Source organism: Periophthalmus magnuspinnatus, chromosome 10, assembly GCF_009829125.3.
Source record: "Periophthalmus magnuspinnatus isolate fPerMag1 chromosome 10, fPerMag1.2.pri, whole genome shotgun sequence".
Lineage (NCBI taxonomy): Eukaryota > Metazoa > Chordata > Actinopteri > Gobiiformes > Gobiidae > Periophthalmus > Periophthalmus magnuspinnatus.
The window spans coordinates 18043323-18115411 of record NC_047135.1 but is presented as its reverse complement, the minus strand read 5'-3'; the positions used below and the strand labels follow the sequence as shown (position 1 = coordinate 18115411).

Here is a 72089-nt window from a genome sequence, read left to right as displayed (position 1 = left end):
GCTGCAGCACAACGGCCAATCCACCCTTGTGTAGGCAGTCGTACATACGGTAGCCACACAAAAACATATAACCTTCTGAGAGGACAGTGCCTAATACATCAGGAATAGCATAAGAGGATGCACAAAAGCTCCCGGGAGCTGCCTTAGAGATGTTTAACTTGAAGGAGCCAGGCAAATAGGTGCAAGGACTGTATACCACAGAGCAGTAAATCGGGCAATTTGCCTACGTAAACTGGTTTGCGGGTGACATTAGCAGTGATAAGTTGCTCTTCAGACCAAATGTGGGTATAAAACACAAATTTAGGCTCATCACCTGATGGTGGGCACAGAACAATTCACAACTGGGTACTGAGGTTCAGGGAGTTCAACCCATAACATAGACCAAATAGCTCTGCCTAATGTTTTTGACATCAGAGTTTCTGGCATGATCAGAGAGATGTTTGGCATCGGCAGGGGTAACACATGAGGATTAACAGCTGCTAAAGGGAGGTGTGAACAAACACAACATTCCTGGGAGGGTCTAATTTTTACCTAGCATTTATGCTGATTAAACTTTGTGCACAACAAAAATATTTGGCATCATAATAACAGTTTGGTTTTAAAATGATTATTATTGTTGTGCAACATTATATTTAGATTATGCATCATTTCAAAGAGTAAACGCACTCCCATTCGGAACCATTTTAAAGGAATACTAGCCTCAGTCATTTCTTTCTGTGATTAGTTTGTTGTTAAAATTAGTTCTTACATTGGCTTCTGTCAATACATAAGCATAAAAAGAGACAGCTTTTGAACAGCTCTTTTGAAATGAGCAGCAGTGACCTCCACAGGCAGGGGGCAGCACTGAACATGGAACCAGCAGAGAGCACCACCAGTCTGTGCATTTTATATCCACACACATGTTGGACAAACAGTCGCATGGCGGTAGGTGGAACATGTAGCGAGCCAAGAATAGAAGTTGGACTGGAAACTTTTGAATTCTAGTCCTAACTCTTCTCTTTTATATTTGTTTTATGTGTTATCTGCGTGTTCTCCTCAGGCCTTGTAGTTCCCACTCTGTTACACTCCCACCCAGCCAGGCCTGTGAGCTACAGTGAAGCTAAATACACTTGACCTTGGCAGAGCGGTGAGGGCCACACAGCGGAGCCTGGCTGTTGGAGGGGTCTGGCATGGGGCCAGTGTTCAGGCAGCAAGGCTCCGGAAAGATCAGCTCTGTGGTGAAAATGTCTGAGTGGTGTTCACACAGAGAGAAGCCATCATACATACACACACACACACACACACACACACACACAATGATAAACATATGCATACGCAGCAGTGTACTGTGTGTTTGATAATATTTGAGCACTGCAGCCTCCCACACCCGCCTGAGGTTGGAGCCTTTCACTGGAGAATGAAAAACACATTTAAACACTTGAGCCTACATACAATAAAAGCTGTATTCAACTGCATCCAATAAAAAAGACGTTTTATGCTGTGGTATTTAATAGGGATGGTATAGCCGTTATCAGTTATTGGCAATATTGGTTTTATCAGAGGATTTCTCCAGATATCAGTATCAGATAGAGAAAATTTAGCCAATATTTGGTCACAATATTTTTTCTCTGTGTTTTTAGTCTCCATGTGCCCATGTGTCATTCCCTGTTTGTTCTTAGTGCTTCAAATTTGTCTTTTTGAGCACAGTAAATTTGTGAACATATGATTTTATATTCCAAATAAATACATAGCTATTTTTACAAAAACAATGTTGATTTGTAAACTTCACTATAACGTTACATACCTTCGGTCTATAGATCTTTTTTCAATAATTTACCAAAGTGCAAGTGCATTGTGCTATGGAGGTTTGAGGAGCAGTGTCTCTTCCAGCAGCAGAACATGGTGGTGGTCTCAGGTGCCTTTTATACAGTCCCACTAACTGGATAAAACTAGTGTTACTTAAGAAGGGCGTTTAAAATTAACATCAGCTCTTTATAAACTCTAAAACCTCCATAAACCCAAATAAACGAATAAACCAAAAACCCTAAAATCAAATAACAAATATACTTAAAATCCTTAAATACTTAAAAAAGAAAACTGTAAAATGCAAGACCAAGACATTCCCTGCTGTGGCCCTGGAACTTTTTTCAGAGAACTCGTTTCCCCAGGGACCTCTTTGACACCTGGACACAAGGGCACAAGAGGTAACATTGGCTGTGTCTCAATTCACCAAAATGCCCTTAAATGCACTGTTCAAAGTGTGCATCGAAGGGCATTTACATAATTTCTGATGCAACAAGGCCTGTCCCATGTCAATGCACCCGACAAATGCTCCCAACAAATGCGTGTAACGCTTGTAGGCTTGGGGTTTGACTGCGACCACGGTAAGTAAAGTACGATTACTACTGGTAGTGTCAGAAGGCTGGTTCTTATTGGAGCCTGGAGTGTAAATAAAACACAAACAACCAATACTGAATTTTCAAAGCAAAAATGTATTGAAATATATAAAAATAATAAACAGTAATACAGTGAGTGTGTATTGTGGGTAGGTGCAATAGTTCAATATGTGGTATTATGACTTTATGTCAGAGTTCAAGAGTTCAATGTTTGAGTTTTGGTCCAGAGTGAAAAAAATAAATAAATAAAAAGATAGACAAATAGATTCCAAGAGGGTAAAATCAGCAGTAGGATGAGTTAGTTTGTCCTACCGCATATCTGGGTAGCTCACCATCAAGATGTTACAGGAGTGTATATTTCTTGTTGTAGTCCAGGAAAAAAAAAAAAAAAAAAAGACCTATGAAGGTCAAAATAATAAATTAACATTTGCATAACAAACAAAAACCATCTACATTAGCAAAGTATGATATACACATGTAGAAATAATATATTTAATCAATATATAACTTAAGACTATTAAACAGGATCATAATAAGTAGCTCATTAAACAGAGAAGTGCACTTTTTCCATATATCCAAAAATTACTCAATCTAATTAGAATTCAATAATCAAGGAGATGCTGAGATTAAATTTAAGTTGCGCAACAAATCAAAATAATCTTAGCTACATTCAAAACAAAATGGAACCGTATGGCTGAATTAGCGTTCATGCAAAAAGTTATAAAAAGTGGACAAAATTTAGTTGGAAGAGCAATATAAAACAATGCTCCTAGTAACTTTATTGTTATTTACAATTCAGCTTTACCATAACTTAAGTTAGTTCTGTAATTAAATCAACATAAGCGATATTTTAAGAAACTCTAAGCGCTAGTAGACAGTGCTAGTATACAGGAGGCTCTAGGGAGTTTAGAATGGGAGTGGTAGCGAGGCTAGAAAAACAAAAAAAATGAGTGTGATTTAAACAACAAAAATGCGACCGATAATCTCAAAGTTAAAACACCTGCTCAGTAACTCACCATTGAGAAGTGGAAAGTTCGGAAATCGTGTTTTTGCCCAAGACGGCAACCTGAGCACGTCACAGGCGGCTACAGCTCAAAGGTTGACAGCCAATTTACAAACTCAGCAGCATTTTTTTCACTAACAAACAGCCATTCAAGAGTCGAGTACCAAGGCAAGTTTTTTTTGTTTTTTTTGCTGGCATTCAAATTAGCAAAAGCTAGCAAGCCTTTCTCCGAAGGCGAGTTTTTAAAATAATGCATGGTGGAGACGGCAGGTGTCTTGTCTCCAGAGAGTCAGGGTAAGTCTGAAAAAATCAGTTCTATTTCATCCCTTCTGACCGCCAGAGGCGGTGCTTCAAGCACTGGATGATCACTCTTGCGCATGCGCAGGTCGAGATTTAATAACAACAAATTCACCTATGACCTTCCGGTGACCCACGTGAGGCTATATAGTCACGTGACTCCGGAAGCACAGTCCCTTTTTTTCTTCTCGCGCTTAGGTCGAGTGTGTTGTGGCTACTCGCAAATGCTGCTTCGTACCACAATTGTTTCTCCTTTTGGGGACAGCTTACTGCTCAGAGTCCCGTGACTTGTGAATTGAGTGCAGTCTATCACAGTCGGGGTAGCGAGTGTGACTCGCCCCTCAGGGGCTGCGTAAGCTGCGCGGGGCGGAGTGCCTTACCTGGTGCGGGTGTTTCCCTGACGCCGGTGAGGTGCACGTTTCACAAGGACCGTATGGTAAGTAGTTACTGCAGTTTTTGTTGGAAGCGACACCGGGTCGGTGGAGCTGGTTTGTATTTGCTGCCGTGTTCGGTTCAGCTCGACCTTTTGTGTTGACTATTGCCGCATTCGGCTGAAATATCTGTTATTTTGGAACCGTGCTCGGTTCTTTAGTTCATTCTTATCAGCAGTGTTACTGTTCGCTTTGAGTTTTTGAGTCTACCACCAGTGGCGTTTTCGGCTCGACGTGGTATTTTTTAATCCCAGTGTGCGGATCAAGAGTGGCGTTTTCAGCTCGACCTGATCTAGCGTCTGTTGTGATGGAGTCCATGTGCTGTAGAGCTTGCATGGCTCCGCTTCAACCGGAGGATGGACATGATTTATGCCCCTTATGTTTGGGTGTGGACCACTGTTTTATAACATTTAATTCATATATTTATGCAGGATCGTTAGAGGATCGGCGGAGCAACAAAACACAGAAACCACTTAGTGCTAGAATAATGTGTCTTTTATTCCCCACACAAAAGCAGCATACAAAATCACTTTATCAGACAGCAACTTTAATCAACCAGCGCCTTACCTTGACACAAGATTGGAGAGCCAACAGTCCAGTAGAGCGCTGCGCTGTCCAAAAACAAAGCTGGGCGACCGTACGTATCCCACAGCAGACTCTACCGAACCAGGGGCTACCCCGTCTTTATAACATGAAACAAACAAGGCCTGCGTGGGGAGAGGAGCGGGCCAAGCTCTTCTCCCAGGCATTCCCCGGATAAGACTTTCCCGTTTCACTACCAGTTTCATAAACAGATAGTGAAAGGGGCCCTACTGGCGCCCAAAACATTCATAACAATCCCAACACTCAGTGTTTAAACAGCACAAGGTCAGGGAAGAGGGCAAACGAGGACACACTACACAGGGCTATAACCTGTCAACCACCTTAAAGAGGGCTTGACGGAGAATGCTTGCATGAGTTGCAGCATTATGCCGAGATCCCTGCGTGCTGACCGCCTGGCCGCGTTTGGAGGAGCTGGGCTCTCTGATATACAGGACACCCAGTTGCCGGCGAGCGGGAAGGTGAGGAGAAAGCGCTCTGCTGTCGACGCTTCCCCTACTCCGCATAAGCGCAGCAAAGGGGATCGCTCTGCGGGATTATCCTCGAAGGTGGATAGCCTTACTTCAGAGCTCACTAGAATGAAAGCTCTCATTGAGTCCATGCAGACCCGGGATAGCGACCAGCGAGCTGCCCAGCGGGATGTGGTTTCTGTTTGTGAAGACGATGCCTTGTCTGTGGCGGCGTCAGATACGCACTTCCACGATACTGGGGACGGTTTGGATGCGTGTTCTGACATATCAGAGTTGAGCTCACACAACTCCACCTGCTCTCAGGGAGGTGACGATGACTCAGCTGCCTCCTCTTTACGCGTGGCTTTTGCACGGTTACAACTGGAGGCACCGACGGCGCAGCAGCCTATGGCTTCTAGTGCGTTTTTTAGACGACAGAGCTCTGTGTCTTCCTTTTTGGTTCCTCCCTCTACGGAGTATATTAAGGAACTTCATGCCTGCTGGTCAGATACAAAGGTGTTTTCTAAACTGACGTCTGATGGAAGGGTCCTTGCTGCCATGCAGGAGGTGCCCAAGTTTGGATTGGGACACATGCCAGCGATTGAACCAGCTGTGGCCTCCCTTATTGTGGCTCCAGACGAGGCTCTGAGACCCAATGCCAGGTGCCCGCGACCTCAGTGCCGGGTTACTGACGAATTGCTGTGTAAAGCTTACGACTCCGGGGCTCGCATGGGTCGTATCGGCAATTCCCTGTCCCATTTACTGCTAGGTTTAGCGACTTCACTAGAGGCCTCTAATGTCGATGCGGCTACGCAAGGCTTGGTTGACACGTCCCTACAAGCATTTGCTTTTATGTCAAGGGAGCTGGGCCGCCTGCTGTCCATCCTGACCCAGGCGCGTTGGCAGGTTTGGTTGGCACAATCTCCCCTAACCGAGACGTGTAGGAGAACCTTGAGGGGATTACCTGTGGTTCCGGGTGAACTTTTTGGAGAGGCGGCGCTGGAGGCTTTGCAACGGACAGCCCAGGCCTCTCAGACTAGACATCAGCTGGCGGGCCTTCACCAACGAGCCCCTCCTCCTATTGCTCCTGGGTTATCTACTACACACCAGCAGACATGTGCTGTACCATCAAGCCCATTTTTGGCTCCCCGGCGGCCTGTTACAAGGTCTCGGCGCTCACAGAGTGACCGGCCCAGGGCTTCACATGTGCCTCGGTCATCACAGTCTGGTCACCAGCCCTCCAGGCCTTCGAGAGGCCGGGGGGGGCGTAGGTGAAGCCCCCAGGCCGGCAGTCGGTTGTTTCACCCCGGAACAGCTCCAGTACTGGGCTGCCAACACCCCAGACATGTGGGTGTTGACCACCTTATCACGGGGATACCACCTACAGTTCCGACGCCGGCCTCCTGTTTTCGGCCAGGTCCGAATGACTGCCATTTCGGACCCGGCAAAATCCGTGGCACTCAATCGGGAAATAGCAACCTTGCTGGAAAAGGGTGCAATTGTACACGTAGACCCTCGGCAGGATCCGGGTTTTTTTTTATTCAAGATACTTTCTTGTCCCAAAGAAAACTGGCAACCTCCGTCCAGTTTTAGACCTGCGAGGTCTCAATGTGTTTTTAAAAGTCATGCCTTTTCACATGCTACGCACCTCAGAGGTGCTTCAGGCACTTTCCCCAGGCGAATGGTTCACGACAATCGACCTGAAGGATGCTGATTTTCACGTACCGATTGCACGCAATCATTGGAGGTTCCTTCGCTTTGCTTTTCAGGGGAGACATTTTCAGTTCAGGGTCCTCCCGTTTGGGCTGTCCCTGTCACCCAGGGTGTTCACCCGAGTGGTGGCAGCAGCCTTGTCTCCACTACAGGCACGGGGTTTGAAGATTCTACCTTACCTCGACGACTGGTTAATTTGTGCACCCAGCCGCGACCAGGCCATTCACGACACAGGGCTTGTACTCGAGCATGTGAGCCGCTTGGGTCTGTGTGTGAATATGGACAAGAGCAATCTGGTCCCGACCCAGAACACTGTCTTTTTGGGGATGGCTTTAAGCACGGTCACCATAGTTGCGTGCCCTTCTCCCACAAGGGTCGACAACATCATGGGGATGCTGGGTGCATTCCAAGAGGGAGAGGCCCTGCCATTCCTGCAATATCTCCAGCTTCTGGGCATGTTGGTAGCAGCCTCCAGTGTAGTTCCGCTGGGACTACTTTCATTACGGCCGATGCAGATGTGGCTGAACAGCCTGCATCTGGAGTCAACTCGGGTCGCACACAGACGCAAGAGGCTGCGTGTGTCTCCCCAGTGTCTGCACTCCCTGTCTCAGTGGAGAGACAGACGTTGGATCCTACAGGGCGTCCCGTTGGGGCCTCTACCGTCACGGAGAGAGGTTGTGTCTACGGATGCATCCTCCACGGGTTGGGGTGCAACATGGCAAGGTCGTGTGATACAGGGGACATGGACCTCGAGCCTGATAAAAGAACACATAAATGTGCTGGAGTTAATGGCTGTGGACTTGGCATTGCACCATTTTCTGCCAAACTTGCAAGGCAGGCATGTGCTTGTACGTTCGGACAACAGGTCGGTGGTTTACCATATAAATCACATGGGAGGGACCAGATCGGTGAATCTCACACAGAGAACACAGCAGCTTCTCAGGTGGACGTCCGTCCATTTTGCCAGCCTGTGGGCAGCCTATCTCCCGGGGACGCTGAATCAGGTGGCAGATTTCCTCTCTCGCCAGACTCTCTTGCCGGGGGAATGGAAGCTTCACCCAGAGGTGGTCTGCACTATCTGGAGGGTCTTCGGCAGGGCCGAAGTGGATCTGTTCGCCTCACAGGAAGCGACCCATTGCCCTCTCTGGATCTCTCTGAGGGACAACACCAGCCCGCTGGGTCAGGACGCATTGGCTCACGACTGGCCTCACCTTCTCCTCTACGCCTTTCCTCCCTTTCCCCTGATTTATCAAACACTCCTGAGGGTTCTGCAGGAGGGACACAAGCTCCTGCTGGTTGCCCCATTCTGGCCAGCGAGGATCTGGTTCTCACTTCTCCACAGACTCTGTTGCAGCTCTCCAATGTGCCTCCCTGCCAGGACGGATCTCTTGTCCCAGCTGGGGGGACAAATACTGCATCCCCATCCCAGCCGCCTTCAGCTCTGGGTTTGGCCTCTGCAAGACCCAGTATCGCATTCTCAGAGTATGCTGGACGAATAGGACATACGATCTGTAATGCCTGGGCACCATCGACACGGCGGCTGTACACAAACAGGTGGAAACTGTTTGAGGAATGGTGGACATGGACAAGATGCGGTGCGCTGTTCAGTCTCTGCTATCTTGGCGTTTTTGCAGGAACTTTTGGATCGTGGTCTGTCGCCTTCGACATTAAAGGTATATGTGGCTGCAATATCTTGCTGGCACAGTGGGGTGAATGGTGGCACTGTGGGCAGTGACTAGCACCTTTCAAGAAACGGGAAACGTTCTTGACGGCTTCACCCACCTACACGACCAATGGCTCCTTCATGGGATCTTTCACTGGTCCTGGAGACTCTGCATGCTCATCCATTTGAGCCTATTGCCCAGGCAGACATTAAGTGGCTGTCGTTTAAGATGGCATTTCTCCTCGCCATGGCTTCAGGTAAGCGTGTGGGTGAGCTGCAGGCCCTGTCTGTCAATGAGTCCTGCTGTAGATGGCATGCTGATGGCTCAGGTGTAACTCTCTGGCCTAATGTCTCTTTCCGCCCTAAGGTGTTATCTTCTGCTGATAATGCCCAACCGCTTCAGTTGGCGAGGTTTGGCACGGAATTCACCACAGAACCTTTATGCCCTGTTCGCTCATTGGAGGCTTATATACAGGTTACGGCAGGTATAAGATGGTCGGAAAATCTGTTTGTGTGTTATGCTGGCCCACGTAAGGGTAGGGCTCTCTCTACACAGCGTCTCTCTCGGTGGGTTGTAGAGACCATTAAACATGCTTATACCTCGCAGGGGCGGCTGATGCCTGAGGGCGTGAGATGCCATTCAACCAGGGGCCTTTCTACCTCCTGGGCTGCTATGCATGGGATTCCCCTAAATGGGATCTGTGCTGCGGCCTCTTGGACCTCACCCTGCACGTTTGCCAGATTTTACCGGGTGAATGTTGCGGTCCCCCATCCCCTGGATGGAGTGTTACGCAAGCATCATGCTTCATTATGAGGAGGTAGGTTACTTGTCGTGGTCTATGGATTCCTCGTGACCATGTTGTTACAAGTCATCCAGTGCTTGAAGCACCGCCTCTGGCGGTCAGAAGGGATGAAATAGAACAAAAGTTACGTATGTAACTACAGTTCTATGAATCCCGGATGACCGCCAGAGGTCTCTGTCCCTCGGAATCCTCGTGCCCTCGCGAGAAGGTTAAGGGACTGTGCTTCCGGAGTCACGTGACTATATAGCCTCACGTGGGTCACCGGAAGGTCATAGGTGAATTTGTTGTTATTAAATCTCGACCTGCGCATGTGCAAGAGTGATCATCCAGTGCTTGAAGCACCGCCTCTGGCGGTCATCCGGGATTCATAGAACCGTAGTTACATACGTAACTTTCGTTTGTCACCCAGAACTGTGACTCACCATGTGAAAGTGATTAATGAAGATATAGTCAGCCAATTAAACAAAAAAGCTGAATCCTTCAAGTTATATTCACTAGCACTGGATGAAAGCAACAATTTAAAAGGCACTGCCCAGCTCCTAATTTTCATTTGAAGGAATAATGATAGTTTTGAGATAATGGAAATGTTTTTGAGCATGGAGTCCCTGAAAGGAATAACTCAGGGAGAGGATTTATTTAACACGGTGTCTGCTGCTATTGAGAGACATAAACTACCTTGGACTAAACTTGCCAATATCACGATGGATGGATCACCAAATTTAACTGGCAAAAACGTTGAGCTGCTGAAAAGAATCCAGGATAAAGTTAAAGAGGAAAACCCTGAGCAGGATGTTATTTTCCTTCACTGCATCATGCATCAGGAATCTCTTTGCAAGTCTATATTTCAGCTTAATCATGTCATGAATCCAGTTGTAAAACTTGTCAACTTGATATGCTCACAGGGACATCAGCATCGTCAGTTGATCAGGTAGAGGAAACTGATGAGGACTATCAGGAGTCACTGTACCGCTCTTGTGTCCGCTACTTGAGTTTGGGCAAATGCTTCAACAAGTGTGGGACCTGAAAGAGGAGCTGGTTGTGATTTTGCATTTACTGTGGACATATTTTAACACTTGAAGGAGCTGAATGTGAAACTACAGGGGAAAGATCAGTTTGTGCAAGACATGTACAAACATGTTACAGTTTTAAAACTTTATTCTCCAGACAAATTACAACCACATATTTCACTCATTTCGCCACAATTGGCATGCAGAAGGAGGCGACGCAAAACTCAAAAAAATAAATAAAATAATAAAAATTGCAAATTTTTGGATGACCTGCATGGAAAATTCAGCCATTGCTTTGTTGACTTTGAAAACATTGAAAAGTCACTTCAGCTGGTGTGATGTCCGCTGTCACAACACCCTGAAACCACACCCCCAGAAGTGCAATTGGAACTGATCAATCTTCTGTCTGACTCCATCTTAAAGGAGAAGTTCAGCTCTCTTAAACTGAATGACTTTCATGCTTCACTTAACAAAGTCATCTTTCCAAACCCCTGAATGACAAGGAGATCAACAACACTGTTCCTAATGAAACACTGTTCCACTGAAACACTGTTTCACTGAAACACTGTCTCCACTGAAACACTGTTCCCACTGAAACACTGTTCCCACTGAAATACTGTTCCCACTGAAACTGAACTTGAGTTTGTCTGTTGTGTTTATTGATGCACTGGCAATAAAAAAATAAATAAGATCAAGTTGTTGAACTTTTGGCACTTGATAAAACAATGTTTATTTAACTGAAATGTAATAAATTCATTATTAATTTAATTAATGCATTTGGAAAATAATTTGCTTTGCATATTCATGCTCATATATATATATATATATATATATATATATATATATATATATATATATATATATATATATATATATATATATATATATATATATATATATATATATATATTTTGGTCTGAACCCCCCTGGTGGAGGGGCCACAGATCACATTAAACCTGGCCAGAATACTGACTCGTTAAACTGCAATATCCCACTTTATGTACAACTAATAAGTGTTCTCTGGTTTATAGACTATGAATGTAAAAATGATATTGGTTGCCTTTGTCTCTGTTCTTACGTTATAACAAGGTATATTTTGTTAAAGTTATGAAGTAGCTACAAAAAAATCACCTCAAATGTTATATTTTCCATTTGATATTCAAAGGGAAAGATTTATTCCTTACTACGACACCTTGACTCTTCTTCTAGTAAATAATAAATAATTAAAAATAACGTACGTAACGTATGTAATGTAAGCGGAAAGGTAGAAGTACGGTCCGTGGTGTAGGCCTGTTCCATTTTGGCAAGAAGACAGCTGTGTCTCAATTTGCCAAAAGGCCTTTAGATGCACCATTGAGAGTGTGCATCGAAGGGCAGTTATGTAACTTCTGGCATGACAAGGGTTGTCCCATTTCAATGCACTCAACAAATGCGCCCGACAAACATGCCCTGCATTTCCAGCATTGCCACGGAGATCAGCCGTCTCCGAAGCATGCGTCCATGCAGACTTCGCACACTGCTATATCCCATCATGCACCTTGACTACGCAAAAAAGAGAAGAAAATTGAGTCCACTGTGTAATACACATTCAAATGTTTGTACTGCTTTACGTCACCTACAACAGTGCAACATGAAACTGTTGAAACTGAATAAAGATATGTACAAGCTATGTGTTTGATGATGAAAAAGGAGGGGAGTTACATTGAATAAAGGAATGTGCAGTTATTCCAAGACAATAAGAATACGTTGACCCAGACCAAAGTCGACCAAAAAATCTGAAACTCACATGAAAAAATGTTATATGTCAGGACATGACAAAAATAATATTATTACCCCGCCCTAAATTGTACAGGACGTTGGTAATATTGGATCAAACCTGGGAACAACAAAAGCAAACAGCGTCGCATTTAGGAAATCTTCTCGCACAGTTTTCATCACTTCAAGTATGGCTAAAACCCATGAAACAAATGTGTGATTAAAGATTATCAATTACATTTTGAATATGACTTTGGGTGCGGTCATGGTGAATTTTCAACAAAATAGCAAATTTTGGAATATTTCAAAAAAATATTTCTCTTTCACACATTTTTTGTTTGGAAAAAGCTTATAGAGATTTTATGTACATTTGTGAGCTTAACAAAATAATATGCAAATCATGGCACTATCCAAAATATTGAAGTGCCCTCTTCAAATTTCATTTTCAAAAATTGATAAAATGCAATCGATGTCTTGGACTTGTAAAAAAATTCACAGGGGACTAATTTGTGATGGGGCACAATGTGAGAAAGTCACATGACTGTAGCTGTTATGGTTTAGGAGAAAAATAATGGGTGGAAAAAAAAAAATCCATTATTCTTAGTCCCAGCCTGGGACAGTGTCCCGGTGAGGGACTCATGAAAACCATGTCCAGAGCATGGAAAATGGCAAAAATCAAGTAGTAAACGCGCCCCGACATGGCAGTGAGTGGTGTCAAAAATTAGAATTTGTCGAGCTCTAATTGTCACAAAAGACCCAGAAAAAACATAAGGAAAGACGACTCAGTAGCGCCACCTCAAACTTAGATTTTCATGGGGCCAAAGGGAGCCCGACTTGGAAAAAAGTCAATGTAAAAATCTGAAACTCACATTAAAAAAAATAGAACATGTTGGGAATCCGACCGATAGTCGAACCTCGGATTCAGGAGGAGCAGTGTGGTTTTCGTCCTGGTCGTGGAACACTGGACCAGCTCTATACTCTCCATCGGGTCCTCGAGGGCTCATGGGAGTATGCCCAACCAGTCCACATGTGTTTTGTGGATCTGGAGAAGGCATTCGACCGTGTCCCTCGTGGTGTCCTTTGGGGGGTGCTCTGGGAGTATGGGGTCCGGGGCTCTTTGCTAAGGGCTGTCCGGTCCCTGTATGACCGGAGCAGGAGCTGTGTTCGCATTGCCGGCAGTAAGTCAGACCTGTTCCCAGTGCATGTTGGACTCCGCCAGGGCTGCCCTTTGTCACCGGTTCTGTTCATTATATTTATGGACAGAATTTCTAGGCGCAGCCAGGGGCCGGAGGGGGCCTGGTTTGGGAACCACAGGATTTCATCTCTGCTGTTTGCAGATGATGTTGTCCTGATGGCTTCTTCAAGCCAGGACCTGCAGCAGGCACTGGGGCGGTTTGCAGCCGAGTGTGAAGCGGCTGGGATGAGAATCAGCTCCTCCAAATCCGAGGCCATGGTTCTCGACTGGAAAAAGGTGGTTTGTCCTCTGCGGGTGGGTGGTGAGTCTCTGCCCCAAGTGGAGGAGTTCAAGTATCTCGGGGTTTTGTTCACGAGTGAGGGAAGGATGGAGTGTGAGATTGACAGGCGGATCGGTGCAGCGTCTGCAGTGATGCGGTCGCTGTATCGGTCCGTTGTGGTAAAGAAGGAGCTGAGCCGGAAGGCGAAGCTCTCGATTTACCGGTCAATCTACGTTCCTACCCTCACCTATGGTCATGAGCTTTGGGTAATGACCGAAAGGACAAGATCGCGGATACAAGCGGCTGAAATGGGCTTCCTCCGCAGAGTGGCCGGGCGCACCCTTAGGGATAGGGTGAGGAGCTCGGTCACACGGGAGGAGCTCGGAGTAGAGCCGCTGCTCCTACACGTTGAGAGGAACCAGCTGAGGTGGCTCGGGCATCTGCTCAGGATGCCTCCTGGACGCCTCCCTAGGGAAGTGTTCTGGGCATGTCCCACCGGGAGGAGGCCCCGGGGAAGACCCAGGACACGCTGGAGGGACTATGTCTCTCGGCTGGCCTGGGAACGCCTTGGGGTCCCACCGGAGGAGCTGGAGGACGTGTCCGGGGTGAGGGAAGTCTGGGAGTCCCTGCTTAGACTGCTGCCCCCGCGACCCGGCCCCGGATAAGCGGAAGAAAATGGATGGATGGATGGATGGATGTTGGGACATGACAAAAATGACATTGTGGCCCCACCCTAAAATGTACAGGAAGTCGGCCATATTGGATCAAACCCGGGAATGACAAAAGTGCACACCCTCAAATTCAGGACATCTTCTTGGACAGTTTTCATCACAAACATTTCAAATTTGGACAAATCCCACTAATCTCATGTGCAAATAAATATTATCAATTACATTTTGAATATGACTTTGGCTGTGGTCAGGGTGAATTTTCAACAAAATCGTAGATTTCTGAATATAAAAAAAATAAAAAATTCTCTTTCACACATATTTTTGTTGGGAAAAAAGCTAATACAGCATTTATGTACATTTGTGAGCTGAACACTGATATGCAAATCAAGGCACTCTCTCACAAAATGGCTCTCTTGCACCCTCTTGAAATTTCATTTTCAAAAATTCATAAAAGACAATCAATTTATTGTGGACGTGTGAAAAAATTCACAGGGGCCTTATTTTTGATGGGGCACAATGTGAGAAAGTCACATCACTGTGGCTGTTATGGTTTAGGAGAAAAATAATGGGTGGAAAATGTGATTCCATTATTATTATTATGCCCGAGCCTGGGACTCCGTCCCGGCGAGGGACTCATTAAAACCACGTCCAGAGCGTGGAAAATGGCAAAAATCAAGTAGTAAACACGCCCCGACATGGCAGTGAGTGGTGTCAAAAATTAGAACTCGACGAGCTCTAATTGTCACAAAAGACCCAGAGAAAAAAATAACAAAAGACGACTCGGTAGCGCCACCTCAAACTTTGATTTTCATGGGGCCAATGGGAGCCCGACTCGGAAAAAAGTCAACGTAAAAATCTGAAACTCAAATAAAAAAATAGAACATGTCGAAACATGACAAAAATGATATTAAGGCCCCGCCCTAAAATGTACAGGAAGTCAGCCATATTGGATCAAACACAGGAATAACAAAAGTGCACACCCTCACATTCAGAACATTTTCTCGCACAGTTTTCATCACAAACACTTCAAATTTGGTCAAATCCCACTAAACCCATGTGTGATTAAAGATTATCAATTACATTTTGATTAAGACTTTGGCTGTGGCCAGAGTGAATTTTCAACAAAATCGCAAATTTTGGAAAAATTAAAAAAAATATTTCTCTTTCACATATTTTTGGTTGGGAAAACGCTAATACAGCGTTTATGCACATTTGTGAGCTGAACGCAATGATATGCAAATCAAGGCACTCTCTCACAAAATGGCTCTATAGCGCCCTCTTCAAATTTCATTTAAAAAAATTCATAGAAGACAAACGCTTTGACCTGGACGTGTGAAAAAAAATCACAGGGGCCTTATTTGTGATTGGGCACAATGTGAGAAAGTCACATGACTGTAGCTGTTATGGTTTAGGAGAAAAATAATGGGTGGAAAATGCGTTTCCATTATTATTATTATTAGGCCCGAGCCTGGGACTCCGTCCCGGCGAGGGCCTCATTAATTAATTAATTAATTAGTAAACACGCTCCGACATGGCAGTGAGTGGTGTCAAAAATTAGAACACGATGAGCTCTAATTGTCACAAAAGACAAGGAGAAAAATAATGGGTGGAAAATGCGTTTCCATTCTTCTTCTTATTATTATTATTTTGGTCCCGACTTTGAATCCACTTTTGACCCCCTGAACGTTAACGAAAAGTCAATTTTATTGGACCCAAAATTCAAGATTGGTGAAAAAAAATGTATTTTAATGTTCAAAAAAATTAACGTATGAAAATGACTCAATAGCGCCACCTCAAAAATCAAAATACATTGCGGCAATGAGAGACCTTTTTCATCGTAGACAAATGGAATTTGGTACAAACATAGAACATGTCAAGACAAGTAAAAAATTATATTATGACCCCACCCTAAACCCTACAGGAAGTCGCCCATTGTGGGCGGAACCTAATTTTTCCAAAATGTTAACTCTCATGTTTGAATTTTTTACACCATGGGTGTTCATTCAAGAAACTTGCAAATTAGTCAAAAAGAACTAGAACTATGTGGGAATATAGGGAACTCTTTTGGATTTTGCTAAATCATAAAATGTGGGTGTGACCAGCCTGCAAACAAAACTGCCATTTGTTTAAATATTAAATTGTGCGTCACTCAAACATGCATTAATATACGTTTTTGTTCAAAATTTTTATCTGAACGCAGTGGTATACAATTTACATAGGTCAGTCATTACATTGATCCACAGCGCCCCCTTGAACCTTTGAATTTTACAAAAAAAATTATTTCTGTCATAAACACTGGAAATTTGGCATGAACATCTGTCTGCCAGTGAGAAAATACCTCTATTTGCAACCACGATTCCATGGTACCATAAAAAATATGTCTTTGAAATACATGGGGTTCAGAGTACTGCACTTTCTTGTTGACTAAATAGATGCTCTACACCAGGGGTGCTCAGACTTTTTCAGTATGTGAGCTACATTTAAAATGATCGTGTCTGAAAGATCTACCACCTAATACAAAAATGTTAAACATATATTTGTTTGTAAATGTATTATGAATTCTTACATGTACAGTGCATTTTGATGTACATGAGATAATACTGCACACTGTGAGGGATGCATAGTTCGGGCAGTAGCTTCTGACAGCCAGCCAGGAGTAAAATTGCATTTTTCGTTTGAAAGCGATAACAGAGCTAATCATGTTGATTACGGTTTTGTTTTTTTCTATAGCCATAAAAATCATGTTAAACGAAGTATCAGAATTTACTGCATTTTTTCACACAACTACTTCTATTTTACACATCCATCCGTATTTTTTTTCTTTTACGCATCGAATAAATAACTGGGAAAATCCCCGCAACCCCGCGCTCTCATTCGTCACCTTCGAGAGACAACAGAGGCAGATTACCGTAATGACGGTAAAATATTTAGATAGCCCTGTGTCTCTGCTTTAAGACGCCGTTTGAATTTACATGAGAGCACGACAGGTTGCGGAGTTACACTGCAGGGAAGTCCGCAACCGTGCTCTGCGATGATAAGATCCGACGCTATAGGGTTAAGCTAACTCGCGCTTGTTTATGCAGCACCCATGATGTGACCTAGGGTCAGGTGTAATCTGATTGATTGTCCTGTATGTTAGTCATGTGACTGGATGGATGATGGGACGTGATCTACCCAAAATGCCTTCGCGATCGACTGGTAGATCGCGATCGACGTAATGAACACCCCTGCTCTACACTAATCCAACTATGGCCTAAAATTCAAGTTTCCCAACATAAGGAGTAATCCAAAGATGAAAAATGTTTCCCTGTTAAACCAATGGAATGAGAGGCCAAACGTTTTTAAACATACAAAAATTTAAGTTGTCATGACAGTAGCACATGGAATGATGATTAAAAACGGCATTATGACCCAAAATTGTACTTGTCTTACTTGTAATATCTCCACCTTGGAATGTCTTTCAAAAGACTTGAAAATTGGTTAAACTAACCAAGAACCATGTCCAATTAAATATTAATGTGTAGATTTTTTATGAAATCTGAAAGGTGGGTGTGGAAAATCCACAAAGCAGTGGAAGCATAAAAATGTGTGTATTTCTCATAGGTGATGTCAAATTGAGCCAGACCCAATGAAACATTTGTGTGCATTGATGACCTGAACATAGCGATGTTAAACTTGTATAGATATGTTATAAAACTGTTCTACAGTGGCCCCTTGAAACTTTTAAATGGGCCACCAAATTTTGTTTATTGCAGACAATTCAAATTTAGCATGGACATCCAGCTTACAATAGTGAACAAAAAAGCCAATGAGAACATATCTGTATTTGCAAGTATGTTGCCATGGTAATGGGAAAAAATGGAATGAAATGGAAAAAAATACCATTGACTATTACATATGTCCGAAATTAAAATTAAAATGCCAAAAAGTGTTTGCTAATGAGGATATTCCAATAAATATTCCAAGAAAACCTTTAATTTGTACATAACATAATAAAAGATGCTGAGAAAAGCACTAGAGATTTTTTATTTTTTTTGCAATTTATTTAGATATATATTAATACCTTAACAATTAAAATATATGTAATGTGACATTCTTACAAAAGCAGTACACCCATTTTGTTTGTTGACATAAAAAGTTATGTATATTAGCTAGCAATATGTACAACTTGCAAAAAACAATTGGCTATATACAATGTCGAATTTCACAGTTAAAAAAAATAAAATAAATAAAAATAAATATCATTATTACATAAATATATTTTTTAAGAAAGCACACTATGCCTTGACAATCACTAAAATAAGGTAGAACAACTTCTAAACAAAACATTTATTCAAACTAAACATAATAACATATTGTCACGTGTAAATGCATCAGTGCATGTCACCTTAAAATATTTAAAAAAAAAGTTAGAATTGGATGGATTTATGTACAGAGATTTTATTTTGTATAAATAAAAATATTGACAGAATAAATATTACTTACAGACTTTTACATAACAAATACATTCACAATAAGTAGAAAATACAGTTTGAATTCATAGGAACAAAAAACAAAAACAGTTGAGTTAGAAAAAAAAAATCTACACAGACTTCAGCTTAAGAGAGCAGACTATGCCCTGATGATCACTGAAATATGTTGGAACAGCTTCTGATGAAATCTCATATTGTTGAGATTTGACATAGACATGATCAATCAAAGTGCCTCGTTCTGTAGTTGGAGATGTGACATTCTGAACATATCCGTAACTGGTCATGAAATTGCACACTGATGATGATTTCAATATGTCATCATTGAAATCTCCCATAACAACAATGGACTGACTTTGTGCCTGTAGCCAAGTTAGCAGATTTTTCAAGTTCTGCTTGAACACAGACATGGGATATGCTGGTGGTCGATACACAACTGCAACTAAAACCTGATGATTTACATTTTTGTAAATTAAGCACTCCAAATTAAATTGGGGTGCATCAGGAAAGTGATAGTTAGTGTCGTTGGAGCAATACATGCCCACTCCACCATGATGTTGACTTTTGAGTGTAGTAAGAGCTGGATGCTTGCTGTGTTCGTATGCCAGACTTCGTGGACGGCTGTGGAAACTGTAACCGTCTATGTCAACACTATGAAGCGCAGACTGAGATGTTAACCATGTTTCTGTCACAGCTATACAGTCAGGCTGTAAATGCTGCATGGATGACACCAAATCAGGTACATGTTTTACTACACCCTGAACATTCATCAAAAACAAGGTTAACACATCAGCTGACTGTTTGGCTTGTGACACATTGTCATCCAAGAAGCGTGGCATAGCTTCCAATGCATGTTTTACCTCATCATTACAATAAATAGCCTTCTCATCAAAGTCCTGGATAATAAGGCCATCTAGACTTCTTACACGACTTAGAGCCACATAAGATTGTCCTGAGGCAAACACTTGCTTTAGCGACACCACAGCATTGTCAACAGTCAGGCCTTGTACTTTGTGGATTGTAACAGCCCAGGCAAGTGCAAGAGGAAACTGACGACGTTTCCCCCCTTTGCTGTTAGCCCTTTCCTCCTCTGGCTGTATCCGTGTGGAGTTTATTAAAGCAGGTGCAGTGGATGGGTACTTCTTTCGTCTCTGTGTACCAACATTGATGTCATCAAACTGAACATACACAGCTTCAGGAAGTCCATTTCTTTCTGTTTCACTAATATGTGTTACAGTTCCACAGACTCCATTGACCAATCCATCTTCCACATCAATGTTTTTACACAGCATAACTCTGGCAGGAACACCCAAAAATAGCTGTTTCTGCAGACTGGTGAGGTTGTCTTTACTGTGAGGTGTGACTTTGCTTTCCATTTTTCCAGTTTTCCTGTTGTAGTGATAGTCCTGTGCATCTATTGTTTGATAGTCAGGACAAGTGGCTTTGAGCTGGTTAAAGTTATGTTCATTTACCTGTGAATTTGTTGGAAAAATATGTAGAGCAGAAGACTCCTCTCCAGTTTCACAACTTTGTAGAATGTGGATGTCTTCATGAAGCATGGGTGTCCCTTTCGATCGTGTTCTTAATCTGTTCAGTAATTCTGCAAATGTGGTATCCTTCTGTCTGACAATTGTTTTCAGTTCAGCCATTTTGAAACTTGACCAAAAGTTCAGAGGTAGATTGTCAGTGTACAAACCATTTGCCATAACTGGAGGTAACTGATAGAAATCACCAACTGCTATAAGGCTGACATTTCCAAAAGGGGAAACATCACCTCTTTGCTTGATTTGCCTCAGCCGTCCATGTATATACGTGAGCAGTTTATGAGAAACCATTGATATTTCATCAATGATTACTAACTTCACATAAATATATTTGGCACGGAGAGAATTGAGTTTTTCTTCACCTAATGGTATGTAGGGAAGTGTCACATCTGTTCCAATGCTAAATGCACTGTGAATTGTAGATGCATTTAGATTGTATGCTGCCATACCAGTGGGTGCTGTTATTAAAACACTCATGTTGTCTGGGTGGCGTCGCATTGGAGCAAATAGACGATTGGCTTCGTACTGACTGGCCCGAATCAAGTGGCTTTTCCCTGTGCCAGCGCCACCAGTGATGAACACATGTGAAGGTTCTGGATTATTTCCATTGACTTTTTGTACGCACCACTTTTGTATTTTGAAAAAAATAGACAGCTGGATGTCATTTAAAGATCGAATTAAATCCAAACCTTCAGCTCGAGTCATCGCATTGTGTTGTTTTTCTAAATGACCAGTTTCTTTGTTAGCTATCCCTAAATCAGGAATATGGGGTAAGGGGTTTTCATCATCCAGTTTACTCTGTGCAAGTTCATCAGTGGCTTCCAAACGTTCTGCTTCTTGCTCAGGACAAAGCATGGCCCAAGCATCCTCTAATATTTCATTAGAGTCCAGGTTATTTTTTATCTCTTCCAAATCTTCAGTTTCAATGTCATAGTGAGATCTGTTTGAATTCACAGTTGACATCACTGAAACGGTCTGGTTGCCAAGCTGCAATGTGCCCTCTTTGTAGAACTGTTCAAAAGAATGAAATGATTCCACGATTCCATGGTACCATAAAAAATATGTCTTTGAAATACATGGGGTTCAGAGTACTGCACTTTCTTGTTGACTAAATAGATGCTCTACACCAGGGGTGCTCAGACTTTTTCAGTATGTGAGCTACATTTAAAATGATCGTGTCTGAAAGATCTACCACCTAATACAAAAATGTTAAACATATATTTGTTTGTAAATGTATTATGAATTCTTACATGTACAGTGCATTTTGATGTACATGAGATAATACTGCACACTGTGAGGGATGCATAGTTCGGGCAGTAGCTTCTGACAGCCAGCCAGGAGTAAAATTGCATTTTTCGTTTGAAAGCGATAACAGAGCTAATCATGTTGATTACGGTTTTGTTTTTTTCTATAGCCATAAAAATCATGTTAAACGAAGTATCAGAATTTACTGCATTTTTTCACACAACTACTTCTATTTTACACATCCATCCGTATTTTTTTCTTTTACGCATCGAATAAATAACTGGGAAAATCCCCGCAACCCCGCGCTCTCATTCGTCACCTTCGAGAGACAACAGAGGCAGATTACCGTAATGACGGTAAAATATTTAGATAGCCCTGTGTCTCTGCTTTAAGACGCCGTTTGAATTTACATGAGAGCACGACAGGTTGCGGAGTTACACTGCAGGGAAGTCCGCAACCGTGCTCTGCGATGATAAGATCCGACGCTATAGGGTTAAGCTAACTCGCGCTTGTTTATGCAGCACCCATGATGTGACCTAGGGTCAGGTGTAATCTGATTGATTGTCCTGTATGTTAGTCATGTGACTGGATGGATGATGGGACGTGATCTACCCAAAATGCCTTCGCGATCGACTGGTAGATCGCGATCGACGTAATGAACACCCCTGCTCTACACTAATCCAACTATGGCCTAAAATTCAAGTTTCCCAACATAAGGAGTAATCCAAAGATGAAAAATGTTTCCCTGTTAAACCAATGGAATGAGAGGCCAAACGTTTTTAAACATACAAAAATTTAAGTTGTCATGACAGTAGCACATGGAATGATGATTAAAAACGGCATTATGACCCAAAATTGTACTTGTCTTACTTGTAATATCTCCACCTTGGAATGTCTTTCAAAAGACTTGAAAATTGGTTAAACTAACCAAGAACCATGTCCAATTAAATATTAATGTGTAGATTTTTTATGAAATCTGAAAGGTGGGTGTGGAAAATCCACAAAGCAGTGGAAGCATAAAAATGTGTGTATTTCTCATAGGTGATGTCAAATTGAGCCAGACCCAATGAAACATTTGTGTGCATTGATGACCTGAACATAGCGATGTTAAACTTGTATAGATATGTTATAAAACTGTTCTACAGTGGCCCCTTGAAACTTTTAAATGGGCCACCAAATTTTGTTTATTGCAGACAATTCAAATTTAGCATGGACATCCAGCTTACAATAGTGAACAAAAAAGCCAATGAGAACATATCTGTATTTGCAAGTATGTTGCCATGGTAATGGGAAAAAATGGAATGAAATGGAAAAAAATACCATTGACTATTACATATGTCCGAAATTAAAATTAAAATGCCAAAAAGTGTTTGCTAATGAGGATATTCCAATAAATATTCCAAGAAAACCTTTAATTTGTACATAACATAATAAAAGATGCTGAGAAAAGCACTAGAGATTTTTTATTTTTTTTGCAATTTATTTAGATATATATTAATACCTTAACAATTAAAATATATGTAATGTGACATTCTTACAAAAGCAGTACACCCATTTTGTTTGTTGACATAAAAAGTTATGTATATTAGCTAGCAATATGTACAACTTGCAAAAAACAATTGGCTATATACAATGTCGAATTTCACAGTTAAAAAAAATAAAATAAATAAAAATAAATATCATTATTACATAAATATATTTTTTAAGAAAGCACACTATGCCTTGACAATCACTAAAATAAGGTAGAACAACTTCTAAACAAAACATTTATTCAAACTAAACATAATAACATATTGTCACGTGTAAATGCATCAGTGCATGTCACCTTAAAATATTTAAAAAAAAAAGTTAGAATTGGATGGATTTATGTACAGAGATTTTATTTTGTATAAATAAAAATATTGACAGAATAAATATTACTTACAGACTTTTACATAACAAATACATTCACAATAAGTAGAAAATACAGTTTGAATTCATAGGAACAAAAAACAAAAACAGTTGAGTTAGAAAAAAAAAATCTACACAGACTTCAGCTTAAGAGAGCAGACTATGCCCTGATGATCACTGAAATATGTTGGAACAGCTTCTGATGAAATCTCATATTGTTGAGATTTGACATAGACATGATCAATCAAAGTGCCTCGTTCTGTAGTTGGAGATGTGACATTCTGAACATATCCGTAACTGGTCATGAAATTGCACACTGATGATGATTTCAATATGTCATCATTGAAATCTCCCATAACAACAATGGACTGACTTTGTGCCTGTAGCCAAGTTAGCAGATTTTTCAAGTTCTGCTTGAACACAGACATGGGATATGCTGGTGGTCGATACACAACTGCAACTAAAACCTGATGATTTACATTTTTGTAAATTAAGCACTCCAAATTAAATTGGGGTGCATCAGGAAAGTGATAGTTAGTGTCGTTGGAGCAATACATGCCCACTCCACCATGATGTTGACTTTTGAGTGTAGTAAGAGCTGGATGCTTGCTGTGTTCGTATGCCAGACTTCGTGGACGGCTGTGGAAACTGTAACCGTCTATGTCAACACTATGAAGCGCAGACTGAGATGTTAACCATGTTTCTGTCACAGCTATACAGTCAGGCTGTAAATGCTGCATGGATGACACCAAATCAGGTACATGTTTTACTACACCCTGAACATTCATCAAAAACAAGGTTAACACATCAGCTGACTGTTTGGCTTGTGACACATTGTCATCCAAGAAGCGTGGCATAGCTTCCAATGCATGTTTTACCTCATCATTACAATAAATAGCCTTCTCATCAAAGTCCTGGATAATAAGGCCATCTAGACTTCTTACACGACTTAGAGCCACATAAGATTGTCCTGAGGCAAACACTTGCTTTAGCGACACCACAGCATTGTCAACAGTCAGGCCTTGTACTTTGTGGATTGTAACAGCCCAGGCAAGTGCAAGAGGAAACTGACGACGTTTCCCCCCTTTGCTGTTAGCCCTTTCCTCCTCTGGCTGTATCCGTGTGGAGTTTATTAAAGCAGGTGCAGTGGATGGGTACTTCTTTCGTCTCTGTGTACCAACATTGATGTCATCAAACTGAACATACACAGCTTCAGGAAGTCCATTTCTTTCTGTTTCACTAATATGTGTTACAGTTCCACAGACTCCATTGACCAATCCATCTTCCACATCAATGTTTTTACACAGCATAACTCTGGCAGGAACACCCAAAAATAGCTGTTTCTGCAGACTGGTGAGGTTGTCTTTACTGTGAGGTGTGACTTTGCTTTCCATTTTTCCAGTTTTCCTGTTGTAGTGATAGTCCTGTGCATCTATTGTTTGATAGTCAGGACAAGTGGCTTTGAGCTGGTTAAAGTTATGTTCATTTACCTGTGAATTTGTTGGAAAAATATGTAGAGCAGAAGACTCCTCTCCAGTTTCACAACTTTGTAGAATGTGGATGTCTTCATGAAGCATGGGTGTCCCTTTCGATCGTGTTCTTAATCTGTTCAGTAATTCTGCAAATGTGGTATCCTTCTGTCTGACAATTGTTTTCAGTTCAGCCATTTTGAAACTTGACCAAAAGTTCAGAGGTAGATTGTCAGTGTACAAACCATTTGCCATAACTGGAGGTAACTGATAGAAATCACCAACTGCTATAAGGCTGACATTTCCAAAAGGGGAAACATCACCTCTTTGCTTGATTTGCCTCAGCCGTCCATGTATATACGTGAGCAGTTTATGAGAAACCATTGATATTTCATCAATGATTACTAACTTCACATCAATATATTTGGCACGGAGAGAATTGAGTTTTTCTTCACCTAATGGTATGTAGGGAAGTGTCACATCTGTTCCAATGCTAAATGCACTGTGAATTGTAGATGCATTTAGATTGTATGCTGCCATACCAGTGGGTGCTGTTATTAAAACACTCATGTTGTCTGGGTGGCGTCGCATTGGAGCAAATAGACGATTGGCTTCGTACTGACTGGCCCGAATCAAGTGGCTTTTCCCTGTGCCAGCGCCACCAGTGATGAACACATGTGAAGGTTCTGGATTATTTCCATTGACTTTTTGTACGCACCACTTTTGTATTTTGAAAAAAATAGACAGCTGGATGTCATTTAAAGATCGAATTAAATCCAAACCTTCAGCTCGAGTCATCGCATTGTGTTGTTTTTCTAAATGACCAGTTTCTTTGTTAGCTATCCCTAAATCAGGAATATGGGGTAAGGGGTTTTCATCATCCAGTTTACTCTGTGCAAGTTCATCAGTGGCTTCCAAACGTTCTGCTTCTTGCTCAGGACAAAGCATGGCCCAAGCATCCTCTAATATTTCATTAGAGTCCAGGTTATTTTTTATCTCTTCCAAATCTTCAGTTTCAATGTCATAGTGAGATCTGTTTGAATTCACAGTTGACATCACTGAAACGGTCTGGTTGCCAAGCTGCAATGTGCCCTCTTTGTAGAACTGTTCAAAAGAATGAAATGATGAAGGTTTGAGGTCGTTATCATAAGGAAAAAACAGCTGTAACAGACTTTTGTAATATAGCTCAGGATTCTTTGTTTCTGAAAACCGTGCATAGCGCACAACAGCAGGTTTGGTTCTGAAACGTTTTGAAATATAGCCACATGAATTCTGTAACTTAATCACATTTTTGGATTTCTTTTCTGATGTACTTAACACACGATACTCTGAAGCAAATGAGGCTATACACATATTATCAAAAGTGTCATTCTGCGGTCTGTTCTTATATCGATCCACAAATCCAGTCATCCAAATGTCATTGTTTCCTGACTTTTTCAGTTCATTTAGTGGTTTGGTGAGTTTGAAAATTGTGTCACCTGTGGGGATAAACACAACTTTCCTTGTACATTCTTTGAGGTGCATTTGAGTGATTCTGTACACAGCTTCTTGTGCAGACACATCACAGTTATGGAGGTAGGCTTGACCAATCTTCTTCATTGCTTCTTTGGCATCAGAATTTCCCTGTTTTGTTGCCTCTTGGTGTGTTTGTTTCAACAACAGCCCCATCTCTCTCTCAGATTTGGACATATAGCTGATAATATAAACGATACAAGCATATACATCAACCACATATTGGATGTCCATGTTGGCATTCCAACATTTCAACAAAATTGGATTATATGGATTAATCCAAATTTCATTGGCATCTCTTTGCAGGACAATTTGCATGCGTTTTTCAACACATTTAAGTGCTTTCTCCCATACTTCCTGCGTAATGCCAACATTTTGAAACAGTTGCTGGATACTTGTAATGGGATTGTCTTTATCCAGAAGTGCTTTTTTAACAGTTGTCAGTATTTTCATTGCATCCTCTTCTTTCATAAAGTTCTGTTCATTCTGAGAGCATATGCATTCAACAGTGTCTTTTTTTTTTTTTGTTCTTGGCTGTTTGTTGCAGTGTCACCTTGGCACTTTGGGCACTTTGGTATTTTCTGTTTTTTGGTGATGAAAGTACGTTCAGATACAGGGCGTGGGAAATTGAACCGGCAGGCTGTATTCTTTTTCTTACATGTTTTCGAATGCTGTTGAGAATGTTGCTGCACGGAGGTAACAGTTTCAGCTAATTGCTGATCTTGTGTGGGTATTTCACATGTTATGTACTTGTCAATGAATTTCACCACTTCTTCATCTGTGTTTTTTCCAATCTCAGGAGCATCCTCAATCCAAAATAAAGCGTGTACATGGGGTGATCCATGTTGTTGAAATTCTACACGATAAAAGTAATCTTTAATTTTTCCAATTGGATTCAATGAAGATAGTAACACGTAATTCAACAAGAGATGCCACCTGTAGTCAAACATGCGTGCTGCAGTGACAGGGCGATTACGCAACAGTTCACACCTTTCAGCATACTCCAAACTCTCAGAAGTTTCAGTTCTCCCCTCTTGCTTCAAAATTGAATTTAAAAGCCCTCCCCAGCGCAAGTCTGCAGACGAAAAACTGCAAAAGAAAGTGGGTTTTCCCAGATTCCGCACCATGGCAAGTAAATCCTTTTGTGCACCTTGCCAAAAGCTTGGAGTACCTCTTATAGGCCTTAGAAAACGATATCCTTCATCAGTCTTAATGATGTCTTGCAAAGACTCAATGTTTTCTGGAGCATTTTCTTTTTGGCCTGCAGGGTTTGTGTGTCCTTTGCGTGATGCTATTGACACTTGCTGAATGACTTGCTGAACTTCTGACATGTATTGTGCAAAAAAAAATTATTCAACGCACTTTGCAAACCTTCCATCAGCGTGCAATATTCTGTTATTAAAATATCGTGCCAATGTCAAGTAGTGCTGTCTGGGTGTATGATAAGTATTGTTCCCTGATGGAAAAAGATATGGAAAGGAGTTTGCTTCATTATCTTTAGCTGACAAAATACGCACAGGATTGTTTCCTTCAGCAGGTGCCAGATTAATTATATCTTCAAAACCCTGATCAAGAGTTTCTTGACCAAGATCAACAGGCATGGAACAAGAATCTTGATAAATACAGTGGTTTTGCCGGTCATGTAGTTTCATCTTCTTCATCAGGAGACTCAGGTTGTTTTGAATTATTGTTTGAGACTTCTTCTCTATGTATTTCTTCTTCATGTTGAGTTTTGTCTTGTGCATCCTCAGGGGAACTGTTTTTTTGTGCATTATCATTAGAGTCGTCTTGTGCTTGGTTTTCTTCTTCCTTAGCAAACTCATTCACCCATTCTTCATTTATTTCTATGTCTTGATAATATTGATTGTTTTCCTTTAAATATTTAAGTGATTCTTTCAGGTGATTTGTGTCAACAAAGTGATATTCATAATGTCCTTTGTAAGATAGCTTGCGCTTTAATTTAACACGTAACAGACAACCTTCTAGATTTGACCGAGGCAAAACAGAACAAGTATGATTTACTGAAGAAGGGATGCAAAAAATTGGTCCGTGGCATCCATTTTGACCACCCTTTGGTAAAGCCAATACTTTCATAAATGGAATGTTTAAAGAAATCAGGTGTTTTTCCAGATGATTCAAACAAGATAACTCAAGAGGAATTGAATCCAGTTGTAAATTGTTTCCCCACCATTCTGCTGGGGTTACACCTCTTCGGATCTTTGAATGACAGACCTTGCACATCCAAAGCTCTCCTCTTGATTCTTGTAATGGACATGGTTTATTGCAGTCAGAGGTACATTCGAGACACATGTTTCCGCCGTTAATTGAGCTGCTTTGTTTTTGTAGTTCTTTTGTTTGTATGGAACTACTGCTGCTTTAAACATGGATCGGAAACATACACAGCAAACAAATTCAGGTCCATCATTTGATTTCTTTAAAAACTCATTCATTACAGATTTAATCTGATCAGTTAGTACTTTATCTTGATTTCTGTTGAATCGTTTTTTAGCCAGGACTTTATGTCTAAAAGCACTGTCTTTGTGGTATTTGGCTTTATTTAGTGCTTTTAATTTTTGTCGAAGATCAGGATTTGCTTTATAATTTTTGACACTTTCACATTTGACTTTATTTTGGTGTATCAAATCTTTTCTGTATTTCTCACAACTATATGCTTTCACTTTCTCTTGATGTTCCAGGTCTGTTGTGTATTTTTGCTTGCTGTATTCTTTCACTTTGTCTTGATGTTCCAGGTCTGTTGTGTATTTTTGCTTGCTGTATTCTTTCACTTTCTCTTGATGTTCCAGGACAGTTGTGTATTTTTCCTTGCTGTATTCTTTCACTTTGTCTTGATGTTCCAGGTCTGTTGTGTATTTTTGCTTGCTGTATTCTTTCACTTTCTCTTGATGTTCCAGGTCTGTTGTGTATTTTTCCTTGCTGTATTCTTTCACTTTCTCTTGATGTTCCAGGTCTGTTGTATATTTTTGCTTGCTGTATGTTTTCACTTTCTCTTGATGTTCCAGGTTGCTTTTGTATTTTTGCTTGCTGTATGTTTTCACTTTCTCTTGATGTTCCAGGTTGCTTTTGTATTTTTCTTTGCTGTATCCTTTCAATTTCTCTTGATGTTCCATGTCCATTTTGTATTTTTTGGAACTGTGTACTTTCAATTTCTCTTTATATTCCAGGTTTGTTTGGTATTTCTCCACACCGCTTTCTATTGCTTTCAATCGATATTCCTCCTCTTTGTGATATTTCACCATTTTACATTCTCTGTTCTTCTGTGCCTTCTTTTTCCTTAAGTACTTTGACAAAATTGCGGTTTTATTATCATGTGATCTGTCAATAGTATTTTCATCAAGAGGAATTGAACTGAAGACACTCGTTGCATGTGCTGATCTTGTGACGTGTCCCTGGGGCTCACCAAACGTACACAGTTTATAACAGTCATTTTGTTGGCCTTGTTTGACACAAACAACATGTTCATAATGAGCTCCATGATTCTGTAGGTAGATGGCTTCAGCAGACTGTTGTTTTTCACTGTTTTTAAATCTTAATCATTTGCCTTGATAGAAGGTATAAATATCAACTCCAATGCAATCAGCTGTGGCTTGAATTTCAGCTTGTGTTGCCCAGGTGTTGACATAACACATCTTTTGCAGTTTGATGTACTCTGCCACAGTCAAATCCTGATGTTCTTGATTCAAAAGGCAGTGATATTTTTCAGCATTCTTTTGCTTCACTGCATTCAGTCTGATTCTTCTATGGTGTTTCTGTGTCCCACTTATGGCTTGAGAAATGGCACGGAAGAAACAGTTACCATCAGCAACAATCTTCTCATTATGACATGGCACCCCGGCATCACCAGCGCATAAGGACTCTTTAACATTGCAATTTTCAAATTCAACATTAAGAAATTTGCAAATTGCCTTGCATACTTTTTCAGAAAGAGGATTAAACTGCAAAGCATTTTCCTCATGACCAACGATTGTAATGTCATTTGCATCATGCAGTTTGGCTTTCTTGACAATTGGAGATCCACTTTTTAACTCTGTGTCAACCCTGGATCACTTTTTGTGCAATGGAGATTTCATTAGTGTTCTGCCACATTTGTGTCCTATTTCTGGTAAATTTTTCTTTGTCTTGAACCCAGGATCAGAAGCTTTCAAATCAGCCGTGTCAGTTGCAGCAGTACTTTCAGTAACACAGGAATTGGGGTTACTTTTAAGTTCAGTCACAGCATGAGGTTCAGGACAGCCCAGAGTAGGCTCAGCAGTCACACCATCACAGTCACAGTCTTTCAAAGTCACTGCCACGCTATTGAGCTCAAACTGAACATTTGGCTCAATGAATCCTGCACCAAGTTGGATTATGTGGTCATAAACTTCACTGATGCTCTTGAAAAACACAACAACACTTGAACCATTACCATCTACCATCCCAGATTTACTGCGTGCATGGGAGTCCACAATAGCATACATGCCATTTTTAGCGATAATAGCATATGTAGTGGCTGACATAGTGAAGAGACAAGCGTTGTCAGTAGCAAGATGTTCTTCCAGAGCTGTCTTCAAAGTGACAAAACATACTTTTTCCACAGGGTTGGTGACTGAAAGCAGGCGTCCAATAACAATGACCATTTTCAAACAAAACGTCTTGCCAAACAGTTTCTCATCGTCTTTAAAATCAAAAGCTCCCAAATAACACTGATCCCCAGGAATACGATGCTTCTTCCTTATGTACAGACGATCACCTTCCAGTAAAACCATGTTTAGATCTTTCTGAGACCATTCATGCACCTCCCGCAGGTGTGTGTGTTTAAAGCACTGCTTTCCTCTACTTTGTGGATGAAATATTGTGTGTCCTTGATGAAATGACCCAACAATATTGTCAAACTGAGGAGCTTTGCTGTCTTCGTGCTGCAGAGGCTGTAGTTGAACAGATGCTTGTTTTTCATGGCAGGAATCCTTCTTGGCCACTTTTGCATTGCACTCTTTGGGTGACGGCCGCTGCAGTCTGGAAACAGGGACTTGCTTTCCACAGCAGACCTTCTTCATTGGTACCTAAGAAACAAAAAAGACAACAATGTTATTACCATTTAATTTGAAACAGTTTCCTATTAAAAAGACGCTCATACATACACATACACGCATAGACATAGACATACACGCTCAGCAGCACACATTCACACTCAGAAACACAGCATGCATATAGATTACATACCACAATGTTTAATCACTATTATGTTATGTTATGCACTATTATGCATGTTATTTTTTTATTATTAGCACTTTATTAACACACCTGCATATCTGCTTCTCTGTGAACAGGACTGGAGGTCCTCCTGGGTCTCTTCACATCAGGCTCCTCCTGCACACACACAATAGATATTGTTATGAACATGGTGTAATCACATAATACTTCCACTGATATCCCCCCCCTCCATAGTTTTGAAATGACCCAATTTACCAATTTACTATTTAATTAGAAACAGTTTCTATTAAAACTCATACACACTCAGCAGCACACATGTAGCATTCACACTCAGAAACACAGCTTACACATACAGATTAATCACTATTATTTTGCATGCCATTTTATAGTATTAGCACTTTATTAACACACCTGCACATCTGCTTCTCTGTGAACAGGACTGGAGGTCCTCCTGGGTCTCTTCACATCAGGCTTCACCTGCACACAGAATAGATATTGTCATGAACATGACTTAATCAAATAATACTTGCTTTGATATAAAACATTCTGCCTGAACATACCACTTCCACGACCACTTCAGGCTCTGTGCAGGTAGATGGACGTAGTGTCACTGTCACAGCATCAGTCTGCACCTAAAACAGAAGATTTCAGATTTAGATATATCCAGACACCCCACCCACAGACATGTTTTGAAATGATATATACCTGCTGATCTTCTGTCGGTGCTGTGTTGATAGCAGGTCTGACTGGCGCCTCTGCCACAGTTGTCTCCAGCTAAAAAAGAACCAAATACCAATTAGACAAATCCAATCTTGTATTATGTATTTTCTATCCAAATATGAAGTAAATATTTTATCAAACCTTTTTCAGCACAACTCGAGGTTGCCAGCTTGATGTTGAGCTCGCTGCTTCCCCAACTCTGGCTGCATGCTTCATCTAAAAAAATAGATATTGGTAGTTATTGTCAAACAGTTTTCAATTTCATTTTCAACAGCACATATAAACATGATCTTGTGATATACCTGTCTCTTTGGCTGACTTCTACTTGGCACGACAGTCCTTGCTTGACTCACCTATATTGAAATGACACATTTATGTTTTAGATCAACAAACAAAAACTATATTTAAACAACATTTTTATGTTTTAGATTCACAAACAAAAACTATATTTAAACAACAGTTTTATGTTTTACATTCACAAATCAATACATTTGCCCATCTGTTTTACCTTCTTTGTTGCCTGGGTAGTTGGGTTCTTTGAGGTTGCAGGAGTCTTCTGCGGTGCAGACAAAACAGCAAAGCGGCCAGCAGACACGGGAATAGCACACAGACCGGTGACCTGAAAAATATGGTTTCAGTGAGGATTTTTAGACCTAACATTGATTGATGAATTGAAAAATAATGTTAACATTTACTAACCTGTCGCAGGGAAACATTTCTCGTGGTGGCAGTCAACTGTAGACTCTTCTGAAAACATAAAGTCAGTTAGCACTTTCACATAAGAAATTTGGCCACGGCACATATAACAGAGCATATATTTTCTATTGTACACTTTCTCTACCTTTCCAAATTCCCAGCCCTCAGAGTCCGTCTGTGGAGTGGTAGATGGGACTCGGACTGCTCTGGATGTGGGACAGGTCACAACCACATCTGGGGTCTTCGGCAGGGGCTTCACACACGGGGCGGCAGGTGCTTGGGTGGGCAGAATCCACGGTGCTCTCAGACAGCTCCCTGATGGCCTTACAGATCAAGTCAGACAAGACTCGCATGCCTTCAGGTACACTGAGGTGGATCTGCATAAAGACAATAACATGAATTATTACACTGCTCTGTCACACATACATTATGTCAACACACAAACAGTATTTGTATTACTTACACCATCCTTAGCCCACAGACGCAAGTTCTTCATAGGAAAGCTGTCCACACAGAAGACATACTGCAGCCCTACAAAAACACATAATACAATTTAAAATATACTCTTCTCTATATATACTCTATATATCTCTATACCCTATTTGACTTTTACTCAAGCACGTGTACTTTGTCTTACCTTCTGCCTCTGCTGCTGCCTTGTATGCTTGACGAAACTGGTTCTGCTTGGTCACACTGACCACATGACGAGCCGGGAAGTCCACCACACATGTCTAAAAAAATAAAATAAAAATTAGCTCACAAACTATTTGAGGTGACAGTGTGTTTTGGTGGTAACAATTATGACACAGTCGGGAGTGCATACCTTTGGGCAAAGACGTTTTACTGTAGACAGAAGACTCTGGAAGTTCTTCTGTGCCCGCTCCACTGTCTGGCCCCTGGTGGAAGAGTCATTGCCCGTAGCCAGCACCACACATTTTGACACGCGTTGGTCAACAGTGGAATGGCGTACGTCAGTCTCCAGGGTGTCAGCTGTAGCACCAGGGGAGCAAATGTACCCAAAGGAGTATGGGCCATCTGCTCTGATGTCCACATCTCTCTCCACGAAGGATCTGAGATGTGAATCCCCGATAACCAAGACCAACTGGAAAACAAGAACAGCATTTATTAAACACTGAAGTGTGTAATATTAACCCAATTTCTTTTTAATTTTAGTTAACAGTTTACTAATAATCTATCCATGATTAATTTTACACCAGTAAATGTACAATGTGTTTGCATCTGCTGCTACAGTGTGAAATACAACCATGTTTTCTTTTTTAACAACTCCCAAAACAAGATTTCGCAACTCAGCTGATGCCAGTTCATATGTTAATGGAGATGATGGTGGCTGTTGAGCCATGGTTAATGTGCACAATTAATATGCATAGGCTGGCAGCACTGCATTTACACACCTGGCTGACAGACTAAAATAACCTCTTAAAAATGTCGCATCACTGTGTCTACACACTATAAACTTTTAAAATAAATTGGACATACCTCCTTGTTGGGGTATTCAGGTGGGATGCAGACTCTCAGCTGTTTCCCGGTGAAAAAGGAGCGTCCAGTGGCGCACGGCAGGACGCCAACCAGTCCCAATCCCCACTGTAAAGATACAAAAACATTGTATTCTTAATTTCATCTCTACAACTTGTAATTAAACTGCTCACATACACAACACAACCAGTAATAATATAATACAAAATAAACCCATACCAAACATAGGAGACATCACGAAACTCTGGCAGTGCTTAGAACAGAACACCTGAACAGCACCTGTTCAAAACACCTGAAACAACAAACAAAAATAAAACATTTTAAATGGTTGAAAATACAAAATTAGTACGTAATCAACATTATAATGTCAAGACAAACTCTAAACACCTAGGAGGTTAGTAATTTGTCCAAGAAACATCATGTTGTTTATTTGGCTCTGATGAGATCAGATGCACTTTCCCAAAAACATAACTATGGTTCCTTTTCAAGTATTAAAGTAGACTGACAGTAATAATAGTAGACCATTAAAAAGGTAACACAGTTTAGACATAAAAACAGACATTATAACTGTATATAATTCAAAGTAGTACACATACCTTGACGCAGTCAAAAGAAGCTGTGACTTGATAGTAGTCGTCGCAAAAATATCAAAGTAAAAAGTAAAAGTGAATGGTCCACACTAAAAGAAAGTAATCTTCCTCGTAGAGTGGGAAAGTATCCAAACTGAGAAAAAGTAAACTTCCTCGCAGAATGGGAGTCTTCTGAATGGCAAGCCAATCAAAGACACGAGCTCTTTCGAATGTCTGACTTTTAACCTGGTCTTCCCAGGTGTGGCCACACCCCTTGCAGATAACCCAGCCCCCTTCCCCCAGCCCCATTTTTTCAGATATTTTTTTCCAGATATTTGCAGCCTTTAGGTGCAAATTTCCACCTTTGTCTTATTTATGTTTCTTCTATTTTCTTCTGGCAAACTACAACAACTTCGTAGCCACATGTACAATACATGTTGATAGTTATGTTTCAAAAACTGAGCTGAACTCTAAATAAGATGCCAACATTCATATTATAATCATAATATGTTCATTATCCTTACAAACATTAATGTTATTAATATCATCCTGAAAAACTGCCCTTTCAAAAGAACAAATGCTTGTCTCATAAGCTTATAAAACAACAGAAATCCAAACTTATAATAACTAATATTATTAAGATAAACACCATGACAACACCAACATATTTAAGCAAGATACACGTGTTTGCCCTTCATTTCTGAACTCCTCCTGCTACAAACACAGTGTTTATCTCTGTTCAAACACTACTGCTCTCACAATATCAATGTTCATAAATAATGATATAAAATGGACATACTATATACTACAAGTCAAATAGCCCTATCACAACTCTACCCCCCAACCCCAAGTCATTCTCATTGACCAGACATTTTAATGTCAACACTTCTGTTTTGCACTGTACAGACATCATCATAAATGTATCAAATGCAACTATAAAAAAAAACAGAAAACCTCAGACTACCATAGAAGAAAATACATATAAGAACAAAGTAGCTTGTTCTTATGACTAATGTTATACTGTATTCTTCATGAATACACAGATATCTTCTCATTCTAATACCTTGGTCCTTTGCATCAAATGTAATTCCTCTGACAAATGTACTTTTCTTTAATTCCTAAGTTTAGTATCCACACATCGTTTTAGTATACATTTTTATAAACATATTTTTATTTTTAAAAAGTCAGCTAGAGAGAAGCCCGATCCGACCCGACCCGAACGTAATGATTGACATTTTAGGCCCGACCCGACCCGAACAGTGTTTATCTCTGTTCAAACACTACTGCTCTCACAATATCAACGTTCATAAATAATGATATAAAATGGACATACTATATACTACACATAAAATAACAGAATCAGGTTTACATGAACACCACCGTTCCACATAATGCAACTTTATGTTACCTTACCTTTAATAAACTGATTAAATAGTAACCACAAAGTTACAGTAAATTACAAAACTGTAATTAGGAATAGACTCTAATGTAAGTACTTAAATCAAATTCAGTTTCAGCCTCTTTGGAGATGAGCTTGCTACATACTTCTTGACCTGTATTCACATGGAAACAAGACTAATGTGTTATTGTATTCTCTGCTGATGGCTGTTGGGCCCAAACTCTCAGCTGTAATGACTCTGATTACATATGAATAGTACAAGTCAAATAGCCCTATCACAACTCTACCCCCCAACCCCAAGTCATTCTCATTGACCAGACATTTTAATGTCAACACTTCTGTTTTGCACTGTACAGACATCATCATAAATGTATCAAATGCAACTATTAAAAAAAAACAAACAGAAAACCTCAGACTACCATAGAAGAAAATACATATAAGAACAAAGTAGCTTGTTCTTATGACTATTGTTATACTGTATTCTTCATGAATACACAGATATCTTCTCATTCTAATACCTTGGTCCTTTGCATCAAATGTAATTCCTCTGACAAATGTACTTTTCTTTAATTCCGCAGTACATCACTTTTCAGCCGCAAAAAAAAAAAAATCAATATGTGCACGTTTTAATTTTGGTTGAGTTTATAGCACAGATAATTTCACCACACTTGCTTCCTCTGCTTGTTTTCAAAGACATGTTTTTGTTTTTTTTAATGACCACTCCTTATAAATATCTGCCAATGACAGAAGAGAAACCACAACACTCTTCACTGAACCTGTAGAATATTTAACATTTGAAATGATTACAGGTAAGTCACAATGATGGAAAGGTACTACAGAATTGTACTCCTGAAAAAATTACTTGGCTAAAACGCACTGAAGTACAAGTACTACTGCCAAATATATATGCTACATGTGTTTACTAACATTTTACATACATCTTTTGTGCTATACTTCATTGATTAAACCTGTATTCAGATGTTTTTTTTTTATAACAACTATTCCTAAGTTTAGTATCCACACATTGTTTTAGTATACATTTTTATAAACATATATTTATTTTAAAAAAGTCAGCTAGAGAGAAGCCCGGCCCGACCCGAATGTAATGATTGACATTTTAGGCCCGACCCGACCCGAATTTCAGGCTCGGACTCGGGCTTGGGCTTAAGATCTTACCTCTACAACAAAACAATGTAGGTAAGATTATTGAAATAATTAGCTGGAAAATCCAGCACAGTAAACCACATAAATCATTACTCCATTAGAATAGTCAAAAACACATATACCAAAAAACAAGAAATGATACTCATCAAAATCACATACAAATCATTATAAAACATAGAATTTACCTACTTCTTTGAACAAGTAGCAAAACTGAAAAAGTCACATTCACAGAACAAATACTTACTTTTCCTGAATAGTTTCACAATTCAGTTACACTGCATCAGAACAAGAATAAAATCACATATATCTGGACCACTGTGATTCTGGGGAGACAGTGGCTCAGTGGTTACAGCGTTGGTCCCCCAACCCAAAGGTCTTAAGATCGAGTCCCGCTCGGACCAAGTTCTGTCTGTGTGTGCTTGTGAATCAGGCTGCTAGCCTCTGAGACAACCAGGACTGTAAGACAACCCCAGTGTTTTTAAATGTAACAAATTACTTTTAATTTAGAAATTATACTGAATTACAAGTACATCTTTAATACTCTTTAAAAGGACATTACCCAAGACATCTACTAAATTACACATATATATGTGTCATTACTTACTTTCCACACTAAGGACACTCCCACAAATGTAAATATAATTGTTTCTTGAAGTGAACACATGACTAGGAGCAGTGCTTAGCATTGACAACATTAACTATGAATGTTGCTAATCTAACTTTTTCTTGGTTCAATCAATGATCCCAACAGGGCTAAGGGGAAACTGTTGTTGCGATTTCACAAAAATACAGTCAATTGAATTAAACACCACAATGTGTTGAGTTAAACTCTGACTCTGACCTGTCTGAATCAGCTTCTACATGAATTAAAAACACATCTTTGAGAACAAGCTCACCTTCCAGTTCTTTAGTCATATAATAATCATTTATATTCTAAATATATACCTTTTATACATGTGCTCACCTTGTTGTGCCATAATGAATGCACAAATTATTCAATCTGTATCCAAACTGCTGTCTCTGATCATTACAAGGCCAATACAAACATTAAAAATATATGTTCTAACACAGCCTCAGAGCAGTTACTGACTCATCATGTTTGCCTATAGACTGTACCTACAGCTCTATGTTACATTTACTCTTAAATACAGTTGCAGACTATAAGCTACTGAAACCAGTAATACATAGTGAAACAAACATACTCCAAATACTTATAAATTAGTAGTTTATCATGTTCTCAGGGTGAGCTTCATCTGCATACATATGTAAAACACTGCTTATGGCTGTGGACTGTGCAGAAGACCAACGTCAAAGCTGTGAATGGCTCCAGCATTTTACATATGACAGGCCCAACTCTGAGTCCTGAGTAGTCAAAAACACATATACCAAAAAACAAGAAATGATACTCATTAAAATCACATACAAATCATTATAGTCACACTCAGTGGTTACAGCGTTGGTCCCCCAACCCAAAGGTCGCAGGATCGAGTCCCGCTCGGACCAAATCCCGCTCGGGAATCAGGCTGCTAGCTCTCCAGGTGTACAAACAGCAGTGTGACATATACAATGGAAGTTATGTATGTAGGATGGTGGTATGGTTTTTGGTGGCATAAATCCCGCGGTCGCAAGGGGTGGCGAGGGCCTTTATCACTGCTTGCAGTTTTAATTATTAGGCCCGAGCCTGGGACTCCGTCCCGGCGAGGGACTCATTAAAACCGCGTCTGAAACCCGGAAAATGGCAAAAATCAAGTAGTAAACACGCCCCGACATGGCAGTGAGTGGTGTCAAAAATTAGAACTCGACAAGCTCAAATTGTCACAAAAGACCCCGAGAAAAAATAACGAAAGACGACTGGGTAGCGCCACCTCAAACTTTGATTTTCATGGGGCCAATGGGAGCCCGAAACCGAAAAAAGTCAACGTAAAAATCCGAAACTCACATAAAAAAATAGTACATGTCGGGATATGACAAAAATTATATTATGGCCCCGCCCTAAAATGTACAGGACGCCGGCCATATTGGATCAAACCCGGGAACGACAAAAGTGCACACCCTCGCATTCAGGACATTTTCTCGCACAGTTTTCATCAGAAACACGTCAAATCCCTCTAAACCCATGTGTGATTAAAGATTAACAATTACATTTTGATTATGACTTTGGGTGTGGTCAGGGTGAATTTTCAACAAAATCGCAATTTTTGCAATATTTCAATAAAATATTTATCTTTCACACATTTTTTGTTGGGAAAACGCTAATACAGCGTTTATGCACATTTGTGAGCTGAACGCAATGATATGCAAATCAAGGCACTCTCTCACAAAATGGCTCTCTAGCGCCCTCTTCAAATTTCATTTTCAAAAATTCATAGAAGACAATCGATTTGTCGTGGACGTGTGAAAAAATTCACAGGGGCCTTATTTGTGATGGGGCACAATGTGAGAAAGTCACATGACTGTATCTGTTATGGTTTAGGAGAAAAATAATAGGTGGAAAATGTGTTTCCATTATTATTCTTATTTTGGTCGCGACTTTGAATCCACTTTTGACCCCCTGAACATTAACGAAAAGTCAATTTTATTGGACCCAAAATTCAAGATTGGTGAAAAATTTTGTATTTTAATGTTCAAAAAAATTCATGTACGAAAATGACTCAATAGCGCCACCTCAAAATTTGAAATACATTGCTGCAATGAGAGACCTTTTTCATCGTAGACAAATGAAATTTGGTACAAACGTAGGACACGTCAAGACAAGTACAAAATTATATTATGACCCCACCCTAAACCCTACAGGAAGTCGGCCATTGTGGGCGGAACCCCATTTTTTCAAAATTTTACCTCTCACATTTGAATTTTTTGCGCCTCAGATTTTCATTCAAAAAATGTGCAAATTGGTCAAAATGAACTAGACCCATGTGGGATTATAAGCAACTCTTTTGGAATTTTCTAAGTAATAAAATGTGGGTGTGGCCAGCCTGCAAAGAAAAAAGACGTTTTTTAAAGTTTTTAAATGTGTGTAACTCACACAGTTAGTGTCCTACGTCCCGGCAGGAATATACTTTTTTATTCAAACTGTTGTTCTGAACACATAGATATACAATTTACACAGGTCAGACAATAAATTGCTCCACAGCGCCCCCTTGAACTTTTGAATTGGACCAAAAAAATTACTTTGACATAAACATTTGAAATTTGGTACACATATTCCTCTCATCTTACGGAACAAAAAAGCCAATAAGAACAAACCTCTATTTTCAACTATGTTACCGTGGTAACATAATAAATGTGTCATTGGAATGAATGGGGTTCAGAGTACTGGACTTTGTTGTAGACTAAATAGATGCTCTACACTCATCAAACTATGGCCTAAAATTCAAGATTGGCAAAACAAGCTGTATTTTCATGTGCAAAAAAATTAACGTATCAAAATGACTCAATAGCGCCACCTCAAAATTTGAAATACATTACGGCAATGAGAGACCTTTTTCATCGTAGACAAATTAAATTTGGTACAAACATAGAACATGTGAAGACAAGTAAAAAATTATATTATGACCCCACCCTAAACCCTACAGGAAGTCGGCCATTGTGGGCAGAACCCCATTTTTCCAACATTTTACCTCTCACATTTGGATTTTTTGCGCCTTGGATTTTCATTCAAGAAACTTGCAAATTGGTGAAAATGAACTAGACCCATTTGGGATTACAGGAAACTATCTTGGATTTTTCTACATCATAAAATGTGGGTGTGGCCACCAATCAAAGAAAAAAGCAATATTTTGACGTGTTAAAGTGAGCATAACTCACACATGCAGTGTCCTATTTCCCGGCATTAATATACATTTTATTCAAATTTTTGATCTGTCTGCATAGATATGCAATTTACACATATCAAATATTACATTGCTCCACAGCGCCCCCTTGAAATTTTTAAATGGCATGTAAAAAAATTACCTTGTCACAAACATTTGAAATTTGGCATGAACATCCCTATTCCGATACTGAACAAAAAAGTCAATGACACCATACCTCTATTTTTAAAGGTGTTGCCATGGCAACGTCTGACAGTTCCCATTGAAATACATGGGTTTTGGATAACTGGGATGAAAAATTATTACTTTGTCATAGACCATTGAAATTTGGTACACATTTTCCTTTCGTCATACTGAACAAAAAAGCCAATGAGAACATACCTCTATTTTCAACTATGTTACCGTGGTAACATAATAAATGTGTCATTGAAATGAATGGGGTTCAGAGTACTGCACTTTGTTGTAGACTAAATAGATGCTCTACACTCATCAAACTATGGGCTAAAATTCAAGATTGGCAAAAAAAACATGTTGTATTTTCATGTGGAAAAAAATTAACGTATCAAAATGACTCAATAGCGCCCCCTCAAAATTTGAAATACATTACGGCAATGAGAGATCTTTTTCATCGTAGACAAATGAAATTTGGTACAAACATAGAACATGTCAAGACAAGTAAAAAATTATATTATGACCCCACCCTAAACCCTACAGGAAGTCGGCCATTGTGGGCGGAACCCCATTTTTCCAAAATTTCACCTCTCACATTTGAATTTTTTACGCCTCGAATTTTCATTCCAGAAACATGAAAATTGGTCAAAATGAACTACACCCATGTGGGATTATAAGCAACTCTTTTGGAATTTTCTAAGTTATAAAATGTGGGTGTGGCCAGCCTGCAAAGAAAAAATATGTTTTTTTAAGGTTTTAAATGCGTGTAACTCACACAGTTAGTGTCCTATGTCCCGGCAGGAATATACTTTTTTTATTCAAACTGTTGTTCTGAACACATAGATATACAATTTACACAGGTCAGACAATAAATTGCTCCACAGCGCCCCCTTGAACTTTTGAATTGGACCAAAAAAATTACTTTGACATAAACATTTGAAATTCGGCAGGGACATTTGGCTTGGCAAACTGAAGAAAAAAGCCAATCACAACATACCTCTATCGGCAACTATGTTACCGTGGTAACATAATAAATGTGTCATTGAAATGAATGGGGTTCAGAGTACTGGACTTTGTTGTAGACTAAATAGATGCTCTACACTCACCAAACTATGGCCTAAAATTCAAAATTGGCAAAAAATTTAGAATTCTCATGTGCAAAAAAATTAATGTGTCAAAAAGACTCAATAGCGCCCCGTCAAAATTTGAAATACATTACGGCAATGAGAGACCTTTTGCATCGTAGACAAATGAAATTTGGTACAATCATAGAACATGTCAAGACAAGTAAAAAATTAGATTATGACCCCACCCTAAACCCTCTCTCTCACATTTGGATTTTTTATGTCGTGGATTTTCATTCAAGAAACTTGCAAAATGGTCACAATTTACTAGACCCATGTGGGATTATAGGGAACTCTTTTGGAATTTATGGAAGTTATAAAATGTGGGTGTGGCCAGCCTGCAAAGAAAAAGTATGTTTTTTGAAGTTTTAAATGGCCCGTAGCTCACACATGCAGTTTCCTATTTTCCGGCATTAATTAACATTTTGTTCAAAATCTTGATCTGAGTGCATAGATATGCAATTTACACGTATCAAATATTACATTGCTCCACAGCGCCCCCTTGAAATTTTTAAAGGGCACGTAAAAAAATCACTTTGTCACGAACATTTGAAATTTGGCATGGACATCCCTACTCTGATAGTGAACAAAAAAGTCAATGACACCATACTTCTATTTTGAAAGGTGCTGCCATGACAACATCTGACATTTCTCATTGAAATACATGGGTTTTGGTCTACAAGGATGAAAAATAATTACTTTGTCATAGACCATTGAAATTTGGAACACATATTCCTCTCATTATACTGAAGAAAAAAGCCAAAGAACACATACCTCTATGTCCAACCGTGCAGGCGTGAAAATGTGATAAATGGTGTCATTGAGGTGAATGGAGTAGTATTACTCAGTCGCTGATTTTGGGGGGATTAGCGATGTAAGCGGGAACGAAAGGCAGGATCTCCACGGTGGCGTGTACTCCGCGGTCGCAAGGGGTGGCGAGGGCCTTTATCACTGCTTGCAGTTTTAATTATTATTATTCTTATTATACTTACCGCTTTGAAGTAATTTTTGACCCCCTGAACGTTAACGAAAAGTCAATTTTATTGGACCCAAAACTCAAGGTTGCTGAAAAATTTATTATTTTGATATTCAAAAAAATTAATGTTTCAAAATGACTCAATAGCGCCACCTCAAAATTTGAAATACATTAAGGCAATGAGAGCCCTTTTTCATCGTAGACAAATGAAATTTGGTACAAACATAGAACATGTCAAGACAAGTAAAAGATTATATTTTGACCCCACCCTAAACCCTACAGGAAGTCAGCCATTGTGGGCGGAACCCAATTTTTTCAAAATTTTACCTCTCACATTTGGATTTTTTGCACCATGGATTTTCATTCATCTTGCAAATTGGTCAAAATGAACTAGACACATGTGGGATTATAGGGAACTGTCTTGGATTTTTCTACATCAAAAAATGTGGGTGTGGCCAGCAATCAAAGAAAAAAACTATATTTTGAAGTGTTAAAGTGCGCGTAACTCACACATGCAGTGTCCTATTGCCCGACATTAATATACATTTTCTTCAAAATGTGAATCTGAACACATACATATAGAATGTGCATAGGTCAGACATTATATTGCTCCACAGCGCCCCCTTGAACTTTTGAATTGGATCAAAAAAATTACTTTGACATAAACATTCGAAATTCGGCATGGACATGTGGCTTGCCACACTGAACAAAAAAGCCAATGACAACATACCTCTGTCTGCAACTATGTTGCCGTGGTAACATCATAAATGTGTCATTGAAATGAATGGGGTTCAGAGTACTGGACTTTGTTGTAGACTAAATAAATGCTCTACACTCATCAAACTATGGCCTAAAATTCAAGATTGGCAAAAAAAATGTGTATTTTGATGTTCAAAAAAATTACCGTATCAAAATGACTCAATAGCGCCACCTCAAAATTTGAAATAAATTACGGCAATGAGAGACCTTTTTCATCGTAGACAAATGAAATTTGGTACAAACATAGAACATGTCAAGACAAGTAAAAGATTATATAATGACCCCACCCTAAACCCTACAGGAAGTCAGACATTGTGGGCGGAACCCCATTTTTCCAAAATTTTAACTCTCACAATTGGATTTTTTATATCGTGGCATTTCATTCAAGAAACTTGCACAATGGTCACAATTTACTAGACCCATGTGGGATTATAGGGAACTCTTTTGGAATTCATGGAAGTTATAAAATGTGGGTGTGGCCAGCCTGCAAAGAAAAAATAAGTTTTTCGAAGTTTTAAATGGCCCGTAGCTCAAACATGCAGTTTCCTATTTTCCGGCATTAATATACATTTTGTTCAAAATCTTGATCTGAGTGCATAGACATGCAATTTACACACATCAAATATTACATTGCTCCACAGCGCCCCCTTGAAATTTTTACATGGCACGTAAAAAATTACTTGGTCACAAACATTTTAAATTTGGCATGGACATCCCTATTCCAATACTGAACAAAAAAGTCAATGACACCATACCTCTATGTTTAAAGGTGTTGCCATGGCAATGTCTGACATTTCTCATTGAAATACATGGGTTTCGGACAAGGATGAAAAAATAATTACTGTCATAGACCATTGAAATTTGGTACACATATCCCTCTCATCATACTGAACAATATAGCCAATGAAGACATAGTTCTATTTCCAACCGTGCAGGCGTGAAAATGTGATAAATGGTCTCATTGGAATGAATGGAGCAATATTACTCAATCACTGATTTTGGGGGGAGGAGCGATGTAAGCGGGAACGAAAGGCAGGATCTCCGTGGTGGCGTGTTCCCCGCGGTCGCAAGGGGTGGTGAGGGCCTTTATCACTGCTTGCAGTTTTAATTATTATTATACTTACCGCTTTGAAGTCATTTTTGACCCCCTGAACGTTAACAAAAACTTTTGTTTATTGGACCCAAAATTCAAGTTTGGCGGAAAATTTATTATTTTGATGTTAAAAAAAATTATTCTTTCAAAATGACTCAATAGCGCCACCTCAAAAATCAAAATGCATTACGTCAATGAGAGACCTTTTTCATCGTATACAAATGAAATTTGATACAAACATAGAACATGTCAAGACAAGTAAAATATTATATTATAACCCCACCCTAAACCCTACAGGAAGTCGGCCATTGTGGGCGGAACCCCATTTTTCCAAAATTTTACCTCTCACATTTGAATTTTTTGTGCCTTGGATTTTCATTCAACAAACTTGCAAATTGGTCAAAATGAAGTAGACCCATTTGGGATTATACTATCTTGGATATTCCTACATCATAAAATGTGGGTGTGGCCACCAATCAAAGAAAACAAGTGTTAAAGTGAGCATAACTGACACATGCAGTATCCTATTTCCCGGCATTAATGTACATTTTGTTTAAAATCTTGATCTACACGAAATGATATACAATTTGCATATGTCAATTTTTTTTTTGCTGATTTTGAGGGGAGATGTAAGCAGGGACGAGAGGCACAAACTTTGCGGTGGCATGAACCCCGCGGCCGCAAGGGCCTTTATCACTGCTTGCAGTTTTAATTATTATTATTATTATTTCTTCCAGATTGAAGCCATTTTTAACCCCTGAACATTAATGAAAAGTCAATTTTATTGAGTAAAAAAAAAAAAATCACGGCAATGAGAGACCGTTTTCATTGTAGACAAATGAAATTTGGTACAAACATAGAACATATCAAGTGGAATCATAGGACAAGCTTTTGGATTTTGCTAAAACATAAAATGTGGATGGGGCAAGCCTGCAAATAAAAATAGCGGGTTTTTTTTTAAGTATTATATTGTGTATAACTCAAACTCGCAGTGTCCTATTACTCGGCATTTATAAACATTTTGGTCAAAATCTTGATCTGAATGTAATAATATACAAATTACATAGCTGACACGTTACATTGCTCCACAGCTCCCCCTCGAAATTTTGTGTAAGAACCAAAAAAACTAAATTACTTTGTCACAAACATTTGAAATTTGGCATGGACATCTCTATCCCCATACTGAACGAAACAGTCAATAAGAACATATCTCTATTTTCTATCCTGCTGCCAGGGCAACATCCATTTCTCATTGAAATACATGGGTTTTTGTTAACTGGGATCAAAAATAAACAGTTTGTCATAGACCATTGATATCTGGAAAACATATTCCACTCATCATACTGAACAGAAAAAAAACAAAGAAGACATACCTCTATTTATTTACACAGTGTAGATAGGCAAATGACGGTTGATCAGACTGTGTGTGGGGAGCGGGGAATAGCCGTGCTCCAAGGGAAAACGTGACGAGCTGAATCTGAGATGAGGAGAACAGTAACGGTACAGGGAAGCAGGGTCGAAGACGGAAGTGCTGAGCTGGTCCAAGGAGTGGGATCTGGTGAGGAGCAAAAGGTACCCTGTAAGCACGTAAAAAGCAGGGAAAAACATGAACAGAGCCTTGCTTGGCTCTGTTCACATGTATATTCACATGAAAATGCGAACGATCTGGCGCTGAGTGTGGGGTCCTGGCTCCTTTTATCCACCGCAGGTGCAGTTGATGATTATTGCCTCCAGGTGTGCACGGGAGGAGTGAGGATCTCCACCCAGCTCCAGACTCAGACACATGAGGGCGGGGGATAGGACAACAATCGAGGCCGGACAGACCAGGATCATGACAAAAATAAACATTTTAAAATCCTTTGCTTTGTGTGCAATTTTCTTATTTGATAAAGTGGAAAAAATATTGAAAGTTATGTGTGCTATTGAAGTAAATGTGCAATTTAAAGTGCATAAAGTGCTAAGTGGATTAGTTTTGTGACAAATGGGCAGTTTGTTACAATTGGTATCGGCAAATACCAGTTATTGGCCACAACAGCAAGACAGATAATACTACTTCTATTGAATCTTGTATTGGCTCAAAAATCCATACCAGACCATTCCTAGTATTTACAGTAGGTACTGAAAGTATTCAAACCCCCTTAAATTTTTCACTCTTTGTTATATTGTAGCCATTTGCTAAAATCATTTAAGTTTTTTTTTCCTCATTAATGTACACACAGCACCCCATTCTGACAGAAAAACTTCTTAAAAAAGAAAAGAAAAACTGAAATACTACACGGCCATCAGTATTCAGACCCTTTGCTCAGTATTTATTAGAAGCACTGTTTTGAGCTAATACTGTCATGAGACTTTTTTGGGAATGATGCAACAAGTTTTTCACATCTGGATTTGGACATCCTCTACCACCCCTCCTTGCAGATCCTCTCTACTTCTGTCAGGTTGGATGGTGAATGTTGGTGGACAGCCATTTTCACATGTCTCCAGAGATGCTCAGTTGGGTTTAAGTCAGGGCTCTGGTTGGGGCATTGAAGAACAGTCACAGAGTTATCCTGAAGTCACTCCTTCATTATCTTAGCTGTGTGCTTAGGGTCATTGTCTTTTTGGAAAGTGAACTTTGGACCAGTCTGAGGTCCTGAGGGCTCTGGAGAAGGTTTTTGTCCAGGATATCCCTGTACTTGGCCACATTCATCTTTCCTTCGATTGCAACCAGTCATCCTGTCCCTGCAGCTGAAAAACACCCCCACAGTATGATGCTGCCATTATGCTTCACTGTTGTAACTGTACTAGACAGGTGATGGTGCCTGGTTTTCTCCACACAGAGCTTAGAATTAAGGCCAACATTTCTATCTTGGTCTTATCACACCAGAGAATCTTATTGCTCACCATCTTGGAGTCCTTCAGGTGTTTTTTAGCAAACTCCATGCAGAGTTTCATCTTGCACTGAGGAGAGGCTTCTGTCCAGCCACTCTGCCATAAAGCCCTGACTGGTGGAGGGCTGTAATGATGGTTGACTTTCTAGAACTTTCTCCCATCTCTCGACTGCATCTCTGGAGCTCAGCCACAGTGATCTTTAGGTTCTTCTATACCTTTCTCACCAAGGCTCTTCTCCCCCGATAGCTCAGTTTGGCTGGACAGCCAGCTCTAGGAAGGTTTCTGGTCGTCCCAAAAGCCTTCTATTTAAGGATTATGGAGGCCACTGTGCTCTTAGGAACCTTAAGTGCAACAGGAATTTGTTTGCAACCTTGGCCAGATCTGTACCATGGCACAAATCTGTGGTAACCCTGCTCACAATGAGAAAGCATTCAAAAGTGTACTTTAATAATACAATACAGATAATACCATAATGTGGAGCTTTTCGGGAAAAGCAAGAACATATCAAAGATGACTAGCAAGTTGTGTACCCTCCACCGGAAAAGTTGCACAGTGCATCTTTAATATTAGAAAAATGTCCATTGACTTCTTGTTCAAATCTGTAGGAATGTCACAATGCCTGTTTTGCCTGTCCTCCTGTGTCCTCTCCCCCTCCCCTACCTGTCTGCCTGGAGCTGGGAGGAGTCCCTGACTCCTCCTGCATACACCTGGAGCGCATCACCGCAATCACCGTCACCTGTTGCCGAGTATTTGAGGGCTTGGCAGAATACACTCGGAGCCAGATCGTCCGTGTGTAAACGTGAATGCTCCAGTTTAAGTCTTTGTATTTTGTTACCTGCTTGCTTGCCTCTGACCAGATTTTTGCCACTCCTCAGATGCCTGTTCTCCCGCTCGGTCCTGCTCCTGCCTCTAAGCGCCAGCTCCGGTAAAGTTCACCCTTTGTCTTCGCCTCCTGTCCCGTCTGGGTTCCCAGCTCGTCTCCCGTCCTCCGCTTTGGCTCTCACCTGTTGGATTATTCCTGCTCGGTCTCTCCTGGTCCTGTTCCTGGTCCCGTCTTGTCCCGGTTCTGGCTATCTCCGCTCCCGCTCCGGTTCTGGTTATCTCCGCTCCCGCTCCGGTTCTGGTCTGTCCTACCTTGTCCCGTCCTGCGCCTGCCCGTTCTGCCTCCTGCACCTTGCCCCCAGTTGTGACTATTACTATTGACTTTGAACCCCGCACCTTGTAAATAAAACACTGTAAATCTGTCCCGAGATCTGCATCCTTTGGTCCGCACCTACACCCACCATTACGACAGTACAATCTGGCCCTAAAATGGACCAAGCAGACTGGACCGGATCAGGCACTGCGCCAAGCCTTTTCCCACCACGAAGCGATTATTGGACAGCACGACCAGTCCCTCCGGACCCTGTTGGGCCAGAACCAGACTCTCGTTCAACAAGTGTCCCAATTCACCGGTCAAGAACCCCGCACCTACTGGGGTGCGAGCCCTGCTCGCCTCCGACTCCGCCTCCCGCTGCTGCTGCCGTCGGTACTGCGCCGCTGCTACGTTCCCCGGAGTCGAGGGGCACAGACCCAGACTCCTACTCAGGTCAGCCCGGACTATTCCGTGGATTTGTGTTCCAGTGTACGTTCTTGTTCCAGCAGTGCCCTGCCCGTTTTGACTCTGACGCTGCTAAGATAAGGTACATCTGCGGACTACTTAGGGGAAGAGCGCTCCAGTGGGCGGAGGCGCGGCTGTCTAATACGGCCCCGGACAATCTGAACTATGAGAACTTTGTGACGGCCTTCAAACTAGTATTCGATCACCCGCACTACCAAGTGGATGCGGCTGCCCGTCTGTTCAGTCTCGCCCAGGGTCGCCGGCCCGTAGCGGAGTACGTCATCGAGTTTTGGGCGCTAGCGGCGGAGGTAGACTGGATGGACAGTGTGCTGCGGGCTGCCTTCTTAAAGGGACTGAATGAACTTTTAAAAGATGAATTGGCGTCCCGAGATGAGCCCCCGGACTTACAGTCGCTCATCTCGCTGGCCCACCGGATCGACAACCGGCTGCAGACTCGACAGAGGGAGAGACGCCGGTCCCGCGAGAGACACGTGTTTGCCCGTTGCCTCAGGAGGAGCCTATGCAGGTGGGTCGAACCAGCGTGTCTGCCGAGGAACGCAGTTGGCGTCGTCGCCGGGCGGGGGAGTGTCTCTACTGCGGAGATCGGGGACATTTCATCGCTGTCTGCCCGGTTCAGCCAAAAGGGGGAGCCCACCAGTGGGACTGGGAGTACTGGTGGGTCAGTCGCACATCCCGGAAGGAAGTAATAGACTCATGTTAAATGCAACTCTTAACTCGGATACTTTACCAGTGGTTGCTTTCGTCGACTCTGGGGCCGAGAAGGACTTCATTGATAAGCGGCTTGCGGAACAGTTCGGAATTAAACTAGAGGCCCTGGAACGGCCCCGGATGCGCTGGCGCTGGATGGACGCTCTCTTGCCCACGTGACCCTGGTCACGGAGCCCCTCACGCTGGTGGTATCAGGAAATCACCGCGAGGTTCGCCGGTTCCACATTCTCTCCTCCCCCTCTTTGCCGCTGGTCCTGGGCTACCTGTGGCTACAGACTCACAACCCGGTTTTCGACTGGGTCAGGAGGAAAGTGTCTGGCTGGAGCCCCACATGCCACGCCCAGTGCCTCCAGTCAGCCCTGTCCCCAGGTGGGCGGGTCGATCCCACTTCCAGCCCCGCCTCGGACATCCCGAACCTCGCAGCAGTTCCAGCGGAGTACCACGACCTCCAGGAGGTATTTAGTAAGAGTAGGGCACTGTCGTTGCCGCCACACTGGCCCTATGACTGTGCAATTGACCTCTTACCAGGTGCCCCCTTACCATCTAGCCGCCTGTATAACTTGTCCAGACCCGAACGAGAGACTATGGAGGAATATATACGGAACTCGTTGGCTTCTGGTATCATCCGTCCATCCTCCTCCCCAGTAGGTGCGGGGTTCTTCTTTTTAGCCAAAAAAGACAAGACTGCATTGATTATAGGGGGCTAAATAACATAACTGTAAAAAACAAGTATCCACTTCCTCTCTTAGACTCCGCATTCACACCTCTCCACGGCGCAACCATCTTTTCAAAACTCGACTTACGGAACGCGTACCACCTGGTGCACATAAGGGAGGGGGACGAATGGAAAACCGCTTTTAAGACTCCCCTTGGCCATTTCAAATATTTGGTTATGCCATTCGGCCTTACTAATGCCCCAGCTGTATTTCAGGCCTTGATCAACGACGTGCTGCGGGATTTCCTTAATCGATTTGTGTTTGTCTATCTTGATGACATTTTGATTTTTTCCAATTCTCCACAGGAACACCGTCATCACATTCGCCAAGTCCTCCAGCGCCTCCTGGAGAATGAACTAGTCGTTAAAGCAGAAAAGTGTGACTTCCACGCCGAGGAGGTTAGTTTCCTGGGTTTCGTAGTGGGACGGGGGCAGGTTAAAGCAGATCCGGGGAAGGTCCAGGCAGTCATGGATTGGCCGGCTCCTGCCAACCGCAAGCAGCTCCAATGATTCATCGGCTTTGCAAATTTTTATAGACGGTTCATCCGTGACTTCAGTCGGGTTGTCTCACCCCTCACGAAATTGACCTCGCCCGTGTTGCCATAAAGGCCGCTAAACGCCTGAACGCTCGCCAAGCCCGTTGGTCCCTTTTCTTTAGCCGATTAAATTTCACCCTTACCTATCGCCCCGGGTCCCGGAACATTAAGCCTGATGCCCTCTCATGGCAGTTCGCTCACAAGGAGAGTTCGACGACCTCTGAACCCATCCTTCCCTCCTCCTGTGTAGTAGCGGCCGTCCATTGGGGAATTGAGGACGTCGTTCGGGCGGCCCAAGCCACTGACCCCGACCCAGGTAACAGCCCGCCTGGCAAATTATTTGTGCCTAATCCTGTCCATTCCCAGGATCTCAAATGGGCCCATTGCTCAAAATTCGCTTGCCATCCTGGTGCCAGTCGGACTCTCTCCCTACTGAAGCGGCATTTCTGGTGGCCCACCATGGACCGAGACACCCGAGACTATACGGCCGCCTGCCATGTATGTGCCCGGGCGAAAGCATCCCACTCACCTCCTTCGGGACTTCTGCTTTCCCTTCCAGTTCCGAAACGGCCCTGGTCCCACGTGGCAGTGGACTTCGTCACCGGCCTTCCCGTGTCCCAAGGCAACTCAGTTATCCTCACGGTAGTGGACAGCTTTTCTAAGGCCGCCCACTTCATTGCACTGCCCAAGCTCCCCACAGCAAAGGAAACCGCGGACCAGCTCGCCACCCACATCTTCCGCCTTCACGGGATCCCGACGGACATAGTCTCGGACCGGGGGACTCAGTTCACCTCACAGGTGTGTCGGGCTAGGGTTAGGGTTAGGGTTAGGGTTAGGGGGCCACGGTAAGCCTCACCTCCGGGTTCCACCCCCAATCAAATGGGCAGACTGAGCGGGCGAACCAAGACCTCGAGTCGGCCCTCCGGTGCGTGGTGTCCGCAAATCCCAAGACCTGGAGCGCTGTCCTACCCTGGGTCGAATATGCCCACAACTCGCTGGTGAGTGCCTCCACTGGTGTGTCTCCGTTCCAGGCCTCCCTCGGGTACCAGCCTCCATTGTTCCCGGTGGAGGCGAGGGATCTGGAGGTGCCCTCTGTCCAGCATCACCTCCAGCGCTGCCGCAGAGTATGGAAGAAGACCAGGGCGGCGCTCCTCCAGGGTGGACGCATCAAGGCGGCAGCGGATCGGCGCCGCGTCCCGGCACCCGCTTACGAACCCGGCCAAATGGTGTGGCTATCCTCCAAAACCATCCTACTCAAAACTGACTACCGCAAACTCTTTCCCCTCGATTCCTAGGACTATTCAAGATCACTAAGATAATCAACCCATCCGCCATACAGTTACAGCTACCCTCGTCTCTCCGAATCCATCCCTCTTTTCACGTCTCCCAGGTTAAACCCGTCTGGACCAGCGACCTGTTCTACCTTATCCCGTCCTGCGCCCGCCCGCTCTGCCTCCTGCGCCTTGCCCCCAGTTGTGACTATTACTATTGACTTTGAACCCCACACCTTGTAAATAAAACACTGTAAATCTATCCCGAGATCTGCATCCTTTGGTCCGCACCTACACCCACCGTTACGACAAGGAATGATTCTTGGCGTTTTCAAAGTGGCTGTAGTTACTGTAGTAAACAGTGAAAAGTCACTTGTATGCAGTGTATTCTTCAAAAGTGAGTACTTGACATTCTTGAACCCTATATGTATCACTTATAGATTAGTTAAAAATAAATATATGGTGGGGATAGGGGGGTAGGTCATTTTCTGAGTCTCAAATGCAGGACAGTACTCAAACACCAACTACTCAAAATTCAACTTTGCGTAAGATAATGAGGATAAACTATCATAACATTTAAAAGCTCATACAAGTTGATTTTGCATACTTGGTCTCATTTAATTGAAATATAGAAGTTAGAATTAATAAACACCTGACTAGATTATGGCATAGAGCCCACAACTTGCTCTGTGCTGAGGTAGAAAGGCCCTCCTGGTGTCAGGCATAGGGCCAGGCTCAAACACACTGGTCTGGGCTATGTAGGGGTGACTTAATCACCTCAGCGCTGTGGGAAACTTTTGCTCTCTCCAATCATTAGTCCCGGCTCATTTTGCTGTCAAGTGCTTTTTGCCTGTGTCCAAAAGGGGGTGAAGAGGTGTGGAGAGAGGGAGTGGGTCTGGTGGAGCCTTCAGGACCACGGTGTGATGGAGCAACCTGCCTCCGAGTGCACTGTCAGCACTTCTCTCCTCACTCCTCCACCACCCCTCTGCTCCCCTCTCTACTCACAACGCCTTTGAAAAGAGCAAAGAGAGGATAGATGCTTCGTGGAGACAAACAAACCAGCCTCCATGTGTCAGAGGGTAGCTGAGAGAAAAAGCTGTCTCATACTGGCTCATTACCAAAGGGCAGAGGTCAAAGTAAACCATGAACAGAGTGGACATGAACAGAGTGGACTATGGACAGAATGGACCAGCACAGAGTTGACTAGACACAGCGTTGACTAGACCACAGAGTGAATAAGTGACAAAGTGGACTAGAACACAGACTGGACTTGAACAGAGTGGACTATGAATAGAGTGGACCTGAAGTGGACCAGGCACACAGTGGACCAGACACAGTGGAGCAGGCACAGAGTTGACCAGGCACAGAGTGGATCAAGCACTGAGGGACAGAGTAGATGAAAGACAGAATGGACCAAGCACAGAGTGGACCAGGCACATGGATGTTACGGCATCTGGCTAAAAAACAAGTTCTACGCCTTCTGTCAGCACAAGCACAAACTCAAAGTCTGGAGATGGGACCCTCGGTGCTGCACGGTGATGTCAACCGCCCCTGACAGGTTGACCAAGCGATGGGTCAAATGCAAATTTCCCATGGGCAAAATTCACTCTTTATACCCTTAGTTGTGTTCATTCTAGTGAATGGAAACAAACATATAAGTAAGAGTCACTGGGGGGGTCAATCCATAAATGTAGCATTCAAATCAATTTCGCTCATTATTTCTGACAGTCAAAAATCTGTAAGAAAAACACATAATGTAGGATTTTATAAGGAGCTCACACTTGGAGGTTATGAATTCCACTGGTGCAGCAGGATTCTGGGCTCTGCAGCACAGAGCAAGAAGCAGGGGAAGGGAATGTGACCCTGGCCGACCCTACAGCTCTGAGCCACAGCCAGGACAGTGCAGGGCGGTTGTATTTCTTTTCCATCATACTCAGACCATTTTAGTCAGGTTTCAAAACATAACCAGAGGTGGTTACAGTAGTCAAACTCAATCCTGTCAAATCACTCTTTTCCCAGTCTACAGTAGGTCAAAGACCCCAGTAGGTCCAAAGCGATGCTATGAAGCATTCAGGTTCTTGCAGTAAGTTAGCATAAGCACTAAATCTGTGTAGCTATTATTGCTAATAAAATAACCATCATACATAGAAACACCATGCTAGAAACTGTATTACTCACAAACCATTTGCTCACTTCAGTACCAACAACATATACATCAAAGCTCTGGTAAGTTTCCTTTTCACTTTAGCATAGCAGACCAAAACATAGGAACATGTGCTCAGTGCATCGGTTTAAACTGGACTAGGCCGGTTAATCAGTTTTCCCAGTGTGCATATAAACATAGTGAGTGCAGTGAGATTTACATAAGGTGGAGAGCATTCAACGATAATGCACGATAGAGGCATGAGGCAAGAAATGAGAAGATTACATATAGAATTACTCAAAATGTGTAACATGTAAACATCTACAAAAGTGACCATTATAGGTGCATTGTACATTCTTCTAACACTGTATAGGACTGTCTCCACTGTGCCCGTCCTCCATTAACTCTGTGTCTCAGGCTTATAATAAGAACTGCCGCCTCTATACTGAGTGTGAACTTTTCAACTCTGTATGCATCTCTCAGCATCGCTCGCTCCTGTCTGCTCCTGACTGTCCCTGTGTGCCCTTAAAATATCCATGTGAGAGCTAGGAGGCTGTGGACTGGAGTCTACAGACTGACAGGGCAGAGTTTGGCCTTAATCTGCCCCTATGTCACTGTGGATGTGCGTTTTGTGCACTTTCACGATACATGCGTCACTAAAGATAAAACTTTCTTCTTGATGTCAATATGGTTAGGTATCAGGGCATAACACAACAGAGATAAGTGGTCGAGATTGTGTTCTTTGTCAGAGAGAATTAAGAGTAGAGCCATTTCGGTGAACTTGATCTTAATTTGGAGAGTTCTTTTTCGTGGAAGTAAGTCATTCTATGCAAGTGCATTATGTAAAAAGCTGCAAAATCAAAGTGAAAATGTACAGACATTTTTATTTAAATGTGTGATACATGCAAAAAGATATTCTTAATCTAAGCCATTTATTTATGTATTTATTTTCCAAAAAGTGTATAGTGCTGATATACACTGATATGGGCACAATTTAGCCCTGATGTACACTTGGTTTGGTCAGCCCAGTCCTGAGGGCCCTTAGAGCCAGCACAACCCTTATCTTGGCATACGTCATCAGAGGTCATAGCCAGACTGGACCAGACTAGGCTGGAATGGACAACAGTATCATCATCTGTGTCCTGGGCCCTGGATCAATGGTAAATAAACTTCTCCTTGGTTACAACTCCATCCTCTCATGCCTCTTCTTTTCGTCTCTCAGGCTACTATAATATATTCTACACCAGTTTAAGACTAATTTAGTTGGAATGGTGTGTGTGTGTGTGTCTACAAATGTGAAAACAGCTTTAGTTACTGAAAGTGAATTTAAAAAATGGCAAAGGAAGGATCCTCCAGTGTGGGAATGCTGTGGCTCCAAGTGCAGCATGTAACTTTTCTGGTGGCTTCTCCATAGAGATTTTATCGTTTTCCACACTATGGCATTAAATGTGTCTTGCCTGCATTTATTCAATTACAGGTGTTTTATTGCTACAAATATGCCTAGAAAAACATGAACGCTTACTGTCTGTGTGAAACTCTATCTACTGATCTGACCTGTGAGTTGATAACCAGGTGGCAGGAGACAGACCTAGTTTTGTTGCAATATTAAAAAATCCTTCATCATTCTATAGCTATTTGGGAAAGGTTTGTGTCATGATGTCCGTTTGTTCCTGTCCTCCTGTGCTCTCTCCCCCTCCCCTACCTGTCTGCCTGGAGCTGGGCGGAGTTCGTGACTCCTCCCGCATGCACCTGGAGCGCATCAGCGCAATCACCGTCACCTGCTGCTGAGCATATGAGGGCTCGGCAGACTACACTTGGAGCCAGACCATCCGCGTGTAAACATTCCTGTCCCGTTCCTGCTCCTGCCTCTGCGCTCCGGCTCCGGTACAGTCATCCCTCCGTCTTGCTACCTGTCCTGTCTTGGTCTCCGGCTTCCTGCTTGCCTCCTGCCTTGGGTCCCGCTCTCTGGACTACGGCGGCCCTGCCTGCCCTGGTCTCGTCCCGCTCCTGTCTTCACTCTGGTCCTGGCTTTCCCGACCCGACCTGCACTCTGCCCGCCTGGTCTGCCTCCTGCTCCCCGATTCCTCGTGTGTGTTTGAATGAACACTGTAAACACTGTAAACTTGCCCTGAGTCTGCATCCCTTGGTCCTAACCCGCACCGTTACGACAGAACGGTCTAGCCACGATGGACCAAGTGGACTCGGGCCCGGACCAGGCGCTCCGGCAAGCACTCTCCCACCCTGAGGTGGTGTTAGGACAACACGAACAATCTATTCAGACTCTGTTGGATCTAAACCAGACTCTATCCCAACAAGCTCAACCACCAAGTGGCCGCGCTTCTTGTTGCCCCGCCTGCTGCAGCTGGGGTGCCGCCACGTCCTCCGGAGCCGAGAGGCACGGACCCGGAGCCATATTCTGGTCAGCTTCACCTCTGTCGGGGATTCCTGTTTCAGTGCGAGTACGTGTTTCAGCAGTGTCCTACTAGCTTTAACTCTGGGGCCGCTAAGATTCGCTATGTGTGTGGATTACTTGGGGGAAGGGCTCTCCAGTGGGCTGAGGCACGGCTAACCAACACACCTGCAGAGACTTTGGATTTTAACGAGTTCATCTCCAACTTCAAACTGGTGTTTGACCACCCGCACTACCGGGACAATGCGGCTTCCCCCCTACTGACTCTCAACCAGGGCTCCAGGACGGTAAGGGACTATACTATCAACTTCTGGACGCACGCGGCTGAGGTGGACTGGACGGACAGCACGCTGCGGGCCGTTTTCGTGCAGGGTCTGAATGAGCATCTGAAGGATGAACTGGTGTCTCGTGACGAACCCTCCGACCTACGGTCCCTCATCACCCTCACTAACCGGATCGACAATCGGCTACGGGCGCGTCGGAGAGAGAGATGCCGATCACCGGTCCCGCCGGAACTACGCGCTGCCCCGCTGCCTCCGGAGGAGCCCATGCAGGTCGACCGGACCCTCGTTTCGCCTGGCCGGAGCCTGCCTCTACTGCGGCGAGCGCGGGCACTTTGTAGCCACTTGTCCGGTTCGGCCAAAAGGGGGCCCCCACCAGTAGCGCTGGGAGTACTGGTGGGTGAGTGTCACATCCCGGATACCAATAATAAACTGCGGCTCAGTGCCAACCTGTGTGTACGCTCAGAGACTTTACCTGTTGCCACGCTTTTCGATTCCGGGGCCGAGAAGGACTTTATCGACGCTCAAGTCACGGAGCAGCTCGGCGTACGACTGGAACCCCTCGAACGCCCCCTAAACGCCCAGGGACTCAATGGACGATTTCTGGGTCGGGTGATGCACGTCACTGAACCCGTCACCGTGGTTTTGTCCGGCAACCACCGTGAGACCCGGCGGTTTCATGTTCTGTCTTCCTCCGCCTCCCCGCTAGTTTTAGGCTACCCCTGGTTACGAACTCATAACCCCGTCTTTGATTGGGCCCGGGCAGAGTTTCGGGGTGGAATCCCCTTGTGCCATGCCCAGTGTCTCCAGTCTGCCCTACCTCTCGCCGGGGGTCCGGTCCCACCACCGGTCCGTCCCAGGACACCCCCAATCTGTCTTCGGTTCTGGCGGAGTATCACGACCTCAGGGAAGTTTTTAGTAAAAGTAAGGCGGTCTCCTTACCCCCGCACCGCCCATATGACTGTGCCATAGACCTCCTTCTGGGTGCCCCGTTACCTTCCAGTCGACTGTATAACCTGTCGAGACCTGAACAAGAGTCCATGGAGGAGTATATCCGTGGATCCCTGGCCGCTGGGATTATCCGCCCTTCTACTTCCCCGGTGGGTGCTGGCTTCTTCTTCGTGGCCAAAAAGGATAAGTCACTGCGGCCCTGCATCAATTACCGGGGTTTGAACAATATCACTGTCAAGAACAAATACCCGCTCCCCCTTCTGGACTCCGCCTTCACGCCCCTCCACGGAGCCACCGTCTTTTCTAAGTTGGATCTGTGAAACGCTTACCACCTTGCGCGCATAAGGGATGGGGACGAGTGGAAGATGGCGTTTAAGACCCCCCTTGGCCACTTCGAATATTTGGTTATGCCCTTTGGCCTTACCAATGCCCCTGCGGTATTCCAAGCCCTGATAAATGATGTGCTCCATGATTTTTTGAACTGCTTTGTCTTCGTTTACCAGGATGACATTCTGATTTTCTCCCAGTCCCCTCAGGAGCATCGCCGTCATGTCCGCCTGGTTCTTCAGCGCCTCCTAGAAAACAAACTGTTCGTCAAGGCAGAGAAATGCGAATTCCATGCAGAGGAGGTCAGTTTTTTGGGCTTCATTGTGGGGCGGGGCCAAGTGAAAGCCGATCCAGAGAAGATCCAGGCTGTCACGGATTGGCCCGTCCCGACCAACCACAAGCAGCTCCAGTGATTCATTGGCTTCACCAACTTTTATAGACAGTTTATACGGGATTTTAGTAGGGTTATCTCACCCCTTACTAAACTTACCTCTCCTTCATTGCAGTTTTCCTGGTCCCCCGAGGCACAATCAGCTTTCGAGAAGCTCAAGAAGCTGTTTAACTCCGCTCCCATCCTGCACCAGCCCAACCCCCGGTGCCAATTCATCGTGGAAGTAGACGCCTCCGACTCGGGAGTGGGGGCCGTGCTGTCTCAGAGGTTTGAACCCCACAATCGCCCCTGCACCTTCTTCTCCCTCCGGTTGTCCTTGGCCGAGGCCAATTATGACGTGGGGGACCGGGAACTCCTGGCCGTCAAACTCGCCCTAGAGGAGTGGCACCACTGGCTGGAGGGGGTGGAGCAGCCGTTCGTAGTTTGGACAGACCATAAGAACTTGGAATATATCCAGTCTGCTAAGCGACTCAACTCCTGTCAGGCTCGTTGGTCGCTGTTCTTCAGTCGCTTCAATTTCCTCCTGACCTACCGTCCCGGATCCCGGAACATCAAACCGGACGCCCTTTCCCACCAGTTCACCCTGGAGGACAGCCCGGGTCCCGCGGAGACGATAATTCCCCCCTCATGCGTTGTCGCCGCGGTCCACTGGGAGATCGAGGACACCATCCGTGAGGCCCAGACCAACGACCCTGACCCAGGTAATGGCCCACCTGGTAAATTGTTTGTCCCCGACTCTGTTCGATCCCAGGTGCTCCAGTGGGTCCACGCCTCCAGGTTCGCCTGCCATCCCGGTGCGAGTCGCTCTCTCTCCCTGCTCAAGAGACACTTCTGGTGGCCCACCATGGACACGGACACCCGGGCCTTTGTCTCAGCCTGCCAGGTATGTGCTCGGGCCAAGGCCTCTCATTCACCCCCTTCTGGTCTCTTGTATCCCCTCACAGTTCCTCGGCGGCCTTGGTCCCATGTCGCTGTGGACTTTGTGACGGGACTACCTACCTCCCAGGGGAACGGTCATCCTCACAGTGGTGGACCGGTTCTCCAAGGCTGCCCACTTTATAGCCCTGCCCAAGCTTCCTACAACCAAGGAGACCGCCGACCAGCTCACTAACCATGTCTTCTGCCTTCACAGCATCCCGGTGGACATTGTTTTCGACAGGGGGACTCAATTCACGTCCCAGGTGTGGCGGGCCTTCTGCAACGGATTAGGGGCCACGGTGAGTCTCACGTCCAGCTTTCACCCGCAGTCAAATGGGCAGACAGAGCGGGCCAACCAGGACCTAGAATCAGCACTGCGATGCACAGTCTCCGCAAATCCCGCGACCTGGAGTTCTCACCTGCCCTGGATGCCCACAACTCTCTTGTGAGCTCGGTCACCGGGATGTCTCCGTTCCAAGCGTCCCTGGGATACCAGCCTCCGCTCTTCCCCACGGAGGAGAAGGACCTTGCCGTTCCATCTGTCCAGCATCACCTCCGGCGCTGCCGCCGGGTCTGGAGCAAGACCAGGGTGGCCCTCCTTCGGTCCGGGGCGTGCACCAAGGCAGCAGCTGATCGCCACCGCATCCCGGCACCCACATACCAGCCTGGCCAAACTGTTTGGCTCTCTTCCAGGACCATTCCGCTGAAGACTGACTCCCACAAGTTGTCCCCCCGTTTCCTGGGGCCATTCAAGATTATAAAAGTCATAAATCCGTCTGCTGTACGACTCCAGTTGCCCCCGTCTCTCCGGATCCACCCAACCTTCCACGTCTCCCAGATCAAACCAGTCCGAACCTGGAGCGCATCAGCGCAATCACCGTCACCTGCTGCTGAGCATATGAGGGCTCGGCAGACTACATTCGGAGCCAGACTGTCCGCGTGTAAACATTCCTGTCCTCGCTCGTTCCTGCTCCTGCCTCTGCTCTCTGGCTCCGGTACAGTCATCCCTCCGTCTTGCTATCTGTCCTGTCTTGGTCTCCGGCTTGCTGCTTGCCTCCTGCCTTGGGTCCCGCTCTCTGGACTACGCCGGCCCTGCCTGCCCCGGTCTGTCTTCACTCCGGTCCTGGCTTTCCCGTCCCCGACCTGCACTTCGCCCGCCTGGTCTGCCTCCCGCTCCCCGGTTCCTCGTGTGTGTTTGAATGAACTGATAAAGACTACTATAAACTATTCTGTACAATAAACACTGTAAACTTGCCCTGAGTCTGCATCCCTTGGTCCTAACCCGCACCGTTACGACAGTTTGTTTCTGTCCCATAAATGTGACTTTTTTTTTTATCAATACCTGCTCAAATGAGTATTTAGTTTTACTATTTGTCTTATTATCGATTATTAAAAAAAACAAAAATTACATGGTTAAAAATTATATATACATAATGAGTTTTTAGTAATGACATCATATATTAATACAACTTAGTACAACGATAACTTTGTACTACGTATCTTTGTACTTTCCTTTCCTTCCTCCTCTCTTCTCCTCTTTCTCATGTCTCTCTCTGCTCTCTCTTCTTCCCTTTTTCCTCCCATCTATTGTCCCTGCTCTTCCCTCCTCTCTCCTCCCCCCTCTCCTCTCTCTTTTCTCTTATCCTCTCCCCTCCTCTCTCTCTTCTCTTATCCTCTCCCCCTCTCCCCTCCTCTCTCTGCTCTCCTCCCCAAACATTCAGATGAGATACCGCGCCTCTGTCCACAAATCCCCATCTTTAAAAGCTGGTTCTAGAGTAAACCTGTTGCAGAGTGGAAGTGTGTCATTGGGGCTGACTTTGTCCGACTCTGTCCGACTCGGGCTGTCAGCTCTCATCACACATGCTTCAATTGGAGGAGAAAGCCACCAATTTAGTGGACTGTGACTCTGTGGTGACTTTGTGAGTGGATTAGATGTGGAGAGGAGTGGCTCTAGTTGAGCGGCTCTGCACAGTTTCATTAAACTCACTTTTGATGAAGTTTCAACATATTCGACAGTGACGGAACGTAATGCATGTGCGGAGAGCGACAGGTCAGAACAAGCAGAGGAGCAGTCTCTTCTGAGGAAGAGCAGCGAGGACAAGCCTTGGACTATAGAACACTGCTCCTCAAAATCAATAGTCTATTCAAAGTATAACACAGAAATCAATAAAACTCAAAGTGAGACTAAACATTAAATCCACAATTTTTTGTCCATTAAACTGTAAATATGGTGTGTTAATATCATTATCTACTGTCCTTAGTCACCTTTTGGCAATTTTGATGCAAATTTGTAGATTTCTGGTCAAACACTGTTAAATCTAAATGTATGCTGCCTCCAATTCTCCCTTCAATTTCGAGGACTTCTTGTTTGTATTGTATTTTGAACAGGGCATGCATGAAAAAGAGGGTCTAAATGCTTTCATTGGGGTCCCCTGTATAAAGAAAGAGAACAAATGTACTATGTGACCTCACACAAGACTGTTCTGATTACAACCAGGTGTTTCTGATTACAAACACCTGACTGTCGGGGCGGAGTTTGAAGTGTGGATACCTGTTAGTCCACATTTGTACATGTTACCCTCCATCATGTAACATGTGCATTACATATATGGACTCCAGCTATGATTTTACACCATGTCTCAGGAGTACTAAGTTTTCTTTTTGGAGAAATTACACTCTATGGAATAGAATAATTATGTGTATTACTGAAAGAGAGAGAGAGAAGAGAAGAGAAGACAAGAGAAGAAAGAGAGGTCTATTAGGACTAAGTAACTGGCTCTGCATTGTTTTTGTGTATACATTTAAGTTGAGAGGAAAATGTAAAACTATAAAACTAAAGAAGAAATTTTGTGCTGGAATCTGTTATATAATTATAATCTATGACACTTCTATGGTATTTTAGGAATATTGATCTAAAAGGATGTACTAAAAGAAACAAGTCTGTGTCTTCCTTGTTTGAAATCTGCAGTATCCAATGGAGCTGACATCGCCGTAAACGGCATCATAACATCAAGCTATGGATCAGCTGGCACCTCTGATCAATAGCTGCAGAATGCACTAGCAAGTAGCAAATGTAATTATTATTATTATTATTATTATTATTATTATTATTTGTACCAAAATGGCTACACAACCCTGCCAAATTCTATCACAGATTAAGAAAATAAAATTGGAGGACTAAGGCAGTATGGAGTAGTGGCCATGTACCAATGGCGGTGAAAATGGGGTAAATCGCAGCAATGACATCTTGAATACACCAGTCATTCTAAATAAAACTTCAGAGAGTAAATAGGTCCACTTTAAGAAAGAGAAAAATGAAATAAAAAAATATATGTTTGTGTAAAACAGACAAAAATTACATGTATTTGGGGAATATTGTGTATGTTTGGGTTTTTTTTTTTTTTGGTTTTTTTTACATGTTCTTTTGTTGACCTATTGTGAGGCCAAAACTGTGAAACAAACCTAACAATTTATTAATTTAAAATAATGTCAAAATCTCATCATATCTCATGGTCTGAATCTCATGATGTGCTTGTCACATGGAAACTGTGTCTTGTCCCTCATATACTTAGTCGCCTTCTCTAAACAGTATACTGTAAAAATGGTGATTATTTTTATATAAAATGCACCACAAACTCACAACTTTTTTACTGGGATTAACAATATTATTATTTATTGTCCCAGTTTATTATGGACCAGCGTGTGTCATCTGATATTTGGAACATATTCTTGGTTGATAATTTTCTCTCTTCTTTTTTTTTTTTTTTTTTTGTGTGTGTGTGTTACATTGTTCCCTCATCAAAAACATGTCTGAAGAGGATTTAGATGCCATCCATACATGTTTCAGGAATTATGCACTTTACCCATTCAAGCCCTTCTTAATGTTCGCTGTAAGATTCTTTGCAATGCTCAGCCCGACGTCACCCATACACTACAACTTGGTAAACCTGATGTGATGTGTAGTAGCTTCAATAGCGGGATGCGTGCTGATTGTGTTGAGATATTGCTGTGAGTGGGGAGTGACTTAAAGCTGAGAGCAAAGGGAGGGCAGACTCAGAGTGTCAAAAAAGTAAGTAAAAATTATGCATTTTAATTTGTTATTTTCAAAACAATAAAAGGTACCCTAAATATGTTATGTGTTAGCAGTTAATACCTCATAGAAGTAAAATACTCCCTCTTTAAATCTTGAGATAAAAGAGAGTCTGAAGTAGACCCATTGTGCAGTTTCCTGTTGATCATGTCTGCTAAACAGCCTTGTGTCTCTTCTGGTCCTGTGCCCCTCCTGTGCTGTCTGGAGCTCTCATATTGCCTCCCTGTGACCTTATCGACGCTGCTTATGAAATCAGCTCTGGCATAAATATTGATAATGTCTCATTCAGGGGTCTTTTGTTAGAATATTACATTGTAATTACGGTCAACAATGAGTATTGATGTGGACTGCTGCAGCGCTCAAGGGGCCAGAAGTAATGCAATTTGATACAGTAAAGAAAAGGAGGAGAATCAAGTCACAGGCAGAGGATAGGGTGCTTGGAAGAGAGGGGAACAGCCCAGGGCCCGAGGGGACACCTGAGCCCTCGCCAGACCCTGTAGTAGGAGCAGTGAAGGGGAAGACACAGGCTGTGGTAGTCCATAAACAGCCTTGTGATGGAGATCTCACTTCTACATGTGGACAACAGAACTGTTTTTCATTCAGAGTGACAATGCAAGACCTAGTGGAGGTGTCTGGGAGGGGGAGGTTTAGGATATGATCACACAATGTGACTAGCTCTGCAGTGCTGGTGCAGGGATGGCATTCTTGGCTCAAGTTTACTTAAGGAATAGATTGTTTGTAGTGAATAAGAACAGCACACTTCTATACACAAGAGCCAAATCATTCAGTACTTCAGCTGTGCTGCAGTCACATTAGCAGAGCAGAAATGTGGTTTAAGGGCCAGACCAACTGAAAAAGTGAATGTGGCCAGGCCAGACTTAAAAGTGACAAGGTAAAATAATAAGTATACAAAAGTATACAAAAACTCTTTAGCAAAGGGTTCATTAAATATCTGAGTTTACCAGAACAATTTTTTTCAGAAGGGCAGAGACATGTCTACAATATACTGTACATAAACATGAGGTGAATGTGTGAATGGACAACATGTGTGTACTTAGCTGTAGCTCAGTAAAGGCCAAAGTGAAAGTGGGGCTCCGGGGCTTGCAGGCTCCTATGCACACCATTCTGATGTTCACATTTACAGCTGAGGGCCCCGACACAGGGGCACACCTGTGATTAATCCTGTAGAGTTTAGGAGACTTCCTTGTGCCTGAGACTCCATCTGAGCATCTGAGCCCCGTTCACCTTCAGGCACACACCTGAATCCCTCAGGAGCCTGTGCTGTCTACACTCATCTCATTCAACACCAATGGACGTGTGACTCAAGGCCAGACACAACGTGTGTGTGTGTGTGTGTGTGTGTGTATGTATATATATATATATATATATATATATATGTATATACCCCTCCCCGAACTGCCACCTTAACGTGGTGGAGGGGTTTGAGTACCCGAATGATCCTGGGAGCTATGTTGTCGGGGGCTTCATGCCCCTGGTAGGGTCACCCATGGCAAACAGGTCCTGGGAGACGGGTCTGACTAAGAGCGGTTCAGAAGCCCCCCATGAAAAGGAAAAGATCAAGGCCAGTTACGTCGCCCGGACTGGCGTTACCGGGGCCCCACCCTGGAGCCAGGCCTGGGGTGGGTGCTCGGCAGCGAGCGCATGGTGGCCGGGCCTTTCCCCACGGGGCCCGGTCGGGCCCAGCCCGAAGGAACGACGTGGGGCCGTCCTCCCGTGGACCCACCACCTGCGGGAGGAGCCATGCGGGGCGGGTGCAAAGAGATCTTCGGACATGGAGACTAGCTCTGGGGACGTGGAACGTCACCTCGCTGGGGGGGAAGGAGCCTGAGCTTGTGCGGGAGGTTGAGCGTTACCGGCTAGATATAGTCGGCCTCACCTCCACGCACAGCTCGGGCTCTGGAACCCAACTTCTTGAGAGGGGTTGGACTCTCCATTTCTCTGGCGTTGCCCGCGGGGAGCGGCGGCGAGCTGGTGTAGGCTTGCTCATTGCCCCACAGCTCAGCCGCTGCGTGTTGGGGTTCACTCCGGTGAACGAGAGGGTCGCGTCCCTGCTCCTTCGGGTCGGGGACAGGTCTCTCACTGTTGTGTCGGCCTACGGGCCAAACAGCAGTGCAGAGTACCCGGCCTTCTTGGAGTCCCTGGGAGGAGTACTAGACAGTGCACCAACCGGGGACTCCGTTGTTCTCCTGGGGGACTTCAACGCCCATGTGGGTAACGACAGTGACACTTGGAGAGGCGTGATTGGGAGGAACGGCCTCCCCGATCTGAACCCGAGCGGTGTTTTGTTATTGGACTTCTGTGCTAGTCACAGTTTGTCCATAACAAACACCATGTTCGAGCACAAGGGTGTCCATCGGTGCACGTGGCACCAGGACACTCTAGGTCGGAGGTCGATGATCGACTTTGTTGTCGTGTCATCTGATCTCCGACCACGTGTCTTGGACACTCGGGTGAAGAGAGGGGCTGAGCTGTCAACTGATCACTACCTGGTGGTGAGTTGGATCCGCTGGCGGAGGAGGAAGCTGGACAGACCTGGCAGGCCCAAGCGCATTGTGAGGGTCTGTTGGGAACGTCTGGCGGAGCCCTCTGTCAGGGGGGTCTTCAACTCCCACCTCCGGGAGAGCTTCTCCCTGATCCCGGGGGAGGTTGGAGACATGGACTCCGAGTGGGTCATGTTCTCCACCTCTATTGTCGATGCGGCTGCTCGTAGCTGTGGTCGTAAGGTCTGTGGTGCTTGTCGCGGCAGCAATCCCCGAACCCGGTGGTGGACACCGGAAGTAAGGGATGCCGTCAAGCTGAAGAAGGAGTCCTATCGAGCCTTGTTGGCTCGTGGGACTCCTGAAGCAGCTGATGAGTACTGGCGGGCCAAGCGTGCCACGGCTCGGGCAGTCACAGAGACAAAAACTCGGGGTTGGGAGGAGTTCGGGGAGGCCATGGAGAAGGACTATCGGACGGCCTCAAAGAGATTCTGGCAAACCGTCCGACGCCTCAGGAGGGGGAAGCAGTGCTTCACCAACACTGTTTACAGTGCGGGTGGAGAGCTGCTGACCTCGACTGGGGATGTTGTCGGGCGGTGGAAGGAATATTTTGAGGATCTCCTCAATCCCACTGTCACGTCTTCCGAGGAGGAAGCAGAAACTGGGGACCCAGAGGCGGACTCGTCCATCACCCTGGCTGAAGTCACTGAGGTGGTTGGCAAGCTCCTCGGTGGCAAGGCTCCGGGGGTGGACGAGATCCGTCCTGAGTACCTCAAGTCTCTGGATGTTGTGGGGCTGTCTTGGTTGACACGTCTCTGCAACATCGCGTGGCGGTCGGGGACAGTACCTGTGGAATGGCAGACCGGGGTGGTGGTCCCTCTGTATAAGAAGGGGGACCGGAGGGTGTGTTCCAATTACAGGGGAATCACACTCCTCAGCCTTCCCGGTAAGGTCTATTCCAGGGTGCTGGAGAGGAGAATCCGACCGATAGTCGAACCTCGGATTCAGGAGGAGCAGTGTGGTTTTCGTCCTGGTCGTTGAACACTGGACCAGCTCTATACTCTTCATCGGGTCCTCGAGGGCTCATGGGAGTATGCCCAACCAGTCCACATGTGTTTTGTGGATCTGGAGAAGGCATTCGACCGTGTCCCTCGTGGTGTCCTTTGGGGGGTGCTCTGGGAGTATGGGGTCCGGGGCTCTTTGCTAAGGGCTGTCCGGTCCCTGTATGACCGGAGCAGGAGCTGTGTTCGCATTGCCGGCAGTAAGTCAGACCTGTTCCCGGTGCATGTTGGACTCCGCCAGGGCTGCCCTTTGTCACCGGTTCTGTTCATTATATTTATGGACAGAATTTCTAGGCGCAGCCAGGGGCCGGAGGGGGCCTGGTTTGGGAACCACAGGATTTCATCTCTGCTGTTTGCAGATGACGTTGTCCTGATGGCTTCTTCGAGCCAGGACCTGCAGCAGGCACTGGGGCGGTTTGCAGCTGAGTGTGAAGCGGCTGGGATGAGAATCAGCTCCTCCAAATCCGAGGCCATGGTTCTCGACCGGAAAAAGGTGGTTTACTCTCTCCGGGTGGGTGGTGAGTCTCTGCCCCAAGTGGAGGAGTTCAAGTATCTCGGGGTATTGTTCACGAGTGAGGGAAGGATGGAGCAGGAGATTGACAGGCGGATCGGTGCAGCGTGTGCAGTGATGCGGTCGCTGTATCGGTCCGTTGTGGTAAAGAAGGAGCTGAGCCGGAAGGCGAAGCTCTCGATTTACCGGTCAATCTACGTTCCTACCCTCACCTATGGTCATGAGCTCTGGGTAATGACCGAAAGGACAAGATCGCGGATACAAGCGGCTGAAATGGGCTTCCTCCGCAGAGGGGCCGGGCGCACCCTTAGGGATAGGGTGAGGAGCTCGGTCACACGGGAGGAGCTCGGAGTAGAGCCGCTGCTCCTACACGTTGAGAGGAACCAGCTGAGGTGGCTCGGGCATCTGCTCAGGATGCCTCCTGGACGCCTCCCTAGGGAGGTGTTTTGGGCATGTCCCACCGGGAGGAGGCCCCGGGGAAGACCCAGGACACGCTGGAGGGACTATGTCTCTCGGCTGGCCTGGGAACGCCTTGGGGTCCCACCGGAGGAGCTGGAGGACGTGTCCGGGGTGAGGGAAGTCTGGGAGTCCCTGCTTAGACTGCTGCCCCCGCGACCCGGCCCCGGATAAGCGGAAGAAAATGGATGGATGGATGGATGGATATATATATATATATATATATATATATATATATATATATATATATATATATATATATATACATACATATACACTATCCTATAGTTCTGATATGAATCCAGGCATCCAGACGCTAAAAATATTCAGAAACATTCTATTTCTGGTTCTGCTCTGAATGGTCCTCTGCCCAATGGGGAGTGGCTCAAATAGTTTGTGACCAGGGTGAGAAGGGTCAGCTGTGATCTGACCTACTTTCCCCTGAGTCCTGGAGGCGTACAGGTCCTGGAAAGATGGGAGGCTGCAGCCAATGACCTTCTCAGCTGAATGCACAGTGCTCTCTGCGTGTCCCTGACAATGACCCTGGCGTGCCACACTGTGATGGAGGAGGTGAAGATGGAGTCTGTGATGCCAGTGTAGAACTGCCTCATCATCTGGGCTGGAGCTTGGCTTTCCTCAGCTGGTGTCAACAGGAAGTACATGCCTCTACCTTGTTGCAAATAAGAAGTGAGCATGAAGACGCTTCCATCGACTCTGGCTCTAATTCACTTTCTGTTGAAAAACTGCCTCTCTTCTTTTTGTAACTGCTGCTGTCAGGCTCACCATTTTGGTCTGAAGATGTTTGCATTAACCTGGTCTACATGATTCTGGTGTTTTTATTTTTTTTATTTTGTCCCTAAATCAGAATATAACCATTAATAACAAACAAATCAGACACCCTTTTCCCCTAAGGTCACTCCCACTAGCTTTAGCAACAGGTTAGATTGACAGCCGTGGGGGAAGGGGTGTCATACTCCCTTAGTCTTTATACAGGCTATGGATATAACGTACACAGAGGCATTGATATACAAGCTGGTAGAATTTACAGTGTAGTATATTTCTCTGTTAGCTTCTTAACTTGAAGACAAGAGTAATTTGCTTTTGGGACTTTAAAAATGATTAAGGTCTCAAACTATATCAAGCTTTCCATGAAAAATGTGCCTTACCATAGTTCTTTCTCTGTTAAATTAATTCTTGAGCAAAATGACACCAACTTTGTCAAACTTGTCTCTAAAATAAGATGAAGCCTATACTTAGTCCTGCTTGTGTTAAATTGAAACCTATTTTCCATCTCATGCAGAAGCGTGCCAGTGCCAGTTCATCAGAGGTAGATGAAGTGAAGATAGATACAAGCTAATGAGCAGAACAATTAGCAGCATGGATGAGAGCCCCCACCTCCTGCTGCATTCCTTAAATATGACTGTTTAATTAAGCTGGCATATTAATTAGGACTATGATATTAAGCTAGTGAGGGCGAGAGGAGGGGAGCAGTTATTAGACACTGTGCACTAAATGAGTTTTAGACAAATGAGCCTATGCTCCGTGGGGTTTGATGGCACTCCTGAGAGAGAGAGGGCTCCACTGGTCCAGAGGTGGGGAGCATGGACAACTATAGTCCAGCTAAAATGTGTCTAGCAGGCTTTTGTGTTTTTCTGATCCTCATTTTGGTTTGTTGGGATAGTACCTGTGGTCAATATTTACCATAGTTTTACATTAATTAAGTGTCAGTTTGAGAGGTAAAAATGTTGATAAGAAAATTACAAAAATACAGGAAATACCGTTAAGTCATCTACATAAAGAATTTCATCCAAAATACAGGGATAATTTACTACACACAAGGAAGGCAAGTACAATTTAGACACGTTTTGGCCCTTGTTAACATTATGGTTGCCAGGTAATAGTTATGGAATGAACTCTATGTATGTCCTACCTGCTGTCGTGTGATCCATGTAGTAATTTTGCCCTGTATTCAGGCATGACTATTCAGAAATGCACTGTTTTTACCTACCATCTAGGCCCTCCACAGCCCAAAATGTCAAATTTGCCTCACCACAGATCTGACATGTAGCTTGTTCTGGTGACTCCACCTACCTGTTCCCGTGGAAATAGATAAGTTTAATCAGAATCAGAATCCTTTTATTGCCATCGTTTGTGAACACATTTCACAAACTAGGAACTTACTTCGGTGATAAAGTGCAACATGAAACACACTGAATAAATACAAATACAAATAAGGGCATGCACAAGTTAAAAAAGATATGCTTAAAAAATCTAATAAAATACTTAAAGGCAGAATATATATACAACAGCAGCATCAGAACAACAGTGCAAACATGACTTATTAAAGTGACCGGTGTTATAAAGTGTCCAGTTTTGTGCAAATATTATAAAGTGTTCATGAGACAAATGGCAGAGGGGAAGAAACTGTTCTTATGATGAGAGGTTCTGGTCCCAATGGACCATAGCCTCCTGCCAGAGGGAAGTGGCTCAAATAGTCCATGTTCAGGGTGAGAAGTGTCGGCTGCTATACGGCCTGCTTGTCCCCGAGTCCTGGAGAAGTACAGGTCCTGTAGCGATGGAAGGCTGCAGCTAATCATCTTCTCAGCAGAGTGCACAATGCGCTGCAGTCTCTGTTTGTCCCTGGCAGTGGCCCCAGCGAACCACACAGTGATGGAGGAGGTGAGGATGGACTCAATGATGGCCGTGTAAAACTGCACCATTATCTGGACCGGCAGCTTGCGTTTCCTCAGCGGCCGCAGGTAGAACATCCTGTGCTGGGCTTTCTTGATGAGGGA

The 72089-nt window shown here is 43.4% G+C and overlaps 1 protein-coding gene across 1 annotated transcript; it reads right to left on the bottom strand.

Moving 5' to 3' along the window:
* Nucleotides 1-23500: 23500 nt before the first annotated feature.
* LOC117377319 (uncharacterized) lies at nucleotides 23501-48469 on the bottom strand. Its single transcript, XM_033973701.1, is given in 19 exon segments — nucleotides 23501-26879; nucleotides 26912-27995; nucleotides 28075-28724; nucleotides 29774-30366; nucleotides 30583-31407; nucleotides 31649-31714; nucleotides 31970-32035; nucleotides 32119-32190; nucleotides 32264-32332; nucleotides 32420-32494; nucleotides 32787-32897; nucleotides 32978-33025; nucleotides 33120-33180; nucleotides 33236-33351; nucleotides 33438-33505; nucleotides 33612-33705; nucleotides 33798-34076; nucleotides 34472-34576; nucleotides 48419-48469. Coding segments are annotated over 19 exon segments (7812 nt in total).
* Nucleotides 48470-72089: the final 23620 nt, after the last annotated feature.